This window comes from Vitis vinifera, chromosome 18 (genome assembly GCF_030704535.1).
Source record: "Vitis vinifera cultivar Pinot Noir 40024 chromosome 18, ASM3070453v1".
Taxonomy (NCBI): domain Eukaryota; kingdom Viridiplantae; phylum Streptophyta; class Magnoliopsida; order Vitales; family Vitaceae; genus Vitis; species Vitis vinifera.
In genome coordinates, this window is record NC_081822.1 from 22,522,469 (window position 1) to 22,594,557 (window position 72,089).

At 32.2% G+C, this 72,089-nt stretch overlaps 2 protein-coding genes across 2 annotated transcripts; one reads left to right on the plus strand and one right to left on the minus strand.

Annotated features, from left to right (window-relative positions):
• The first annotated feature begins 29,716 nt into the window (after window positions 1–29,716).
• LOC104877953 (uncharacterized) lies at window positions 29,717–30,640 on the plus strand. Its single transcript, XM_010647527.1, has one exon. The coding sequence runs from the start codon at window positions 29,717–29,719 to the stop codon at window positions 30,638–30,640; it is 924 nt and encodes a 307-aa protein (XP_010645829.1).
• Window positions 30,641–33,986: 3,346 nt separating this feature from the next.
• LOC100247674 (small GTPase LIP1) lies at window positions 33,987–46,828 on the minus strand. The gene is made up of 7 exons (XM_002264537.4): window positions 46,353–46,828; window positions 44,486–44,577; window positions 44,205–44,346; window positions 39,289–39,593; window positions 37,216–37,269; window positions 37,000–37,130; window positions 33,987–34,447 (listed from the first exon to the last, which is right to left on the minus strand). Exons 1-7 carry the CDS (start codon window positions 46,444–46,446, stop codon window positions 34,258–34,260), a joined length of 1,008 nt encoding a protein of 335 aa, XP_002264573.1. The 5' UTR covers window positions 46,447–46,828; the 3' UTR covers window positions 33,987–34,257.
• Between the last annotated feature and the right edge of the window lie 25,261 nt (window positions 46,829–72,089).

A 72,089-nucleotide genomic window follows, 5' to 3' on the forward strand; every position in this document is an offset into this window, starting at 1 on the left:
AAGGATGTGAATTCAATGTTGCCCCAAATGAATCATCAGTGTCTTTGCTAAAAGTCTCACTATGAACTTCTTCAGACAACACTTGATCAACGTCAACACCAAATTCTTGAGCATGAGCGGCAATCCGTGGATCAGGATTTTCGATTTCATCATCCAAGTGTAGAGGCCTAACCCATCAGAACAATTGATTATCCTCTTCTTCACCCACCTCGGCTAAAATGTCAAGGAGATCAAGGTAATATTTCTTAGCAACTCTATCATTTTCTACCTCCATATCACGTAACTTTAGCTTCATATTGTAATAACAAAAAAACTAATTGTTGCAATAGAGGGTAAGCCTGACGATTTCGTTGCTTCATGTGAATGAAAGCGAATGTGCTCCAATTTCTTTCACAGACAGAAGATGATGCAGTTTGTGAAAGAACTTTGATGGCTAACTTCCTCAATGTCGATGTATGGTTTCCATACATGAACCACCATTCAACTGCAACCAAATTCATAATTATATAAATACTTATGTTGTGAATTTAAAATAATGATAATGAATTTAGTTTTCTATTAAGAAATAATACTCACCAGGAACCATGGTTGACCTTGCAGCAATCGCCGCTCGATCACCGAATCATTTTTTCATGCCTCAAAAAAGTACAAGCTATGCATTCAATATTCAATATGTGAATATAATATTTTTAGGAAACATTCAAATAAATTGATAAATAAAATATTTTTAGTTTACCTCATTTTCAAATTGACTAAGCGATTCAATAGTTGGGTTTAATTTCTCCAAAACATCATGGATTGCTTGGAATAGTTTGAGATCGCTACCAACTCCACGTCTATATTGAAACCTTGGATTCAAGAAACATGCTATAATAAAATTAAGTAAAGTTAGCATTTTATGGGATAAAAAATTATATAACATCAAGACTAAGAACTTATGAAGATGGATAATGGTTAATTACCTACTGCACGAAGTGGATGTTTCAATGTTTTCTCCCAACGACCTTTTATTATTTCAAACATCCATTCTCTAGCTTGTTGACGAATGAGGTTTTCTTTCATCACTTGCATAAGCTTATACACAAAGGGCATTGTGGGAACAACTTCCGAATCTATGAGATGAATCACCACGTATAGTGGCTCATATAATGAAACTACTTTTGTCACATTGTCCCAATACAGATGGTCAAATATTAATTTATCCACTTCTTGACCAATTTTTATCTGACTGAGCTTCTGTTGTGCCCATTGATCACTTATAAACAATTTCTTCAAATCAACCCTTTTTTTAAGAAGGCTATCAAAAGCAATATAGTTGGTAGCAAACCTCGTAGCTCCAGGTCGAACAATGTCTCCACCACAAAAATTTCTAATTTGTGCAAGTAACTAACCATGGTTGTAAATGAAGTTGGTTATCTTTCGAGCATTGCTTATCACTTCTGCAACACTTGTCTTTTGCCAATGTCTTTAAACATTAAGTCGATGCAGTGCGCCGCACACGAAGTCTAATATAATTTAAACTTTTTCATCAACAGTTTGCCTGCTTTCAGGAACAACGACCCATTATCTATGACAATTTGGACCACATTTTCTTCCCCAACATCTTTGATAACACTCTTTAATAGCTTGTATATATATTTGTGGTCTTTGATATTGTTAAATGCATTGACTGACTTAAGGAACACCATGGTCCCTTTTAAATAGGCCATGAATTTAATTACACTTAATTTCGTGGGCCATGTCCATCCATTAGACATTATTATGCACCCATATGTCTTCCATTTTTCTCTTTGTTGGTTCACATAAGCTTCTATTTCAGTATACTCCATTTCCAAGTAATTGTTCTTTATTTCATATGGAGATGGGGGTTTGATTCCCGTTCTTAAAATTCATGTGTAAGAAATATTTAAAACATGTCATAAAATACCACACTTACTCAAACAATCTAAAAATAGAGTAATTAATAATTGCTTGCCTGTTGTGTACTGATGATCATATTCTTAAAATGGTGAGAGTTTGCTTTATGGGAAGCAACACTCTCATAAACGAAGAATTTGTTTATTAAGCGTCCATTGTTTCTTTAATGGAACCACATTTGAATAAATCTTTGATATTTATTTGTCTAGCTGTAGAAGACTTGTACAATGAAGGGGTAATAGGCGATGATGGTTCTGAATATCGAATGCTTTGTGATTTCCGCATCGGCCTCGGTGCATCACTAGGACGTGATGACTCACCCGTTTTATGTTTGCTTCCCACAAATGTTTCATGTTGTTGTTGATCCCATTCTGTAGCTTTGGAGGCTTGAACTGCAGCTCTATACGCATCTTGCTCATCAGGGTACATATTTGTCGGATACATGTACACATCATTGTCATCATCATCATCCTTGTCTATGACATATCTTTGGTTGTCTCCAATTGTGCCACATAATACAACACGAACCTCTTCGATATTTGCAACTTTCTTTGCTTTTGCTTTTGTTTTTTTAAGTAAAAGCTCTCGTATTTCTTCTTTTACTTCAGGAGGCACTCTAGGAAACTTTTTGGTGTTTGAATGCGGGTCTGTATGCGATAAATGAAACTTGAATCGAGTGATGCCTCCACTCTTAATCAACAGGCCACAATAGTTACAAATTGTGCCATTTATGTTTCCTTCCACTGGTGTACAATGTTCCAAGTTGGATCTTGTCTCGTTGCGCCACTCCTACTTGCAGTTCCACTTCCACTTCTACTAGCCATTCTCTTCAATTTGAAGGATTAAACCATTAATTTAATTAACTTAAATGAACTAATTATGCGATTTAAAATAAATGAAATTGGGTGTACAATAGACTATAATTTAACTTGAATGTAACATTAATATTAAGTTTAATTACAATTGAAAGTGGACTATGCATAACATAAAATTAAATAAACAATTGACTATAATTTAATTTAAATAGTACACTAATGGCAAAAATAGTAATTTTAAATAATTAATTTAATTTACTTAAATATATTAGATATGTATTAAAATGTAGAACCTTGCATATTAATTAAATAGGATTTACAATATACTATGATTTAACTTCATTAAATTAAATAAAAAATTGAAATGTAAATTTAAATGAAATTTAATTTACTTAAATATATTGGACATGTACTAATTAATTAGGGAACCTTGCATATAAATGAAATTAGATGATTAATAAACTATACTCTAACTTAAATATAAGGCTAATATTAAATTTAATTACAATTGAAAGTGAACTATACATAACATAAAATTTAAATCTAGAACCATTAATTTAAGTTCAACACTACACCAATTGTAAATCCTAAATTTAAATCATTAATTTAATTAACTTTAATATATTGGACATATACATACTTAAGTGATTAAAATCTAGAACCACACATATAAATTAAATTGGATGTACAATATACTATAATTTAACTTGATTATAAAACTAATATTAAATTTAATTCATAACATGGAATTGAATAAATAATTTACAATATACTAATATTAAAAAAATCTACATAAAACTAATATTACATTTAATTCATAACATGAAATTGAATAAATAATTTATTATAATTTAACTTCAATATTATACTAATTTTAAAAGAAAAACTACTCTGATTTTTTTTAATATTAAACTATTATTAAAAAAAATTCAATCATTTAAATTATTAAACTTATACTAATTACATAATTAAAATTGGATTAAGTACATACTTGATACTTTAAAGTAATTGGTTGACCTTGATTTGGAGTTAATGCACAACTTGAACACCAAATTTATAAAATTTTGAGAATAATCATAAATAAAATCTAAGCAATATGAAACCAAGATACTTTCAATTGAATTGAGGGTGAAATGGTTGGAGAGAAGTATTTATAAAAAAAAAATTTAGGCCAAAATAGTCGTTGGATTCTCATTTTAACATTATACTTCATTTTGGTTGTTTGATCAAATTTGGATGAAATTTGACCATTGGATATTCAAATAACCGTTGGAATCACTTCCTAACCATTAGATCAAGGCCATATTTTATCTTGGCCCTTGGATTTGGTAGCTGATCATTGGGATCAACTTTAAAAATACGACTATATTTCTGGTCGTTAGATCAAAGCCAAATTTAATCTTGGCCATTGGATTTGGCAACTAATTGTTGGGATCAATGTTTTCACAACCGGACCAGTCATTGAACCAGAAAAGTTACCAGTTCATGGTTTACTAGTCGGACCGGCAGTCGAACCCGTGATGTCATAAATAAATAATTTATAAATCATTAAAATTTAAAATAATTATAAAACTAAAAATAATGATTTATATATTATTTAAATATTAAAATTTTATTTGAAAATCATAAAATTAGTTTCAAATTAGAAATTTAAATTAAAATCAAAATCATAATTTAAAATTTAAAAATTTAATATTTATTTTTAAATAAACAATTTATTTTAAAATCAGAAATTTATTTAAGATTGTAATGTTTTTATTAATTTAAGTTAAAAATCATAAGTTTTAAACGTCCTGAAGTAAAAATAATAATGAAATGAGGTTAAAGTAAAAATAATAATGAAATGAGGTTAAAATATAATTAAAAAAAAATTTGAAAGAAGAGAGAAGAGGTATGGGCAAAAAAGGGAAGAGGATTCCAGCAGGTCGCGCAGGAGGACGGGGTTTCTAGTGCGGGGGATGGGTGGCTTTGTAGGGGGGTGGGGTCCTACAAAAAGGGGAAGAGGGTTCCAATGGGGTCACGAGGGGGGGGGGGGGGGGGGGGGGATGAGAGAGTGGGTTTTCCAGTAGAGTCGCAAGGGGCGGGGTTTCCAGTGCAGGGAATGAGAGGGTGGCTTTACAGGAAAGGTGGGGTCCTGCCGGTGGAAGACGGTGATGAGGAGGGGTTTTTCCAGTAGAGTCACAGGGGGGCGGGGTGTGGACCCTTCCCCAATCCACCGACTAGCATGACTCGCTATTTAAAACAAATAATGGGATGTGTAGAAAAAAACGATTTTCGAGTTTTGGAAAATCTGTCCCCAAAGAGGAACAATTTTGTTTGGAGTCGCCACTTTTTTTTTTTTTTTTTTTGAAATGGGGAAAATTAAGTAAGAACAAAAACCCCTCAATGACTCCAGTTACGAAAAACGATCCACGAAACTCGATTTCTGGGTTCGGGGATTAGGTTACTTATTAGGAAGGTACCTCATGAGAGGTAACACCCCTCTAGGCCCAAGATTCGGTTGCTACTAGTGAATAGGGTATATTGGAACATATGGGTCAAAGATCAGTCAATTTCCTCCCCATGTTACTTGGATGACAAGACTCATGTAATCTCAGCTGGTATTTGGCATGCATAGGAAATAAACAATCAGAACAAAGATGCGTACCTGAGGTCCCTAGTTGTGCGCTACGAGAAGTGATTAATCAACAAGCACAAGCACATAATATATGCAAATTCCAAATTGAAAATTTTTCAGCTATGACCAAACCCTATATATATAACCTTTAGTTCCTACCCAATGGCCACTAAAGTGCAGCCATGAAGCTTCATTACGTGGTTGAAATTTAGCTATCCCAATTCCATTGATTTTCAGTTGGGGATTAACTTCTTTTCCGCTTGAATCTCATCCACTAACTGCCATAGAAAAAAAAAAAAAAAAATTCAGCCGCCAATGATCAATTAAAGACCATCGAATTCATGAAAGTCGCATGCGTGGAAACTTAAAAACAAAATTTGGACTTTTGGAAAGGTTGGGGGGTAGAATCTTGAAGAATAAATTTGAAAATTTAGGAATCTTGGAAAATAGGTTTTTTTTTTTTTTTTTTTGAAATGGCATTTTTAAAAAAAAAATTGAATTCAAAATTTACAAAATTGGAAACCTTGGAAGCAGAAAATTAAAAAATTGACTCTAGAATTTTCGAAATTTTGGAAAATTTTGGAAATGGACACTTAAAAAATTATGTTGGGAATTTTTGAAATTTTGGACACTTAAAAAATTAAATCCGGAACTTTGAGAAATTTGAAAATTTTGGGAACGGAAACTTAAAAAATTAAACCCGGAACGTTGAGAATTTTGGAAATTTTGGGAACAGAAGCTTTAAAAATGTAAATCCGAAACTTTGATAATTTTGGAGATTTTGGGTACAGAAACTTTAAAAAATCAAATTCGGACTTTTCGAAATTGGAAACCTTGGAATTTTAAAAGTTTTGGACTTTTGGAAAATTTGGCAGTGGAAACTTAAAGAATTAAATTTGGTAATTTGGGAATTTTTGTAATGAAAACTTAAAGAATAAATTCTGAATTTTGGAAACTTGGGAACTTTGGAAATAAAACTTTGAAGATAGTATTTATAATGGAATTTTAGAATTTTGACTTTTAGGAATTTTGGAAAATAAACTTTGAAGATAGTATTTATAATGAAATTTTGAAATTTTGATTTTTGGGAATTTTGGAAAATAAACTTTGAAGATAGTATTTACAATAAAATTTTGGAATTTTGACTTTTGGGAATTTTGGGAAATAAATTTTGAGAATGGTATTAAAAAAATGAAATTTTGGAATTTTGAGAGTTTTGGAATTTAAAAAAATGAAATTTAAAAATGGCATCTTAAAAAAACTCAGTTTTAGAAAATTTAGAAAAGCTATTTTGAAGATTGAAACTTAAATATTAAATAAGTAAAAAAAAAAATTAAAATTCTATTTGAGAATAAAAAAATGAAGAAGAATAAATAAAGTAGATGAGTTAAAGTTTTTTTTTTTTTCTCTTTTTTAAGTTTGACAGATGAGCCAAACGAGCGGGCTGAAAAGGCTCCTACATGCGACGCATGGAAGATGGCCATCTTGCCATCACCGATGAAACTTCCACCTAGAAAATAAACTATCCCAAACCTGGGACTTTTGGCGAGGAGGATCAAAGAGGGCGTCGCCCCTACCACAACAGCAAAGCTGCCACAACCACCGATGGAGTTGCAACCCAAGTCGGCATTGGAAAAGCGAGTTGCAGCAGCCCCAAAACGTGGCTGAAGTGGGCTGCTGGGATGCGGAAAAAGGCCACCTAGAATAAATAGCTTTTCCTATTTGCTGGCAGTTGAGTTGCACCCCCTCATCAGGTTCTCCACGCCAAGGCCGAGCAGCTCACTATCCTTTCTGGCTGTGTAGAAGAAATGAGCTTTGGTTGGGGTGGCAACCAAGTCGTGATTGGGAGCTAAGCCAAACTTAGAAACACCTGACGCGTTAGTTGTTTCAAAAATCAGGTCACACCCTTCCCACCCCCAATGACTTGGTCACATCTCTGACCAAGAAAAAAAGAATGCTGAAACCTATTGCACCAGGCAGTGCAAGTGGCGGCAAGGAGGATCAAAATAGCTGAAATCCTCCATGTAGCAACAGAAACGCCCTCCCACAGGCACTAGTTGCCTGAGGTTCACTAATTTGTCCCCAATTGGTGTTCTACTTTGATTTAGTCCTCAAACGAGAGTTATCAACAAAATTTATAAACCTAATTCACCATACACTAGGGTAGCATAGCTAGTATAGTATAGTGGCTCTAGGATTGTCCATAAGGATGGTTTCTCATATCACACGTGACATTATTTAAAGTACTAAAATGATGTTTTTTCTTTTATGAGTTAGCTTTAAAAGAAAACATAATTTTGGGTTGAAAAAGGTTGGTTTTAAGTTAACCAAAAATAGTAAATGAGATTAATTACAAAGAAAAGGTTTCTTGGAGTTTTAGGTTACTAGGTTCAGGTTCCTTATACAAAAGGGGGGATTCCGGATCTTTTCCTCGCATTGGGGATAATAACATAAAGAATGGTTATCTCTCGAACCAGTGTGTCACAGCTACTTTCCATTAATGGTTTCAAACACTAAAGTCCTCTCACTATGAATCATCTTTCAATGGCTCGTACCTCTCACCTAGTATTGGCCATTCAAGGTGATCCTAACCTTGGATTATCCTTCAAAAGCTCGCAAGAGATAACTAATGGATCTCCAAGGAGTCCGAAAAGCTTACCAAGTGTTGGCTATTCTAGGTAATCCTACCTTTAAACCACCTCCCAGAGGCTCGCAAGAGATAACTAATGGATCTCATCCAGGGAGTCCGAAAAGCTTACCAAGTGTTGGCCCATGTGATTTTAAGGGATTTTAAGTTAAACATAAAAATAAAAACCATTAATGAGGTAACAACTCTCCTCATTTAAAACAAGGGAAACTCCCACTTTTGTATTCGGATCCCTTAACTAGCTTCCTTAATGAAAAGCTTAGCCACTCATCATCTGAAAAAACATCATCAGATGTTGTTTGGCTAGAAAGAAAATAAAAACAAAATGAGCAGGCAAGGTAGAGCAACGCTCTATATATTTCTTACTAAAAGAATTTACAAGTGATCTTGGAATTTCTTCCGAGAGATTACAAGTGTCCTCAAGAAGTCCTTCCGAGATTACAAGTGAGATATTTTAAGACATATATAGAGAAATATTTTTAACCCCTCATTTAGATATCCTAAATATCTAAAAATATCTTTAGCTAATTACAATGAGAGAATAGGTAATTACACAAAATATCTTGAGATAAAAATCTAACGGAGTCGGTGCAAAAATATCTGAAGATTACACAGGAAGATTTCGCAATGCTTGCGAAATTTCGCATAGGGTGTGAAATTGATTTTCCTCAACTATGGTTTCGCAAGGCTTGTGAAATTTCGCACAGAATGTGAAATTCATTTTCCAAAGTCTTGCTCTCTGTCCTGCAGCTTGTATTCCTTTTGGCATTTAGCAAGCTTGAGAAAATTTCGCACAACCATGCGAAATTGTTGGATGTTAGATTCCTTCTCTGATTCTCTTCCTTGCATACTTGATTGATTTGGCAAAGGCTACAAAGCTCTACAAAACTTGGATTCTTCATGTAATTGAGCTTCAACTTGCTTTGCCATGGGCTATACAAAGTTCTCCCTTATTCTTGGCTGGTTTTAATTATCAAAAAGCTATCAAAAACACCAAAACTTGCCAAAAACTTATTAGAAACATTTGTAAGGGTCTTTAATGTGCCAATTGAGTTCAAAGGTAATAAATACTACTCACAAGTATTTAAAAGAGTTTATAACAAGCTATAAAAGAGCACTTTTTGAGTAGTAATCATTCACTCTCATCTCTAACCCATTTTCACTCAGAAAATCAACCTCTCACTACCGTCGGTAGACAAGGGGGCAACACACTCACATAAATAACAATCGTGATTCATCTTTAGAGACTAAACTCAAAGGGCGTTTGCACCGTCTGAAATGACACTCTTAAGTGGCAATATGCAAACCAAAATGTTTTACAACTGGATACACAAGCACAGAGAAATACAAATAAGAGAGGTTATAAAAAACGAAGCAAGAGTGGGGAATCCGTAGATATACTAAACCAAGTCGTGTCTCTTGAGTTATCCACAGGCTGAAGTGCACGTGAATGACGACAAATAGATTTGCCTCAGAAATCAGAAAATGATCTAACAAATATCATATTGAATCCTAGAATTGAGACAAATCAAAATAGGTGCAAGATCAACCAAGAAATACATTCCAACAAATTCAGATTTTATAAGAATACGTAGTAGTGTCCAAAGCTCGCATTCAGACATCCCATTGGTATCCCAACATGCATAAAAAAAACTTGATGAAACTTATGAAGATGAAAGAACCTAGTAGTTTACAAAGATTATACCTGTGTTCTTTCTTTCCTAGCTCATTCCTTCTGTTTTCTGTGTCTTTTTCCCTGCACAACCTCTCCATGTTTTTTGCTTTCTTTTCCTTTGTTTATTCCCTTGTTTCCTCATTTCCTTCAAACCTCACTATCTGAAAACGTCTTTCTCTCTTTGTTCTCTGTTTATTTTTTCACCACCTCTCTCAATCATCTCTGTTGTTATCTCTCTCTTCTTCTTATATTATCTTCAGAAAACATTTCCACTCTTTTTCGAAAATATCCTTTTTGTCTTTCCCATGTAGAGTCCCTCGGAAACCTCTCATTTCCTTTTCCTCAGATTTTTCCCACCCCTCTTCATTTCTTTTCTTTCCCGTTAAGACTACTCACTCAGCTCCCATTTTCCATACACCCCTCGGAAAACCCCAACTCTCTAATTTTTTTAAAAATTCTTTTTTTCATCTCTTATAATCTGCCCTTCCTCTTTTCCAATTCTCTCTCTTTGTCCATCAAAGCCTTTTAATTTTCAAAAAAATCCAACATCCCTATCTCATCTCCCATGCGGTCCACTAGTTCCTCATTTTTTTTCTTCTTTTTTTAATAAACCAAAAGAATAAAAATAATATTAAAAATAAAGGTAAACAAACCTATAAAAAAAAAAAAAAAGTAAAATAAGAATAGTGTAATAATAATAAACAAACATACAGTAAGTACATACTAATAATAATACTACTAATAATGATACCAATAATTAATAATAATAATAATAATAATAATAACTAATAATACTAGTAATAATAATGATAATAATACAAGATCCCGAATCACCTGCAATTTTCTGAAAATAAATAAGGGGATGAATAAATACATAAAACAGGAAATAAGAAATAAATACCACATGCACGTAACAATAATCTAAATATTAAACTAAAATACAAATTGACATAATTAAACATCGAAAATTCATCTCAAGCAATCCAAATAAATAAAAAAAATCAAGCTACATACTCACCTAATCTCAAAAACCCATCAATCAAGAAATTAATCTTAGGGAATTAAGCTAAAAAAGAGCATCTAAGTGACCTAAGAGTGTACCTAATGGGCCAGGTGCATCTAAATGGGCCTAGGGTGCTAAAGTGAGCCTAAGGTGGTGCCCAATGGGTTACGAGGGAATTATTGTAAAGTATCAAACAGACACATAATAGGACATGTGCTGGTATGACAAAATGAAGGGTCTACACAAGGTTTCCAATGCGCGGGGGTAGGGGGTTCTACTGACGGGAGACGGCAAGGGGGGAGGGTTTTTCCAGCGGCGAGGGACGACGAGAAGGAGTTTTTCCAGCGCGGGTGCTTTTCCAATGATAGGAAACGACGAGAGGGGACTTTTCCAGCGCGGGGTGGAGGTCTTACTTATGGGAGACAATGACAATGGGAAAAAAAATTGAACCTGATGGTTCGGAGGGAACCGTTTGGTTTATTCGATTTGCCGATTGGACCACCAGTTTAACTGACCTAACTCCGATTCGACCACTTTTCTGCCTAAATGATTGGAACCGTGACCAATCCACGGTTAAATCGGTAGAACTGACCGGTCCGATCCAATTTTTAAAACCATGGTTGGGATTAACTTTAAAAAGGTGGCTATGTTTTTTGCCGTTAGATCAAGGCCATATTTAATCTGAGCCCTTTAATAAACCATTTTGACCATTCAACCACTTCAATATATATGACCATATTTTTGGTCGTTGGATGAGCCAAAAAAGTAGTTTGCCATAAGCTTAAAATCAGCTTGCCACAAGCCTAAATATTAGTCTGCCACTAAAAAATAGCCTGCCATAAGCTAAAAATCAACTTGCCACAAGCCTAAAAAATAGCCTGGTACAAGCTTAAAAAGCAAGCAAAAAAAAAACAGTTGTCGCATGTCACCAAGAACGATCAGCTACCGATATAATAAATCGATATTTCCTCGATAAATCGGTGATATATCGCCGATTTTTTATGCCCACAACACCATTTTCACCCGCTTCCAAGATTTATCGCCAAAATCCGATATATCGACGATAAATCACTGATTTTTTTTATCGATTTTCCCAAAATATCCGTTGATCGATTTTTCGGTTACCTTTTTCGCTTCGGGCATCGTCAACACCCGATATTTCGACGATAAATCATCGATTTTTTCCAATATTTTCATCCTTGGATACATCTACCACAAATTCTCTCAACATTTTTTTTCATGTGTGGCCAATATAAGTGTTCTTGCAAAATGGCTAAGGTTTTAGCAACTCCAAAGTGTCCCATTAACCCTTCACCATGGGATTCCGTTACTAACAATTCACACAAAGAGCAAATCGACACACACAATTTATTTCCCGAAACAAGAAACCCTCGTGCCTAAAGAACTTACCCACTACGTTTTTTTTCAGAGGCCCAAAACTCCTCAAAAAATTATGGTATAAAGGATACAATTCTTTAATGTGCTCAAAACTAAGTAATTTTGCATCAAGAGTAGAAATTAATATGTACCTTCAAGAAAGTGCATTGACGATGATATTTTCCTTACCTTGCTTGTATCGAATGACATATGGAAATGTCCCAATGAATTCCACCTATCGTGCATGTCTCTTGTTCAATTTGTGTTGGCCTTTTAAATGTTTTAAGGACTCATGATTGGTGTGAATCACAAACTCCTTAGGTCAAATATAATGTTGCCATGTTTCCAATGCTCGAACCAACGCATACAATTCTTTATCATAAGTAAGGTAGTTTAAGGCTACTCTGCTTAACTTCTCACTAAAATATGCAATTGGTCTTCCTCCTTACATAAGAACTGTGCATATACTTGTACCTAAAACATCACATTCAATTTCAAATGTTTTAGTAAAATAAGGCAAAGTAAGTAAAGGAGCATGAGTTAATTTTTCCTTGATTAATTGGAACGTCTTCTCTTATTTGTCTCCCCATTTGAATCCAATGTTCTTCTTGATGACTTCGATAAGCGGTGCAATGATACTGTTAAAGTCTTTCACGAACCTCCTGTAAAAACTAGTGAGTCCATGAAAACTATGAACATAACCTACATTCATGGGACTCAATAAAACCTTCTCTTCATCAACTTGTATTCCTTGTGCACTCACAAAAAAAAACCAAGAAACACAAGCTTATCGGTGCAAAAGGTGCACTTCTTCAAGTTAGCACATAACTTCTCTTTTCTAAGTATATTCAGAATTGAATTTAAGTGCACAACATGATCATCCAAGTTTTTGTTATAAATGAGAATATCATCAAAATAAACAACAACAAATATGCCTATCAAAGCATGCAAGACATGGTTCATTAATCACATGAAAGTACTCAGTGTATTAGTTAATCCAAATGGCATAACTAACCACTCATATAAACCATAATTCATTTTTAAGTAGTTTTCCATTCATCATCGTCTTTCATTCTTATTTGATGATACACACTCTTTAGATCAATCTTAGAAAATACACAAGCACCATGTAATTCATCTAACATATCATCTAAGTGAGGAATATGATGACGATACTTTACTGTTATGTTACTGACTGTTTGGCAATCAACGCACATTTTTCATGTCCCATCCTTCTTAGGAGTCAAAATCACTGGCACGACACATAGACTCATACTTTTCCTTATGTACCCCTTTTCCCATCAATTCACTGATCTGCCTTTGTAGCTCATTTGTCTCTTTGGGATTGCTTCAATAGGTTGATCGATTTGGAATGGAAGCATCGGGCATGAAATTGATTTGATGTTCAATTCCTCGAATATGAGGTCATGTGGAACCTCCTCGGGAAATACATCATCAAACTCCTGCAAAAGAGAAACAATTGAACTAGGCAAAGCCACGTCAAGTTTGTTAGTGTTTAAATACGTTTTTTTGTACAAAAGTATAATAATTGGCTAATTTAAAAATATTGTTATTTTTATTTCACTCACTTTTGCATAAAATTTTGTTTTTCTCTCAATGGTAAAATATATCCTTGTGTTTTCTCTCTCATTTTTCTTGTTTTTATTTATTTATTTATTTTTCTCACTTTCTTTCTTTAGATCACTCTTTTTTTTTTTTTTGTAACCTCACTTTATTTTCATAGGCCTGTTTTGGTGACAAAGGGACTAGAGTGCTTGTCCTTTGATTAATTATTTATTGGTGAAACCATCGTGTTTAACATACCAATCAAATTGCCATAGTTGACCTAGTAACAAGTGTCCAGCTTGCATCAAAACTACATCACACAACTTTATCTTCATATTTCTCGATGTGGAAGGATAGTAACACCTATTTAATAACCCTCACCTCACCACTATCATTTTGAGCCATTGCAACTTGTAAGGTCGGGGATGTTTAATTGTTGGTAGCCCTAATTTCTCCACCATTGTAGTGCTAGCAACGTTAGTACAACTACCTCCATCAATAATCACACCACATACCTTGTTTTGCATGTGGCATCTAGTATGAAAGATGTTTTATCGCTGCACTTTGTCATCTTCTTTAGCCTGCATACTTAGAGTTCTCCTTGCAACTAATAATTCACCTTGGACAACGTATTCCTCATCATCTACGTCTTTCAATGGTGGCATAGATTCGATGTCATCTTCGTCATCAAATTTAATCTCACTATTATCTCACAATATCATAACTCTTTTGTTTGGACATTGGCTCATTACGTGACCCCTACCTTGGCATTTAAAACACTTAATATCACGATTCTGAGTGGTGGAAGAATAAGATTTACCTTGATTTCCATGGTTGGTCGCTTCCCATTTTTGCTCGATTTTGGGCTTGACAGTGGCTTGCTTATCCTCTTTCTTCACAAAATTCGATCTCCATGATGATCTTGAGTTAGAGTTTTGTTGTGTGTTGCTGCCTCTCCTCTTGAGTTGGTTCTTAATTTAACAGTCATGTGCACAATATCCTCCAACTCCACATCATGTTGCAATTCCACCAAATTAGTAATTTTCTGATTCAAACCAATTAAGAACCTAGCCATAGTAGCCTCTCGGTCCTTCTCTACATTCGTTCGGATCATATCAATTTTCATATCCTTATAATAATCCTCCACACTTCAATTATCATGTGTAAGACTTTACAATTTTTGGTACAACTCATGGTAGTAATGGTTTGGAACAAACCGTCTCCTCATCATGGCTTTCATATCTTCCCATGTTTCTATTGCTTATTTCTCCTCCTGTTTAATACTAGTCGATCCTACCAAATAATCACATAATCAGAAAATTCAATGGCCGCAAGTTTTACCTTTTTAAGCTCAAAATAATTGTGATAATCAAATACTAATTCTATCTTCTTCTCCCACCCAAGGTAAGCTTTGGGATCGTTTTTGCCTTGAAACGATGGCATCTTCATCTTAATACTACCTTAAGTTATTATCTTCCCGATTCCTAGCCTCTCTAAACCACCCACTATATCTCATATTGCCAACAATTGATCCCGATCATCTTTTTCATCAAAACTGCCCCCATAATACTCTTCATCGTCAACTCTCACTTTCCTAAGTTGAACTCTTTGTCTTCTACACACATTAGGAGTGTTTTGTGGCTGCTCCACACGTGCATTCTCTACCTAATCTATCCGTTCATGAACCTACTCCATCTTCGCTCTCAACACTCTCCTCATCTTACCCATTAAAGCTTTTGTGAGAAACTTCAGATCAACCTCTTCTAATGCATTTCCAAAAGTATTTTTGTCTTTCTCGTCTAACATGTTCGCTACAAAACATAGTTAGAAAAAAAAAAAAAAAAAACCTCACACACTCCCTCATATGTTTCACTCAAAGAATGATTCACTCAACTTTCACTCGTGTTTTCACACAAAAGCATATTATTGGCTTTTACCCTCTTTTGTGCTTACCACTCTTGTCTTTTTCCACTCGTATAGGTTTTTATCAAACTAATAAAAAAAATATCAAGATTTCTAGCAACAATTCACCAAGGACTCACCAAGAGAAATTTGGATTTAAGGGCTTAGCAAAGTAAGGTTGTGTCATGAGTTTAAGGGTTTCAAAATTCACACAAAAGAATTAGTTCTTTTGAGCCTACGTATTTAGGGTTTGTTTGGAGCAAGAAATTCGGATTTGTGGAATTGAAAAAAAAAACACAAAGATGTAAAATTAAAACAAGAATTACAAGAGTTACATCACAATATCACTTTCTTTCAATTTCGTTTTTTTTTCCTTTCAATTTTTTACCAATTGATACAATTCACACCACAAAATTGAGAAACTTGTGGATCAAGAATGGCTCCAAGATCGTCTAAAAACAAATTTATATGAAAACACGACCTGTTGCTTCTTTGGAAGCAAGAACCTTGGTATAATGAAGACACCACAATCAATTATGGAAAGATTGATTGATAAGTTGAAGAAGAACGCCACAAAAATCTTTCTGATAAGTTCAAAGAGTTCTAAAAGAATCAAAGAGAATTTTCTCTCACAAAATTATGAATGAAATTTGTATTATTTTTCAATAAGTTGATGACTATTTAAATACAAAGAGGTCCACGAATTTGGCAGTTAGAAAATCCCCAAATATTCTGCCTAGGATTCATAGATAGCTAGAAAAGGGAAACTAAAATATCCTGAGTTGGATTATGAAAATTGAATCCTTTATTTCCTAAAATCATGCTTACCCCAAAGTAAAATGGAAATAAGGGAATTTTTAATTTATTACTTCCTCATAAAATTCAAAAATTAAAATATAATAATAAATAAGAAATGTAATTTAGCAATCTTAAAAGATTGCTTTAGATTGCACTAGCCAATCTCCTTGATAAGTCAAAAATTGGGTAATCGCCAATTTAGGAAACTCCATTCAATCCACACAATTTGTGACCTATTCTCCTTGATGGATTCTTATAGACTATTCCAAAGCTTGAATCATGTAAATCCAACCTTTTCACTGGCTTTTTCTCGAGAAAATTGGCTTATTTGAATGGGAATGTGAACTATTTTTGGGCTTTCCTTTTTTGGCAAGTTGGGGATTCTATTTTTAGTTTTAGAACAAAGTGGATATGTGTGATAGACTTAACAAGTTTGTCCATGAATCTACAAGTAAAGAATAACTACAACCAGAGTTGTGGGACTTTGATTTTTATCTTGAAACTTGGGCATTTTAATTCCGAGCATTGTGGGAAAGAATTTTTTGGAATGTCTTTGATAGTGTGGGCATGCAGCTAGGTAGTTGCCATGTAATTTTACTTGTTCTTTCAAGTTTTTTTTTTAGCATGTGATTAGATTCACAATAAGAGTGCAACTGCATTGTGTAATCTTGTATCAATATTCATGATGAATTAATAAAAATACGTATAAAGCATAAGTTAATTTTAAAATCACAATATATATCAAAATTTGAGTACTACATTCTATACTCTAAGTCTAAGACTATGGTTTTTTCTTTTTTCAATAATATTAAAATTCATAAATATAGACTTAATTCTAATGATATAAGAAAATTTTGAAAAAATATGTTGAAAAAAGAGTATATGTGCAGTTCAATAGGAAAACATTGAGAAGAGATGGAGAGGTTTTCAAAAAATTTAAATTATATGGGTTTTTGAATAAAACTTAGGTTAGATGATTAATTATATCTAATTAAATTTTTTGTTGAAGTTTATACATGGTCAAATAATATAAAATCTTAGTGATAGATCTTATTTTTATTAATGATACTACCTTAAGAAAGTGAAAATGTAGGCCTAACAAGAAATCCCCAAAATTACAATCTTTATCCTAATTTTTTAATGTCTTCGTAGATATATCAATGCTAGATAAAAATAAATCAATTTCATGTACCATAATAATTAATTATGTAGTGAATACGAGATTTATATGGAAAACCCACCTAGAAATCCTTACATGTAAAACATTAAAAATGGATTTTTGACCATAAATAAGCCACTAAATAGTAGAAAAAAAGTACATTGATTTACTTGATTGAATGTTCCTACTGTTTAAGGTCTTATATCATTAGCACCTAACATTACTCTCATACATTCTGATGCAATACTCCCTTGTGCTTAATTCTTAGTGGATCACCTTAAAAATCATATTGAAGTGACTCAAATCCTTGACCTCAAAATTGCCAAAATGTATTTTCAAGAATGCTGTTAAAGAGTGAGAGATGAAGTATTGATAGGGATTACTAATCCCTTGTACATCATATTCAATATGATAAACTTAAAAAAAAAAAAAAAAACCTTAAGAGTTTAATTTGGAAAACCATTATAATTGCAATTTTTATGAAAAACAAAATAAAAATACTAAAAAATTATCCAATATTTGAACATCCCTCAAGAAACATCTGAACAAAAAAAAAAAAAATGTTTAGATGTTACCATGAGTGTTTGTACATCTTGAAGGATGTGTAAATGCCTCTTTCGTGTGTTCAAACTCTCCATTCGAGTATTTAAATGCTCATGGCTCTTTTTGTACTCAAATGTTTTGTAACATTCACAATCATGTTTGTCAATTGAAAGTTGTTTTAGTTATGCTCAATTGTGGTACAATTAAGCTACACTTTGCACCTATTGTTATTTTGCATCAAGATTAGGCACTAATGTAGTCATTTCGAAGTTGTATTATGTATCTTCCATGTAATGGTACTCTGTTTATTCCTATTTTATAACTTATTCAAATGTCCAAACAAAGAATATTGCTAAAACTACAAAAAAAAAAAAAAAAAATACACATGAAGTTACCAATTTTGGATCATGAAATTTAGAAATTAAAGTCGAGCGAGTTTTTGAAAATTAGTTGAAATCTTTCAAGGAAGGTAGCCTTGTATACCCTTGTACATTAATACATTTACCTTATACACTTAGTGTAAATTCCTTGTACACTTGCACAAATTCCATGGACCTAAAATGCAATGTCTGCATATAGGTGGGTTAACCATGTTTCCATTATCATGACTAAGGGAAAAAGGAAAAAATTAAACCTAATTTGTGTTCCTATTCATCATTAGTGAGGTAGGTAATCGAATGAACATGTATAATGTCAAAAAAAATGCAATGGATAATTGTGTCATCAAGCAATGTGTCTGTGGAATGTCTCTCATCCTTGACAAAGGGAAATGAGCAAGCAAGTTTTTGAAAATCAATTGAATTCCTTCAAGGAAGGAATCCTTGTACACCCTTGTACAGTTAGTACATTTACCTTGTACACCTAATGTAAATACCTTATAAATCTGCACAAATTCCATAGACCTAGAATGCAATGTGTGAATATGGGTGAGTTAATCATATTTTCATTGTCATGGCTTAAGGAAAAAGGAAAAAATTGAACCTAATTTATTTTCCTATTCATCATTAGTGAGGTAATCAAATGACATGTACGATGTCAAAAAAACTCATAGAATGAGTGTGTCATCAAGAAATGTGTCTATGGAATGTCCTCCATCCTTGGAAAAAAGAAATGAGTTAGCGAGTTTTTTAAAATCTATTAAATTCCTTCAAAAAAAGTAGCCTTATACACCCTTGTACATTTAGTACATTTACCTTGTACACTTAGTGTAAACCTTTGACACTTGCACAAATTCCATAAACCTAGAATGCAATGTGTGCATATGAGTGGGTTAACCATGTTTCCATTGTCATGGCTCAAGAAAAAAAGGAAAATTGAACCTAATATTTTCCCTATTCATCATTAGTGGGGTAGGCAATCAGATAAACATGTACGAGGTCAAAAAAATGCATGAGATAAGTGTTTCATCAAGCAATGTATGTCATCCAATGATTTGGTAAAGAAAATGGTGGATTAGGGTCAAATTTTTTTCCCTAAACATCATTACTAAGAAAAGTACTGGAATTTCCATGTGGGAGTTAAATAAAGTGCATGACATGAGTGTGCAATCCTTAGGTAATAAGGAAAATAAAGGAGTAGTTCAAAATCGATTGAAACATTTCATAAAAGGTAGTCTGTTAAACCCCTTGTACACTTAATACATTTCCCTTGTTTAGTTAGTGTAATACTCTTATACGGTGATGAAAATTTCATATCCCTCGTAATGAATATGTGCCTATAGGTGTGTTAAACATGATTTTAATAGTTTGGTTGATTAAAAGGCGAAAAACTTAAATTCAAATTTTATTTTGCCTAAACATCATTCATGGGATAGATATTTGAATTGCCATCTGCGAGTGTAATAAAGTGCATGAGAGGAGTGTGTCATGAAAGAATGTGTATGAGAAGAGTCTTCATTCCTTGGTTGAGGAAAATAAGATAGGGAGTGGTTCAGAATCAATTAATATCCTTCACAAAAGGGCAACCTTGTACACCCCTTGTTCAATTAATGTATAGACCTTGTATAATTAGTGTAACACCTTTGTATAGTAGCACAAATTCTATACATAATACTGAATAAGCTCAATATGTGTCTTATCCATGCTTCCATTAATTTGGTTGAGAAAATGGGGAAAAACTTGAATATGAAGCGCACTCCCTAATAATCATTAGCAAGGTTAGTATTCAAATTGTCATGTGCAAGTATACAAACGTGCATGACATGAATATGTGATAAAGGAATGCGTATGAGGAGATTTCCCTAATCTTAGGTGAGAGAAGAAGCAAAGGAGTGAATCAGAATCGATTGAAATCTTTTACAAAAAGATATTTAAAACAATTAAAACACGTAAAAGAAATTTTAATATTTACTATTGATATTACAACATTATATCTTATTTCTTTTTTATCAATAATATCTCATATTTAAATTAAAAAGTAATTTATTTTAATAGATCAAAATATGCACAATTAATCTATTACTTTGTTAATTATGGATATATTAAAAAATTTCTATTATACAAAAAAAATATAAGAGAAAAAATAATTAAAAGAGTAATATATATATATATATATATATAATTTGGCTATTTAATTATTTTTCATGTAAAAGATGGTAACACAAAAAAACACACAATTGGCCAATTCCTTTGTTTAATTATGAACATAGTATATATATTTTTTTATTATTATTAAAATAACTAAAGGAAAAAATAAAAAATAATAATCAATAAATGAAATTTAATTCTTTTTATTATTTTCATATAATAAAAAACAAGGTTTTCAATTTTTATTTTTAAAAATAGTTTTCATTTTTTAAATAAATGTATTTTCAAAAAGAGACAATATAGAAAATAAAAATAAAAACTCGAAAAATATTTTTAAGCCAAACTTAAACATAACCTATATAATTTTTAACTACTTGTTTTCATCTAAAATGAGTAAATATATCATTCAACCATTTTATACAAGAAAAATTCAATTTCTAATATACTATGTACTCACACAACCCACTTCTAAAATAAGATCATAGGAAAACATTTTAGTTGGGTATTTAAAATAAAATCTCTTCATCCATCCTTTTTTTTTTTTCTTATTTTAATAAACTTTCAATTAATTCAAATCATTTAAAAAAAAAAAATCCTTAGAAGATAAATTTGCAAAATTTCATATAACTTATTACTAGAAGTCATGTTCAAAAAGTTATTAAAATAAGGAAGGAAAAAGATTAAAATAAATTTTAAACCTTTTATTTTAGAATAGTAAAAAAAAAAAAAAAAAAAAACTTAAAAATGCCTTTTAGTATAAAAGAAAAGAAAATTGTGAATATGTTTTTTTTAAATAGTGTTTTAATCATTAAATTATTTACTTTTAAAATGTAAAAAATAGGTTTCATTTATTTAAATTAATATATTTTTAAAAAAAGTATTTTTCAAAATAGTTTTAAATTATTAATGTAATTTTTTATTTATATTTTAAAAATAAAAAATAATGTTGATTTTTTTTTTTTTTTATAAAAGAGTTTAGAAAAACAATGAAAAATCCAAAAATGGTAAAATAAGGGAGAATTTGTTAGAGTTGGCATGTGAAGAGTGGTGGAATAAAGACAAAAATGATGGGTCCCATAAACACCACAGGAGTTGGAACAATTTATTATATTTGATGTGGTAAGTCAAATGGGTATTTTTGTCCATTATTATTTCATATCCTTGCCATCTATTATGGGTGATAGAAGGACCTTGAGCCAATTTCTAGGCCCATCTGGGTTTAAAGCACAATTCTCCCTTTAAATATAATCACATAGTATTGTAACCTAGAATTTGATTTAAAATTCACGAAATTATAGCCATAAATTTAATTATAAACTTTAATATTTCTATATTAAAACTTAAAAGTTTTAAAATTTTATTGAATTATAGTAACTGATACAACTTATAGCGTTGGGATGACATCGTTGTCAAGGTGATGGCATCGCCAGAATTGCCTTATTATTAGTCAACAACAACGCTTTAGGATGGAGCTAGAGGTAAAGATAGTGACGTAGAAATAGGAAGTTGTAGTTATCGGGATGGCATCATCATTGGGATGAGATCGTCGTCAATCGGCGGTGACACTTTGGGTCGGGGTTGGAGGGGGCGACAATGGTGTAGAAAGGAGGAGCTAGAAATGGAGGCAGTAAGTGAATGTGAGGGTAGAAGGTAGAGGATGGGTAGAGGGGCAAAACAACGTCATTTTGATGCAAAATGCATCAAAATGATGTTTCAACATGGAGGGAAAAAAAAGTCTTTCAAACCATTTGGATTGTCCAAAATTGATTAGGTTAGCTAGTTCACCAATCCAACCACCGATTTCGATGGTTCAAGGTCGGCTCAAAGACGAACCAGACCAAAATGGTGACCGACTAATGGTTTAACTGTTGGGATTGAGCCCCCAAAAGCAAGACATGATGTAACAAAGTTAAACTTAACTATCACTTTGTTATCCCTTTAGTATATTGACATTGATTTGAGCATTTAACCCATGTCTCTTACACTATACATAAGTTAGGTGAATCAAGAGTTGCATAGAAAATACAAGTCATGGGTTCCTTGTAAGTAGATAAGTTGTTGATAGTTGGTTCATGGATTTGGGCAATCCAATAGAAACTGTAGTGCACTACCTCTTAATTGGAGGGATGACTTGTCTTGGCCATCAGGATGGGTTTCCCATGGTGAGTGCACTAGTGTATGTGATGCACATTGAACAAGCCTTACGGTGAATCATGGTGCAAGACTATCAATTGTCATGATTTACCAAGTTACTATACTGCATGGACTTTCAACCTTGAGAGAATATTGAGTTTTTGCCAAAATCAATAAGAGGCTTTAACCTATGGGTGAGACCCTAAAGTGGTCATATTTCCCTATGAATTGGGTCACTATTGATGGAGGCTGATGGCAATAGGTATGCTCAATAGAGGCACCATGATATCTCATGGGATTGAGACAATGTGTCCCATTGGGTAATCCAAAAGACATGTGATCATGAAATCTATGGCCATAGTAATTCCTTTAGTAGAATTTGACATATGCTCATTGAAGCTAGAGTATGTCATTTGATCACATAATAAGTGGGATCTGTAATTTAGGGATTTGAGAGGTAATCTTGATAAGTGATAGTACTACCTTATTAAATTACGTACATCAGTTCATGGGGAGTCTACATGCAGTAGATAGTAGGTCATGAACCTAAGCACTTGGTGTACCATTGTAATATACATAGGGTATTGGAGTATAGTTGACTCTCTGTAGTGGGATGTTGAGTCAATTTCAGAATTTGATTATGAGAAAGCCAGTACTCCTATAGGTCCCAATGGTCCTTGCTCTGAGCTTATATTCTTTGATGGCATGGTTTATGAAGGTTGGATGGGTTATTAGTTCACTTTTGTGCATAAAGGTGTTTTGGTAATTACACAAGGTTGTACAAGGATAAGTGAGTGGTATGTTTGGACTTGGCTAATTGATTAATTAGAGCCTTATATGGTTAATTAATCAATTAGCAACCTTTTTGGGCTAGATTAAGTGATCCAAGCCCATAGTGAGCTTAAATGACTTAAGCTCAGTAGGAAGCCTATAAATACCCTTTTAGGGGTTAGGGTTTCCAAGTTTTGTCATTCTCCCCTTTAGTCTAGAGAGAGAACCCTAGTTTTCACCCTTGAGATCACCATCTTAGTGCCTAGACACAAGGAAGAGCCATCAAGAGGAAGATCATGGTATTTACGAGATCCATTATGACTTTGGAGCTATCTACACCGATTGGAATTGATCCAAGAACATCCAAATCAATGGTGTGTGGTTTTATTCTCTAGATCTATGTTTTTTATGGTATCCACATTGTTTTTTAATACATGTTTATTTGTTATGATAGATTTAGAAAGCCTATGATAGATTTGGATGCACCCTACACGATTCAGGGCATGAGAACGGAGTAATCCAGGGTTTCCAACACTGGCAAGTCAAATCGCCGGTTTGGTCCAGTTTTTAAAACCGTGATATTAAAGCCTATAAAATTTTAAAAAAAAATTATGGTGAAAAATATTGTGATAAAGGTCTTCACTTTCTCATCTAAAAACTAACTGGTAGTTAATATAATCAAGCTAATCCTCTTATCTTAAGATTTAATGGTTAGAAAGTACAAAGTAGGACATTCATTTCAGGATATTGATTATCTTGATAGTTAGGGCTACAATTTGGGCATGTTGATCGGGTTAATAGCTAACCCAAGTCCAACTCGAATTACAAAACAATCAACCTAGGTTCAACCCAACCTAATTTATAACATGAGGTACTTAACCCAACTCTAACTCAACCTTATGTTTCTAAATTCGGGTTGAATTTAGATTGATGAGATTAAACTCGAGTTGATTGTGTTAGACTCGAGTTGGTCAAGTTGATTAGGTTGCATGATTCAAAATCCATTCATATTGGTTTTTAAAAACTTTTTTCTATATATTTATACCAAAATTTAAACAATAAATAAGATAAAATTTCAAGATAATAATAATAAAAAAATAAACTTATATATCTTTCTAACAAATAAAAAAGTATATAATATAATTATAATTTGATATCTATTTTTTAAAATCTAAAAAGAAAATGAATATTATTATGCTAGATAATAAACATTATAAATATTGTACAAAAAATTAAATTGAGTACAAGTTAGGCTCAAATTGTCTAAACCTTTGCTCGAGCCCAACCACATTCAGTTTAGGTTGAAAAAAATTAACCCAAGCTTAATCCTAGTATTGAAAATATTTGTCCAAATCTATCCAAATATCAAGTTCGGTTTAGGTTGGGTTTGACCAACCCATTCAAATTGCACCCATATTAATACTAGATTAATATCACTGCTTAACATATTCGATGTCGCACACTTATCTCAAGTTCATTTTTCAACAACCATTTTCCCACAAAGCAACATTATTACATACCAAATATATATATATATATAACTCTATTTTAGCTAATGAAATATACCAAATTTCGTAATACTAAAATTAGAGCTTTTCAAATCACAATTTTATTTTGACTTTTATCGAAATAACGAGAAAAGACAATAAAAGAATGAGAATAAGAACACACAAATCCACGTGGAAAACTCTAGATGGTAAAAACCATGGACAAAGAAGAAGGAAATCCACTATATAAAAGATTGGTACAAGAGGGGAGAATTAGAGCGGCTACAATAGAAGCACATTCGCTTTTTCCTTCGCGCAAGCGCTTGGTTCGCCCCTTGTTGTGTTGCATTTTGCGATCCTCCGCTTCCATCTACGTTTTTTGGATAGCCGGGATCCGACGTTGATTTCCAATTGAAATGTCAGCTCCAGGTTTTGGGCAGCCCATCTGCTTAGTTCAGCTATCACTGCTGGAAGCCCCAGCGGTTGTTCGACTGCGTACTCCCCGTCCGCGTTTCTCACACTCCCAAAGCATCTTTTTTCTTTCTTTTTTCATTTTCCTTTCCTGTATCTTTCTTTCTATCCATAGGTCGGCTTCGTGCAGATAGATGTTTGCCGGGGGAGATTGGTGCTCATTGAGGTATGCCCTTCCAGTGGGTTGTTCTCTTCTCTGTCTTTTCCATCTAGTGTCCGCACTGCGTCAGAAAATCTTCGTCTTCGATCTCTTTTCCCAACGCAATAAAGAAGTCTAACAATTTCTCTTGGCATCTGTCTTTTAAGTCATTGATCTCATATCTAAAAGCAGGGGGGTCTGCGTTCACTATTAAGCCTACGCCCGTCCATTCCTTTCAAGTCGCCCTTAGACTCGTTACGTTGTTCGACTGAACTCGTTGGCTCCGCGTCGGTCGGAACCTGGTTTGAGAACCTTCTCTCATAGATTCCCTTCACCAAGTCATCGCTAGCAATCAGCTCTTATCCTTTGGTGTCAAAGGGCGAGTTCCTTTTTTGTCTTGCCCAAAGACTTTTTAGATTCTCATTGGAGAAAAACTCTCCCACAGTAAGGTTTTACACATAGGGCCAACTGCTTTCTTTATCTCGCTTGCCGTTAGTCCGTCTAGCGCCTTTCGGTTGGGGTCCGCACCAGGGGTTAGACCGCTTGGGTTATATTTTATAGTCTCGAAGGCAATCAACGTGTTAGCCATTCTTCTCCCGTGATCTATGACCACCCTTTGCTCTTTTTCATTCTCTCTTCCAGTTCTCTCCCTCTACTTTATTTGACAGGGGCGGAGAATACCACCCTATCAATAACAAGAATAAAGTAGCAATTCAGTTTCAAATGGTTTGAGCTTGGAAGCAACCTGCTATCTATTGATAGGCGAGAACAGACTGTTATTGGCTGCTTCACCTATCTATTCTATTATGGTCTGCTTTGAGACATCAGAGGAAGACCATCATCTCTATCCGGGTACGATCATAGCTTCATTCATTCGTTGAACCTTAGGGATAACCATTAGCATGGAGGTCAATCACCACACCACCTCTATCATACATACGACATTACATGACGCGAGAGTGCATGGTCAACACACACCTAAAGCGCCTACGTTCCGCTTGCAGCCAATACAACCACAACCTAACTTGCACAAGATTCAACAACCAAAGTGACTGGTAGTCCCGAAGGGGCGGCATCCTCCTATAATAGTTAGCAGTACTGAACAAGCGAGTCATCGGTCCGGGAAAAGAAAAGGACCGCCTTTGAAAAAAAAAATGAACTCGCTTAACTCGCTAGGCCTTCAGAACAAAGGTGATTCTGTTCATGCTTTAGACGATCTGACTAATTATATATATTTTTATCTAATTAGAGACTCTTCTTCTATTATAAAGGCGAACCTATAGGCCTGTTTTAGCGCGTTTCCAAAGTAAACCTAATCGGTTACCTTTTTTAACGCTACTAAGGACCAAGTGAAGAATGAAAAATGTCCGCTAACGCCCACGGGATAAGATCTTTTTTAGATCAGCAACGAATGTCTTGTATCCATGAAGAAAGATTTCTCCCCCGGTTCAGACCCATCATGCTATACCTTGCTGAAGGCGATTCATGAGAGAATCACGCACAGTTCCGTTTGACCAAGATGTGAATGCCCGTGATCTGCTCGATGTGCCGTGGTTGACTTCTTGGATTTCATTTCTTTATTTTATGGTAACTTATGTTATTGAAAATTATTATAGATTCATTTAGTGTTATTACTTGACTCACTACGGAACTTCCTTTGGGTGAGCCTACTTACTTAACTTGATTGACTACGGAGCTACTTCGCCCATTCCGTTAGCTACTCTTGTATGAACACCATTTCTCTCCTTAGATTATCTAGCCCACCTACCCTCTATTTAATTAAGTGGTCCCATTTGCTTTCAAGCGGCTTGGCGCTAGAACACTTCATTAAGAAATATCAGAGTACCAAAGAGAAACTTCTTCTTCTGCCTACCTGGAAGATTAAGACTTCGGATATCATAACCCTAAATTATACACCAACACACACATGCATATCCACACTCATACCGCACTCATGCACACACATGCACATGCACACGCGCACACACACACACCAAACTCTAATAGTCAAAGATAAGATATCTTTTAAAAAGATGATTTTAATTGAAGTAATAAAAAAATAAAAGATGAAAAATAAAATACTTATTAATAATAAAAAATCATTTAAAAAAAACAATTATTAAAGTGTGGCATTTGTCTAATTTTTATTTTTATTAAATATGGAAGAACTTTTATGACAACTAACATTTTCTAGATTAGTATTTATGTAAATATTACTATTATTTTTTTAAATATGAAACAACTTTTATGAGAATTAACATTTCTTGGATTTTCATGTTAAATTATTTTTTAAGTCATAAATTTTTTGAAAAAAGTAAAACTTTTACAAGAAGTAATATTTTCTTGACTTATATATTAAGTTATTTTTTAAATCATAACTCATTTGAGTAGAGTAAAATATTGATTTTTTTTTCAAATACGTTTTTTATACTAGAAGTGCTTTGTAAAAACACTTTCAAACAAATCATAGATGTAGAAGTTCTTATTAAACTTTAAAAAATATCTTTTAACTTTCAAAAGTTGATTCAAATAAGACTTAGAGCTCGTTTGACTGAGATTTTAGGAAGTATTTTCAACCATTTTAATACTTAAAATTTTTTATCATTTCGGTCTAAGAAAAAATAGAAGTGTTTCTTAAAATCACTATCAAACATACTTTTATTCATCATAAAACTAAAATAATAATAATAATAATATATTTCTTATAATATATCTCATATTTGTATATTATAAAAAAAATTAATTTTATTTCTTTTCAATATATTTTAGGTTAGTTAAAACTCAAAATAAAACAATATTTTACTAAATATATTTTATAAAAAATGTTCATACTTTTTTTAATCATACCCATACCAACCTAACCCAACATTTCTTTTAAAAAAATCTCATTTTCTTATCGCATTCCATTTTAAAAATTAGCCTTTATAGGGTTTATCTATCTCTGTAGCAAACATAAAGAAATTAAGTAAATCTCAAATCAAGGAAACTAAAAACAAAAAAATAATTTATATTAAATGAAGTTTAGTTGTATGGTTACCTTAAACAAAGGAAGACAATCTCAAACCTAGAACAAGAAAAATAAAAAATTCTAATTAGAGTGCTTTGGTTAGGGAATCAATGAATAAATAAATTTCCATTAAAATGTAAGACCAATAAAAATGTGTTTTATTTATGTTAAATTAATTTTGTAATTTTTATAATTATTTTGAGATCCACTTATTATTAAAATAAAAAAGGGAAAATAAAGTCAATCAAGTAAATTAATATTATATATATATATATATATATATATATATATATATATATATATATATAAAATTAAGATCGTGTTTGTTTTTTTTTCTTAGAACTTAAAACTAAATAATACTTAATAGTATTAAGTATTAAATCGTATATTTTTATAATATTTTATTTCTATTAAATATTAAAAAAAAATTAACATGTTAATTTTTTTTATTTAGAAAAAATTAAATATTTTGATTTTTTTTATTCAATAAAAAATTTATAATAAGTAATAAAAAATTAGAAAATCGACAAAAAGCTAACAAAAAAAACACTCTCTTAGTATCAAAGTGAAAAACTATATATATATATTATTTAGCAGCAAGTTCATAATTTTTTGAATTTTTATTAATATTTAGGTGATTAAGAGTACGTTACTCTATTTGCTTTTTGGTCTCTCTTTACAAGGTATCACAGTCTCTCCTAATAAAGAAAAGGTTGATTATGATTATTTGCTAATAGATTTATGTCATGTTGCATGTGACAGATATTAGAATTCATGAAATATATTGCGGGTCTAAATAATATAAACTTTATTTTATTTTATTTTTTTGGAAAGGAACTATTCGGAAAAGAAAATAAGCAATAAGGAAAAAAAAAACACCTTTTTTAATGAGTTACTCTCAATAGTTGATGGGTCCACCTTAATATATTCCTAATATAGGACACAATTGAGAATTCTACGTACATAAAAGAAAAAGGAAAGGACACGATTATAGAAAGACAGGTGGAAAGTCTATCAATTAGGGTGTCCTTAGAAATACTGCAACTTTATAACGAAATTAATTGTGCATGGCTGGATGAAACGGCTTGTGAGTTTTAAGTGCATGAAATGCCTATATAAGTATATAACAAGAGTGTTTTGGAGATGAGACACAGCCTCTTAACCATGGAGGTCTTGAGGACTTACCTCCTCTCTTCATTCATATTTTGCTTGCTCTCTCTTGCTGCTGGTCGATATGAGATAAGAAGGCTTGTTCCTTCAGGTCCTGATCCAGTGGAGCCTCCTGAAACACCATCAACTTCATTTACCAAAACCCAGTTTGGGATGAAGAGGCTTGTTCCTTCAGGTCCTGATCCAGTGGAGCCTCCTGAAACACCATCCACTTCATTTACCAAAACCCAGTTTGGGATGAAGAGGCTTGTTCCTTCAGGTCCTAATCCAGTGGAGCCTCCTGAAACACCATCCACTTCATTTACCAAAACCCATTTTGGGGTGAAGAGGCTCGTTCCTTCAGGTCCTAATCCAGTGGAGCCTCCTGAAACACCATCCACTTCATTTACCAAAACCCATTTTGGGGTGAAGAGGCTTGTTCCTTCAGGTCCTAATCCAGTGGAGCCTCCTGAAACACCATCCACTTCATTTACCAAAACCTATTTTGGGGTGAAGAGGCTTGTTCCTTCAGGTCCTGATCCAGTGGAGCCTCCTGAAACACCATCAACTTCATTTACCAAAACCCATTTTGGGGTGAAGAGGCTTGTTCCTTCAGGTCCTAATCCAGTGGAGCCTCCTGAAACACCATCCACTTCATTTACCAAAACCTATTTTGGGGTGAAGAGGCTTGTTCCTTCAGGTCCTAATCCAGTGGAGCCTCCTGAAACACCATCCACTTCAATTACCAAAACCCATTTTGGGGTGAAGAGGCTTGTTCCTTCAGGTCCTGATCCAGTGGAGCCTCCTGAAACACCATCCACTTCATTTACCAAAACCCATTTTGGGGTGAAGAGGCTTGTTCCTTCAGGTCCTGATCCAGTGGAGCCTCCTGAAACACCAAGCTCGATTGCACAAGAAGAAGCTCCTCCAAGTTGGTGACCATAGAAAGGCAGGCAGTAAGGTGCCACATCTCAGAATTAAATGACACTCTATATTTCATGGGAGATCCTGGCCCTCTTCTTTGTTCTTTGTAGCTGTGTTATCGTTGTGTCCATTATATCAATAGGCTAGAGGAGTAAGCATCCTAAATAATTGAGAGGTCATCATGTAAACTCATGTGGATCTCTCTATGTTTCTTTCAAAATAAGATATGTTTGGATCGGTGTGTTTGATAATTGTTTTTTAGGACAAAAATAAATAAAAAGCCATGTTTGATTAACACAAAATTGGTATTTTGTACGAATATTATTTAGTTATTTTCACGTTTGACAATGACACTTGAGATTTTTTATCTTTCAAATATTAAAAGGGTTGTTGTTCACGAGTGCATGTATCTGCCCGCAAGATATCATCCATCTTTCTTATGGAATCCAAAGGCTTGCTCCTTCAGGACTTGGTCCTTTTCTATAGATCACGGGTTCAAAAAAAATAGTTGTAATTAGCATCCTAAATAAATGAGTGTTCATGTTAACAACTACCACATTGATGAGGGAATAATATTTAGGGGGTGTTTGGTACGGGAATGAAAATGAATATTTTGTTTTCATTCCTATTTTTTAGTGAATAGAAATAAATTTAATGATTTCATTTCTAACATTTGGATGAAGTTAAGAATGTAAGATTGGAATGATTATTTATTTCCATTCCAATGTTTGATAATAATAGGAATGAAAATGAAAAAGAAATAAATTTATAATAATATCATTTCATATAATTTAAAATAATTTTTTATTTTTATTTTTATTTTTAAAAAATAAAATTTGAGAGTTTTTTGTTATTAAATAATAAGACTAAAAATATATATGTACTCAATAAATAATAAATTAACCATAAAAAATCATATAACCCTAATGTACAAATATTCAATCATTATTTTTATTAAAAATTTGAATAATTTGTCATGCTTAAATAGTTATAAAATTATATTTTACCAAACAAAAAAGAAAAAAAATATATTTATTATAATATTTAAATTCTCAAAGCTAGCAAATGTTTTTCCTATATCCAAAAGAGGAAATAAAAGAATTTAAATTTCATTCTAATTTTCAACAAGTATCATATGAAATTTTTTTTCTAAATGTCATGGAAGGTTTGATTAATTCAGTTTGGGAGAATCAGTTGTTGTATAGAAGTGGATGATGAATGAGTCTCTACTTTACAAAGAAGATAAGCATCGGGCTTAAAGAATGAGATAAGAGAGTAAAATAGTAAATTTAGGTTATTTTATATTATCAAATGAGTTTGATTAATCAGAATATCACCTACTTTTGATGAATTCAAATCTGACTTTTAAGTTGAATTTAATTTCTGCCTGAATAATTTTTTATTCCACTTCTGCCTTCTTAACATTTATACAAACATAGAAATAAGGGAGAAAATGAATGAGATGTCTATTCTCACTCCCTCTTCTAGTGTACCAAATACCCCCTAGAGGCTTTCTGACATGTAATGTTCGATTTTTTTAAAAATTATCATGCTTAATAAGTGTTTTCGAAAATAATTATGAAAAATAGTTTTTTAATACTTTGTAAAATAAAATTTATTGGGACTTGAAATGTTTTTAACATATTTTTTTAGTTTTTTAAATATATTTGAAAAATAATTATTACTTATAATGGTTTATTTTTAATCATTCTTCATGTATACAAGATATTTTTTAAAATTAATCTTGAAAATAACTTAAAATAATTAAAAGATATATTTAAAAACACTATTTTTTTTGTTTTTAAAAATATTTTTTATTGTTATACATATATATATATATATATATATATATAGAAAATTATTTGTTGTACTAAATTTTTTTCTCAATTCTTCCCATCCTTGTTCAACACTCCAAGAAAATTTACTTTCAATGATAAAATATTGCCCTTGAAATTTTGAATTCCGTCTCCAAAAACATACATTTCCGATCGATCATATCTCAAATATATATATATTATTAATTCAATAAATTTTTAAGATAATCTATAAAAAAAATCTTTGTAATTTCATATAGGATCCACTAACTAAATAAATTAATAATTTTTTATTATGCAACTAAATTCAAATGATATGTCTAGGATGTTGCTTGTTTCTTTGGAATCCTCTAAGATTTCTACATCAAACAAATGAAATATTTTCCTATTTTTATTTTGGGAAAAAACATTCTTAGAGAAAATGTCATTATGAAAAAAAGGTAATATCTCTTGAGAAAAATCTAAAATTTATATCTAAAAGTAAGCATAAATGTGCCAATGAAAATGTGGAATGGGAGATTTCCATGCTGGAAATGACAATTTAAGAAGAATATTTGACTAGAAATAGAAAAAAAAATGAAATTATGGGAGAGAATCTAAAAGGGTTGTGGTTTTCAATGTAAGAATGTCAATTGAAAAAAAAAAGGTCATTATGATTCTTGTGGGTATGGAATCCAAAGGCTTATTCTTTCGAAAATTAAAATATTAAAAGTTGTAGAAACATTGAGATTGGAAATTTACAAAAATATTGAGAAATAAACATTGATATTCGAATTTTTAAAATTCTAATAAGGACGAAAATTGATTTTAAAAAAAAACCCTTATATAAGTATTGAAAAACCTTTTAAAATAATTAAATAAAAATAATAAATATATTAAAATTGCTTTATTGATGAAAACAATCTACCCACACATTCAGAGGGGTCTAGAGAGAACGTGAACTCACCAATACTATTATGGGAGTCTTGCTAATTCGTGTTTTGTATTCTTATTCAATGTATCAATAAAATACAAGTTGGGATTGGTGTTCTATAATTGGGTGTGTGCTTGTGTGGGTTTCTTGATTCAATCTATGTGCGTTTTGGAAGGTTGACTTAGAGGAGTGTCTAAGCAGCTCTCATGTGAAAAATTATATAAGAGTTTTGCGCCTATGACAGTAGTTATTCTGATAACGGTTTACTAACTTGAAAATACATTTAGAGTTCGTTTGATAGTGATTTTAAAAAATATTTTTAATATTTCTAATACTTAAAATTTTTTATCATTCAAATATTAAAAATAATAAAAACGCTTTCTAAAATCACTCCCAAACGGGTTCTTAATACCAAAGTGATGGTCCACCTAATTTGGATGTATTAAAAGTCGTAAAAAATGATAATATTTATTATTTATAAATATTTATATTTTATTTACAATTTTATGTTTTTGTTGTATATAAACTTGGTAGGTTTCAAACCCCATTAGGGATGACAGCTCTATAGAACTGGGTTTTAAAAGCCACCTATCACTGTTTCAGATGCGATACTGTAATGGCAGCAAAAGACAAGTGGGTAAAAATTAATTGCCATTAATTTCAAATGAGGTAATCAATCATTATACAGTCACCCACATCACAAACTAGAGGGGCACAAAAATGGGATGCATACAGAGATCAAGCAACCAACAGAATGAGAAGAAATCAGCTTTACTCAGAGGGAAACCCCTCTGGGAACCCAAATATGAATCAACAAAAAGACAATCTAGTTGCTCCTTTCTGATCCAACAAGCAAATCTTTTTCCTTGAGCCTTGAATCTAGTTTGCAGAAAAGCCTTGCCTATTCAGATATTAATATCTGCCCGCTTTGATCTTGAGTTGCTGCTATTTGGAGATTCAGTTCGTGTGAATCTTGGGAGGTTGTAGTTGTCAGAAATGGAGACTGGCTGCTGAGGACGTTGAGCGGATGGAGGCATATAATTCCGAGCTGGGAGTGGGGGAAGAATGTTGTACTTGTAAGGGTCGCCGCTTAAACTGCAGATAATGACACAGGCTGGTACCATCAGAATCCATCTAGTAATAGTAAAATGGACAAGCATAAAAGTTCATAATACATCATAAATAAATGAAGTGTCATTAGATATTGCCAAGCCTATCATGTCATTTTGCCTTTTGCCCCTCTTGATATGTTCTTCATTACCAGTAGGTATAAGAAAAGAACAAAAGAGGAAGGGAGGGACCTCCTCCCAGCAAATTCTAAGCTTTGTCCATGGGTGATCCTTGGACCAGCTGAGAAACTATTCCTAGAAAGACAAAAAAAAAAAAATGTTGCTCTCCACAGATTTGATTGTATGCATTGGCAACTGTTGCCTTGACTGCCATGCATTATGGGATAAAAAGACCGTCATCCTTTCCAAACATGCCTTCATGGCAATCACAGGCAATTAATAGCTATAAATGATGCTACATGCAGAAAGGTCTATAAACAAGACGAACAGAAACATTGATCGCCCACTCCAGCCAACTTTCATTCTCACTAGTTGGTTTTACCACTTCAGACTGAATTGCCAACTTTGCCTCCATCCAACAGCGTCAGCAGTGAAGTTTCTGTTGTTCAGACCGCTTTCCCAAGTCCAACACTATCCAGGGGATGTGGGTTTGCCACTACAACACTCCACAATCTCCAGTTGCATGCCTGTAACAAATCTAAATCTGAATAAGTTTCAAGCTAAAGCAAAAGAATGATGGGAATCAGACTTGCTCAGACCTGCAGTTTCTCAAGATATGTCATCCTTTCTTTCCAAAATGATACCCAGGAATCTCCGCCCTTAAATTAGCCATAACTAATAGAAGCTAAAAGTAAACACTGAAAAGGGGCTCCCTGCATCACCTCGGCATTTCTAAATCTACTCCAAGTACAAATAAATAGAACTCAATCCAGAAAGTAGCAGAGTGAATTTGCCAACATCCCTCAAGCAAATGAGAACCACTTGAAGCATCTCATGGAGTGCTCAAAACAGCACCTTCTTGCTATCTATTGTAAGAAAGAATCACAAAATAAAGTGGAAAAGTGCTCCAGTAAGTGAAGTCAATAGCAAAAACATAGAAAGAATCTGACTTTCCTTCTCAACATCTAGAGGGATTAAACTGGATTGTTTCATATTCCCCTTTTTCCAATTCTAGTCTGTAGAAATCGTTGAAACGACAAACGATGTGTTGTCTCCATAAGTTCTCCACAAATATGTGTTGTCTTCATGCCCTTAACCTTTAAAATTTCTAAGCTAAAAAGACCACTTAACCAGCCAAAAGCATCATGCAACCTTTGAATTTCCCTGCTTAAAGAGAATCGAAAGTGGCCTGTATAAATGTAGTATCTGCACTGTAATTCGAAGCCAACAAGAAGCCACAAGTCCCAATCCAACCACAAGAACACGAAAAAAAAAAAAAAAAACTCCTCATAGAACTGTTCCAAAATAATAAAAAATTCAGAAAGCTGGAACAATAACATTTTTGAGCTTCACAATAATATGGTGATAAATAAATAACACCAAAGCCACCATCACCAACAAAAACAACAACTGGTTCTAGGATATGATGTATGAGAAAGTTTAGAACTGCTGAGCTCGATTTCAAACTTTTTCCCAACTCCCCCCACACTTTTACAGCCTACAAGATGCATGCAGAGTGAATCTAGCTCCTTGAGAAATGGATGTAGACTTGTTTCTACATCAACTCCGAAATTCCCATTTCCCAGACAATTTTTTTACTGCCTTCCATATCTGCTCAAAAGCATATTTTTAGGAGGTCGCACCAGTTCACAAAACATCTGCTTGGAAAAAAAAAAAAAAAGAGTTGCTCTTTCTATAACCCCTTTCTTTTTTTTCTTTTTTTTTTTCATTATGCTTGTGACTTAAACATTTGAAGCACATCAAATCCAAAATCTTCCAAAAATGTGATGAGAAGAATACTATTTAAAATCGCCAGTCAAATAAATGGGTATATTGAATAAACCATCAACCAGACCCTAAAAAAGGTATAAAAGGATAGTTCTCCAAGCTTTCCCACTCTTTTCCACACAGTTCCTGGGCCAAGTCAATAGCATTTCTCTCGCTGTTTTAGGAATCACCTAAGATCCCTCAAATATAGAGAACAAAACCTACAAACTCTTTACTTTCCCATAATGGATAAGAGGATGATTAGCTAATTCCTCTTCACTTTTGCTTAGGCAATGATATATTGCTAGTGACCACCCTCTTCTTTTGAGTTGATCCAAGGTCAAAACTGTACCCCATGCCTTTTTCCCAAACAACAAATCACATCCTTGTGGAGCCCCGGGAACCTCACACTTCCATTATAGGGAACTAGTTTTTCTTTTGCATTAGGGCTCAATATATTCCCTTTTTGTTTTTATCAAAACCTTATTAGTTCTAGAAGGATTCTCTTCTAGTACCTTTAATTTCATTCCATTGCAGTTATTTCTGTTCTTTTTTTCCAAAAAATAAAAAACATATTGAATACTCTGAAACTAAATAAACATCATATAACAGCATTAAATATTATATAAAAGAAGTTTAGTTCAGCATTACCTTGTATTCATGTGGAAGACATCATCATCACTCAAATTATTACTTGAGTGGGGGGCAGGTCCTTCAAATGGTGAACTAGACCAGGGGTTTGGTGCAGGTAATTCATTTGAAAAATATCTTCTCCTGATCAACTGGAAAACAAAAACCAAAAAAGTTGAACTAATTATTGCTCCATATGCAAATAATCCCTCATGACAGGCAATACCAAACACTCACCATTAAAAAGAACTTCTTCACAGCTTCCTTGTCAAATCTTGCTTCTTTGGCAGCCTTCAGAAATCAAAAAGATGAAAATTTTAAATATGTTTCCAACTGATAAAGAAACAAGAAAATAAAAAATAGCCAATTCACCTATCATACAAGTATTTTTAACAAAAAAGTACTATGTTGAATTTCACATTATCCAGCTAACTTAGAACACCATTTGCCACACGACACTCCACTTCATTGATAGAAGTGTCCAAAAACCAGTTAAGTTTAATACTCACCTGGTTATGTCAAGCTCTCTTCCAATTTGCAACCTCAACAAGAAATTTTAGAAATAAAAAATAAAATTTTAAAAAATAGAATAATATACAATCACCTAATGGTTCAATACATGTATTGACATTTTTGTCATACATATCTATACTTCCATTATCTTGTCCCACTGATAGTTTATATTACCCTTTGAAATCATTTGGCTTTCAGACTCCAATTGTTGAGATAAGCCTTTATTGAGTTGCATGCAAATCAATTCACTGAAATTTCACTGTTCTGCTGATAAAATTTGAAATTCTGACAGTAACATTTCAATGTTTTAAAATTCTCAGTTTCTGGCAACAGAGAAAATATTGGACCATCATAGTAGCTCATTTTGACAGTTCATGTTCTAACTTCTGTTTTAAAAAGAAAAAGAAAAAGTAACAGTTCATTCCCAAGGGAGAATAAATTAGAATTAAGTTGCCTATAATTACTTAAATCATAAAAATGATTTGTAAAGACTGCTTAAATGGTGTCTCAATGGTTATTGGATGCCAATATTCTACTTGCAAGCCACAAGTGCAAGTTAGAAGTTCTTATAGAAGTCCTGACACACAAACAAGGATTTCCCCTTTTCCTTCTGAGAAGAATATTTTCTTGTCTAATTTACTGGTGTACTATAAGATAAGATGGTCTTAAAGATAATATATGAATGACAGATAGAAAATTAGTGAATCATAATATACTTGCCAATTAGGATATATGCCCTGTAAAAGTGTCATATTCTCTGTTTTTATAATTTGCTATACTACAAGTTCTCTTTTCTATTAATACATCACTTAGGCTTTTAGCATTCTTTTAGATTTCACTTTGAGCAGTACTTCACAAATTTCCATACATTGGTTTCTTCAACAACATTGCCGGAGTCAATATGAACACTGAAACTCCCATGGACCCATATCTCTGGGACTTATTTACATTTGGGTCAATACATTTGAAATTCAGGAGAGAGCAAAACTTTACAGAATTTGATGCTCATAATGCATGAACATGAAGTTCAAGTATGGCTGCTGGGCAATGAAATTAATTTTCATTCTCATAAGAAACTATACTTTTATTATATTAATAAGCATGCATTCATAAAAGAGGAAGAAAGATGAGAGAATCTTCAAAAAAAAAAAAGAAAAAAAAAATGTGCGGTGTATAAAGTGTAAACCAAAAACATTGCAGTGGGAATTTTTTAGCTTCCCATCCCTGAGATAAAATACCAAAACTCAGGGGGCATAAGAAGTCCAACAAAATCAACTAGGTAACCATTCAACCAGAAAGATTTACCTAGTTATATTTGTAGGTCCCTTGTGTATTTACACTAAGACTTAATCCAAAATCAAGCATGAATCCAGGTACATATGTCCTTGTGTAAGCACATATAACAATGGATGCACACATGTACAAGATCCATTGAAATTGATGTCTTGCAATCTCACACATGTTTGATATTAAAAGGTGCTGTGATTACTTAGGAAAGGACATATTTGATGGCAAGACATGTGGAGAAATTTGAAACCATTTGCCATCAACAAAAATACTAGTTATTGGCTTGGGTCCCTGCAATTTTGTAGAATGTTCTTCATAAACCAGATTCATGCAAATTAATTTTCATCAAAGCTTGATCAACATATCCTATGTCCTGGAACTGTATAAATTACATATCAACATCTGTTTGAATAGTGAAATGTTTTTCCTATGATGACTTAAAAAAATGAAACAAGAAAACTTCTCAGACACATAATTCTAATGCAGTCACACTAAAGTGAGAATTCTTACAGCAATAAGGCCCCCACTTCCTGGAAAACTCTCTGTCAGAGGTAGTTCCTCACTAGATGGAAGCAAACCCTGCTTCTCAACCCACTGACGAGCAACATCAACAAGATTGCCACTGCTTCCTCTTTGGCCCTCCTTTGTCGCAATATCTACTTTGTTACCAATAACAATGAATGGGACAGGAAGGCCACAAGGACCAGCAGATCCTAGAGGAGCTGAGAATGTACCATTTCCTGCAATTTCAGAAGCCCACTTTTGCAAGCTTGTTTTTGTCCTTTTTTGGGAGAGATCATGGACAAAAATGATACCTGCACATAAATTTCAAGCAAAAAGGATCTAAAAGAACTGATTTTTACTGTATAGATATTTATAAGTGGTTGATTGGTTTGAATTGGAAAAATTATTAAACTGGAAAGAAACCTAAGCTCTGCAAGCATTCCCCTCCTTTTTTTTCCTTTCAATATTTTTAGCTCATCAAGAAAAACGAACTTATATCATGTTACATAATTTTAAGCATCAAGATCCATACTGCATATTCTTTCGTTTTAGAAATGGTTGTGTTGAAAACTTGTATTCATGCTTAACATTTACATCTAGGTCAGTGTCCTCACAAAATGTTAAATTCATAAAGTGGGAAACATCTCCCAAGGAATTGAGCTTCAAAGTGGGATTTATAATGCTTTGAAAGCATTTCAGGCACATTCGTGACAGATGTTAATCATTCTTGCATTCTCAGCAACCATAATTCCTAAAATTTGGAAACATGCGTCCCATCTTTTATTACCTGTGCTACCCAAGTCATAAGTAAGCTTCCTGTATAGTTTCATTTCTGTAGTGCAGGTCACATTATTTCTAATTTTCTAGTTCCTGGTTTTGACGTATTATATTAGACATTTGTTACATGGTTCTTGTAACAAATCTTCTTTACTAATAATGAAAATATTGACTACTGCAAATAGAAACAGAAGCAAGCTAGATATCACACAGCTGCTACTGTGTGATAGGTGTAGCAAAAGGCCACACTAAATCCAAGAGCCTAACAAGCAAAAAGAGGATCTGCATTTTTTTATATAGAAAACTTTTTTTTTTTTTTTGATAGGTAAAGAGAAATATAATAAACAGAAAGAGGAAACACCAAACTAGTGCCCTCTAGGTATACAGGGAGTATACAAAAGCAGCCCATAGACTCAAAACCTAGGAAGGGGAAAGAAACACCAACCCCTACCCTTACTTAGAGCCTAGCCACTCAAAAAAGCTAACAAGAGAACAAGGGCTCAAAACTATAAACACCCTAACCCAAGACCAAAGATTACATACAAAAGAATGTTTCAGCCTTTGGAGTGAAAGCACCTCATTCCCAAAAGCCAACAAATTTCTTTCCTTCCATACTGACCAAAATATACATAAAGTTTGCCACGCCTTTTTACGAGTTTTCCCCACAAATGCTCCATGCCATCCAAGGAGAGTTTCCTTAACTGAACCAAGAGAACCCAAGCCACACCAAAGAGGGAGAAAAGAAGATTCCACAATGTCCGCGTCTTAACACAATGAAGTAAAAGGTGATCCACCGTTTTTGCTTCAGAAAGGCAAAGAAAACACCTATTTGGCAAAGAGTACCCGCTCCTTTGGAGTTGCTCCAAAGTTAAGATTTTGCCCCAGGAAGCTTCCCAAGCGAAGAAAGCTACCTTAGGAGGCATATACGCTCTCCAAATATTATCATAAGGGAACAAAGCAGAACCTTCGGGCTCCAGAATAGAATAGTGTGACTTGACTGAGAAAACTCCACTTCTAGATTTTGTCCACACCACTTTATCCTCATCCTCCCTTGCACCCTAAAGGCTTGGATTTTTAAATCCTTCACAGAAAGACAACAGAACTGTACAAATGCACGCTCCATTTTACTTTTCTATGCTTGTGATAGTATACAAACTCAAGAAAAAAAAAATGGCACAACCCATGACAGACAAACCTTCCAAAAATTAGCTTATAATGAAAAGGATAATATGAGATGTAAAATATATGTTATTAACATATCCAGCATCTGACTCATGAACAGTGCAGCGATCTGTTAAATTATATCAGAACCCAAAGTTCCAAGAATGGGGTGAGCAAGATTGGCCTAATACAAGAGAGATAGAAAAATCTCAAACCCTTGAGATAAAACAGAAACAGGGACATTTAAAGCAAAGGTTTTGGCCCCCTCCCCAAAGCTCCTCCTGAAGTTGGATCTTCAACATATCACCAACAGGACAACAAACAAATGAGTGAATCAGAAATATAGGAGAATAAGATAGCTTTTCAGGGACAAGGTTCTGACTACCCAACAACAAAGTTGGCCTCTCATTTATTTGAGTGCGGAAAATAGATGCTTCTAATGATGGATTTCATAATGACCCACTCTCCAGAAGAAACATCTAAAGCCACCTTCCCACTAGAGTTCCATTTCTCAAGGAGACCCCTCCAAGACCAAAACCCTCCTTCACACTTAGGCTTACAGATCTAACTTCAATCTATATAAGGTGATCTCTTATCTTCCTGAAAATCAAATCAAAGAAAATTTTGCTAAATCTCTCTATCCTAAATGCAATATCATTTTTTATCTTGAAAAATAGAAGGTAGTATGTGGGGATATAGGCAAGACAAGAGCAAACAAAAAGCAATGCCCTTCCTAAAAACTATCACCACCACAAGGCAAGTCTACAACTAAGTTCCTTACTAATCCCCGATACTTGATAAGGTACTGTTGTCTATGCTGACCTTAGGGCCTAACGCTAGCTTGAAGACTTATTTCCCAAATGAGTTTAAATGTTAGAGGCCATGTTTATTTTAGTCCTCAAAAGAAGATGGCGTCATCTCAAAAATGAATGTTGGGCACCCTAATGCAATTCCTCCCTACCTCAAAGTCCTTAATGAGACCATGAACTGAAATAAATATGGCCTCCCTACCCTAATGCTCTCATCATCATTCCACTCAGAACCAATGATTTAGAAACCTGATTGGAGTGACCGATTCAACTGATCACACTGTCAACCAGCACCCTCACCCGGTTTGGGCCACTTTTGAGACATTTGGGAGTTGAACAGGGCTTGAATTGTGTGAACCAGCGGTTGGACCATTGACCAATGTGAACCAGTCAATTTTGGAAGGATCATTCCCTCCACATCCTTTGATTTATTTATTTATTTATTTATTTTTAAGCTTTAATTATCCAAAATGATGCTGTTTTGAAGGATTTCAATAAAACAATGCTGTTGCAGCCAGCCTTGTGTTCTATGCTCCAAATCCCCAAAATCCCAATATTTGCACAAGAACCCTAATGCTTTACCATTTGCTCTTTGGAAACTTGGAAGATCAATAAACTCTCTCTGCTCATAGCAACGAACTCGTTGCAGTTTGCTCTATTCTCCAAGTTCTGCTTTCACATTTTTTTCAAGTTGAGATTTTGGTTGAGCCAGAATCACGGAGTTTCATCGAGTAGAATGAGAAAAAAATCTTTTACAGTGACATTCACCATCACCTAATGACATCAGACACTAAAATTTTCAATCACATAGAATGCTTTGACAGCAAGCATGTGGTCAGAAGTCCAACTGCGCAGTTGGACGTAGAACTAGGATGCAAAGGATAGTTGTTCACTCATTCAAAAATAGAGGGAGCGGAAATTGAAAAATAAAAATAAAAATTGTTGCTGGTTCTAGTGTTAAATGATGTTCTCTAAGAAAGAAAACATGGAAAAACCAAGAACATGGGTATATTTTCTTTTTCAATGTACAATATTATTGACAATATGTATATTTAATGGACTGCTGAAAGATTTAAGAAGTCATGAATCAAGAGGGCATATGACATATATGAGTTTCTAAGTATTTCCATTGATTTGGTCAAAAATCAAGAAAGCAAAATTTGTTCAACTTCTGTGCACCACCAAATGGGACTCCTTTTAATTAATTATAACAAGAATCATAATAACTATATGATAACTATAGATAATAGGAAACACTTTTGCAACAGATTAATATATAATTTAGTTTTGTAGATATAATCACATTTGTGGAGACAAACCATGACTATATTTTTGCATCAGCATTCAAGTTCCAAGTTCCCCACTACTGTTGTTCTATCTCTTTGGGATTGATATGAGTTAGGATCTTGAGATTTTAAAAGTAAAAATATAAGATATTAGAAAGCAAATTACTGCAGGGTGGAATTTTCTTGATTTCAAAATTGAAGGAACATTAAAATGCCCAATGTGTTTAGCACTTCGCTTCAAGATTATTAGGGAAAATTTTGTGAAATAACCCAACAAACAGAGATGTTGTCAAAATTTCACTAGAATTTATCATTTTAATTTCTTATAATAATTTTCAATTTCAATAATTCATCAATTATATACTTATGATGTCATAATGATGTCATTATTCAACAGCAGTTTAACTACCTGTTTGACCATTAAACCGTGACCTAGCAACTTTTTCGATTTAATAACCAATTCGATTACAAAAACATAGCTTGAAACATCCACCATAATTATAAACTCCAAAGTAGAAAGAGGACCTTAACTAAGACTTGGAGCAACCTCAACCCAACCCCTCAGTATAAACAACAAAAAATGACAAATAAATACAAAACATCTACCAATAAGAAGTAGAGCAAAAAGAGTAAATAGAACAATCTTCAAAAACAAAATTTGCTAAGAGAATCTAAGGTCCTTATTCCCATAACCATCAAGTCAATGAGGACAATGTGTGACTCAAGACCAAGAACTTTTTGTACATCAAGAACTCTATCCACATGACAATAAACTTCTTCTACATCCATAACTCTATCTACATTCTTATACTTTTTCTCCTACATTAAAATCCAATGCAATGTTATTTATCAATAAAATATGAAATTAAGAATGGAAATAAAGGCTTACCATTGATTTGTGAATAGAAAAGAGACCGACAATCTTTGTATCGCTCATGTCCTGAAACATCCCAAAGTTCAACAAAGAAATCCCTCTCTGTATTGCCTTTATTGCTGTTGGAAGAGCTACTAGAACTTCCATATGTGAGATGCTGGATAAGGCTATGGTAAAGTTAGTGAAGAGTTTATGCTATAGCCACTACTCCAAATTGCCTCTGAGAAATAAACAAATAAATAAAGATAAACAGAAGAGGAAAAAAAAAAAAAAAAAGAGAGACCATAAACCCTCACCTTTATACCAACCATACACCCAATTGTTTGAGGAGGCCGGGAAATTGAAGAACCTTTAATGATCAAATGGACAAGTGAAGTTTTTCCCACACCTACCAACAGTTTGAAGTTTCAAGGTGCAATTAGTCAGAAGTCTAAGAGAGGCTTTACAATTGAAATTGAGTAAAGAGATATGTTGAAACATCATATAAAAACACTTTGCACTGGGGAAAATTAAGAAGAAAACTCAATCATGATTTATTCAGGTCATATTTGTGCTTATAGATCCTTCCTTTATGTGGATGCTTGAGAATGGATTAATGTTGTCATAGAAGCACTTAACCAATAATGAAGATATTCTAGTGATAATCTCGTCGATCTACTTTGAACCAAGACTCCCAGACTTTATGATGTTTGCAGAGAAGCTGAAAGCTTCAACTTTGGTGTGACTTGATAGATTAATCAATTAATCAAATAAATTCACAATTAAGTTATGTGTATGTAATTTAAGACAGTTCAAGTCAACATACAAATTACAAAAGGTTTTCAGCATATGGCAGCATTCCAAGTTAAGACTTAACTTCCCATTCAATTGTTTCTGTTGTAATAGAAAGTAGATTACATTATGTATCTTGTCTTAGAATTTGTTTGTAAGGGAACACAATCATCTTAACTGGTAGTGCCAATATTAAGATTAGTTTCATAAGCAATAAATCTTGAAAATTTGAAAATAAAAAACAACTTCTTGTCAGTCACAATTGTGCTTTTTAAAATATTATATGTATCCCAATTCTCAGAAAAATAGAAAGTAGATTACATTTGTATCTTCTCCTAGAATTTGTTTGTAAGGGGCACAATTGACTTAATTAGTAGTATCAACACTACAATAAGTTTCATACAAGTTTCTCATTTGGATACTTTAATTGTTTAACTCGATTAAAACATGTCAATCCCTTCATTGACTTTCTATTCACTCAGGTCTCCTTCAATCATTTAACTGTGATAAAATGGCTTAAATATTCATCATTTGGTAATACATCCAATAAACAACTAGACTTTAAGTTCCAGAATTGTGATTTCTAATTTTATCAAGACAGGGACCAAGCCTACATGCTGAGTTTCGCCTTTCTAGCATGTTTTCTGTGATAATTTCCAAACAGGTAATATTCTTTTCTTCCACCACAAAAATTAGTTACTAGCTCCTAAGAGAGATTAGGCCAGCAGAAGCAAAACATAACCTGGCCAATCAATCTAAAACTAAATATTTAAATGATTTTCTCACCAAAAACTTACAAGCATAAGGCTCCACAGGTCAAAAATAGGTCAGTGTAAGCCTTGCCTGGTCACCCATTCTACATCATTTTCGACAAGCAAACAGGGATTCATGAACTCAACCCCAAATAGTGGAAATATCCCAGTAGTTACAAATTTGATTCAGTAGAACCATGATTAGCAATACAAGAAAAAACAAAACAAGAAATAAGCAAATTCATGAGGGGTAGGACATTAGGGAATTGAGGACAATATATGAGAGATAAATACTCTAAAATAATTCCACCATCTGCACCAAATGCCAACCAAATGAACTAGTAACAAGAAATCATCATGGTTATAAGCAAGAGGAGTGCTACAAACTGGGTAGTTGTTCAATATTGCAGTGAATCTTTTCTGCCTAAAATACAGTTCAAAGCAATCTTCATACAAATTCAACATCATTATCTTGTCTTCCACATTTTGCATTTTCCGATTGGAATCAAGCACAATATCTTTAAAATACAATCACCAATCACCTCAGAACACAAACAAAACATGATAATCAAACTTGTCGAAACTAAACTAAACTAAAACTCAAATGTGAAACAGAAGAGTTCAAACAAGAATCACCTACCAGAGTCTCCCACAACAAGCACCCGAACCTGCCCAAAGGGCGGTCCACCGCCACTACGCTCTTCACTCTCTCTTTCACGTTCCCTCCAAAACATCTTTCTCCCAAAACCCTAACCCCAATTTGCCTTCTGATCAAAATAAAAAAGACCCACGAGTTTTGGACGATTCTAGATCAATTGGGCGCCCAAAAAAACCACTGTTTCAATGAAGAACAGCAAAAGGTCCAGATGGCTATTGCCAATTCCAGTTTATAATGCACAAAAAAGGCTAAGATTTGAGAAAAAATCGACAACCCAATTCAAGAAATCAATGAGGAAGACCATCGATCCTCTTCATAGCTGAACCCAGTTTTTGAAATCTCTGGTTTTTCCTCCCATTCCAAATTCTCAGGTAAATTTCGGTTCTCCTTCTCTCCCGGTATCTTTGCAGGTGGTGTTCCAAAAATACGTGTCATTTTTATATAGTCCATGCGATTTCAATTGGATTTAGTAATTGACCGCCTTAAATATTTATTTATTATAAAACAACCCAAAATACAAATTTAAAAAATTCTCAACGACTTTATATTGATTTTTTTTTTAATTTCCATTTTTATTAGATTTTTTAAAATAAATAAATAAACTAGGTTGTCTTAATAATAATAATAATAATAAAAGGTAAACATTTTCTTGGATTTTATTTTGGAATTTGAATTTACAACGTTGAACTTGACATGTACAAAAGTTGAATGACTCTAAATAAGAAAAAGAGACATAAAATCTCAACATAATTCTATTAACTTGATTTTGTAAAATATCAAAAGAATATTGCAAATCCTTTAACCAAAGGATTAACTTGTAAGGTAATAATAGAATCCTTGAAAGAAATGAAACTAAAAACTCATAAATTAGTTATTATAGTTGGCACACAATTGTCATAAATTAGTCGTCAACACATCCAGCCTTTGTGATCAGAAATCCCATGAAGAAGGTTCAATGGGTAATAGGTAATGATGAAAGTTACAGAATGATTAGGAGAAGCACTAATTTGAGGGGTATTCATTAGTTTCATTCCTATGGTTATAATGCTTAATTTTGTGATTGTATTTAGGAAGAGCATAGCTCTAAATGAGCAAAAATGCGGGATGTTGATCACAAATCATTGGAGGACTCACCTATACAGGGGTAATAGTGTGGTCACTACTATAGGAAGTTGGCTAATCCCTAAAAACACCTATGAAACAAGATACATGTACATGACTATGGGAAGTTGGCTAATCCTTAAAAAAACCTATGAAACAAGATACATGCACATGACCCAAAAGGCATAAAACTGGATAAAAACAGTTAACCACTTTTATTGTGTAGTAAAAGGAAATCTGAATTGAAGAACCTAGTTAGGATTTTATTCACTATGGTCTTTTAGATAGAAAGTTATTTACATTCAGTGTATGTTTAAATTCAAAAGGCACATACACATATTACATAGTAATTTTACTCATTTTATTACATTAAATTTTAATTTATGTGATGATTGTTATATTTAAATTAAATTTTATAATTATTATTGATGAAAATAGAGAAATTCAAAATTCTTTTTGCATGAATAGATTTAAGCAATGGAATTAAAAAAAATTAAATAAGTAAGTGAATATATCGTTATGTGTGGCTTAGGGGAATGGAAAATAATAATAAGAAAAAGAATTACATGATTTTATTGTTTTAGGTGATTTTTGGAAGTGTAAAATAATAATAATAATAATAATAATAATAGGTTTTGTATTTTTTTTTATTTTTTTTTTGTGTACAATGATGATTTGGAAATATAGGGAATATAGGGTTTATGTGTTTTGGAAGTATAGAGAAAGTGGCAATTAAAGGCAATGAAAGGAATGCAAAAAAAAAAAATGATGAATATGCAGGTTGTGCTATAGGCATGTTAAGGTAGGGAAAAAAAAAGGGAGAGATGACACGTGTGCACTTAATAATAATAATAATAATAATAATAATAATAATAATAAGAGGGGATGAAACCTTGTTTCATTTTATAGGTTTTTGTGTGTCAAAGGCAAGTGAGTAATGGGATTGTTGGATATTAAATTTGATAACAAATAAAATAATAATATTTAATTTTAAATTAATAAATAAGATCCTAGTAATAATAGTTATTTCTTTTATGTTATATTAGGTGAAGAGTAGATTTTTCAGAATTTTTTTTTCTTCCAAAGTTTGTGAGAACTTTCTTTGAGGTAAGGGAAATTAATACAAATTTTCTAAAAGAAAATAATTTTTTTATAAGTTATTTGAAATGTGTAAATGTTATTTTTGCTTTTAATGCGTGAATCAAATATATTTTTGCATGCAAAATATATTATAATATTTATTTTGTTTATAATGTAACACATGGAGATATTATGCTTTCATAAGTTTGAATAAATAAAACAAAGAATTTGACTTTGGTTTGTTTGACCCTTATCAATGGGATATGATAGTTGACTTTTACATTTTCGTGGTGGGGAATGTAATTGATTTGAACCTTAGTTTTTAGGAGTTTGGTTAAGGGTTACTAGTACTAGTGGTGTTTGGTTTCATCTACCTTAAAAGGAACAATTGAAGTTAGCCACCCATTTGTAGAGTTCCATTTAATTGGGCACTATTTATTATTTGATAACCAGAGTGAACAAAAATGAAATGTATTTGATTTGAAATGGATATGAAATGATTTTGATATATATAGAAATGTTTGGTTGAACATTTTAAATATATTAGCATGTTTAACTCAAAAGTTTTATAAAAATAAAATATGTTATATCTTCTATTTGTAAGTACAATTGGAAATATTTTATTCATGAAACTGTGTAATGTTCTTTATTAGGCATTGAGTTCATTTTTCTTTGTTGATAATTTTTTAGGTACCCTCAGTTTGGGCGAGGAGTGACAGTTAGGAGGGGAAATTGGCTTGTTAGGACATTTGTTAAAATCTGTTTATTTTGGACATTGCTTAGATGTTAAAATTTATTTCCCATTTGAATTATTTGTGTTTGGAGTTATTTGGACAATAACACTTAGGTTGATGTGTTAGTCTTTAAAATTGATATCTGGAAATTTTAGAAATTATTAGTTTTACTACTTTGAACAACAATTTGGTAATTGGTAATTTCCAATTACAAGATGAATGCGTGTGTTGTTTCCACTTTGAGTCTTTGGGGTTGTGGTGTGAAATGATCGTTATGCCCTTGAAGTGGGTTTTAGGGTGTGATAGAGTGGTATTAGAGCACTAGGTTATGATCTTGTTGGGAACTTGTTTTAGTTTACTTTGGGGATAAATGAGTGACACATTAGTTTAAGTTTTAGTTTTATCTTGTATAAACTCCTATTCTTCTTTATAAATCCAAATTGTCTAATTGGTTTCTTAGTGACTAATTTAGCTATACGTTATGCTTTATAGGAGATCATGCCAGCAAGAATACCAATATCTTCCCAAAATAGTCAAGCTAATGATAATGTACCTCATCCACTTGAGGGTTTGCCTCCTATGAATATAGAAGGGCTTTATAGGTATCTTGGAACTTTAGCTAGTCTAGTTGAGTATCAAGCTAGAGCTACTGAGACTAATGGTTAGGGATAATCCTCATCTTCTAGGGGTGACTCCTTTGATGACTTTAAGAAGTTGAGTTCTCCTTATTTTTCTAGTACTTTAGACCCAACAGAAGTGAAAACTTGGATTCTTAAGATAGATAAATTCTTTGATGTTATAGAAAGTTTGAGGATGGATTGAAGCCCTATTTTAAGAACAAGATATCTATTTTGAAGTTTAATGTCTATTCAAAAGTTGTAGATAAAGCCCTTATAGCGAAAAAGGATAATAAGAAGCTTCAGTAGTATAGAGAGAAAGAAAGGAAAAATAGTAGGAGTGATGGTGCCTATGATAACCAAACACTAAAAAGGTTTGTTTCAACTGAGAGTCAGAATAAAGGGAAAATAATGCAAAATTTAGATATGACTTGTTCTATTTGTGGAAAGAAACATTGGGGTAAGTCTTGCTATAAAGAGACTAAAGCTTGATTTGATTATGGGAAACATGGACATATGATTCGGGATTGTCCAAAGAATAAAAAGTCTATAACTGGGAAACCTAACGAGGAGAATAAAGAGGATAAATAGAAACCTAGAGTCCAAGGGCGGATGTCTGTTATGACTCATCGAGATGCTTAAGCCACTTCTGATGTGGTGACAGGTATTATCCGAATCCACACTTTATTCACTAGTTCCCTAATTGATCCAGGCTCGACACACTCTTTTATTTTGGTATCTTTTGCTGGTTTGTTAGGTATGCTTGTTGCTAGTATGCACTTTGATTTGATTATTGCTACACCTATAGGAGATTCTGTTGTGACTAGTAAAATGCTTAGAGATTATCTTGTGATAATTGGTTATAGGGAAATGCTAGTTAACTTAGTACTCCTTGACCTTTAGGATTTTGATGTAATTTTAGGAATGGATTGGTTAGCTTCTTATCATGCCTTTATTGATTGTTTTGGGAAAAGAGTGACATTTAGCATTCCTGGTCAGCCTGAGTTTAGTTTTAAGGAGAAACATGTGGATAGACCACTGTGTATGATTTCATCTTTATGAGCTAGTTCCTTGCTTAGGAAATGTTGTCAAGGCTTTTTAGCTTATGTGGTGAGTGATGAAATGATTTAAAGTTGGAGAACATACCCATTATAAGGGATTTCCTAGTGTCTTTCCAAATGATTTGCTTGGCTTGCCATTAGAGAGGGAGGTGGAGTTTACCTTTGGTTTGGTACTAAGAACAACTCTTATTTCTAAGACTCCATACAGGATGCCACCTGTGGAGTTTAAGGAGTTAAAGGCTCAACTTCAGGAGTTGTTAGATAAGGGTTTTATTAGGCCTAGTATTTCAGCTTGGGGAGCTCTTGTTTTATTTTTGAAGAAGAAAGATGGATCAATGAGACCCTGTATTGATTATAGGGAGTTGAATAAGGTGATAGTGAGGAATAAATATCATCTTCCTTGGATTGAATATTTGTTTGATCAATTTCAAGGTGTGTGTGTGTTCTCTAAGATCAATCTTTGGTGTGGATATCATCAATTGAGGATGTACCCAATACTACTTTTTGAACTCGATATGGGCACTATGAGTTTTTGGCTATGCCTTTTGGTTTGACTAATGTACCTGCTATCTTTATGGATTTAATGAATAGGGTATCCAAACCTTATTTAGGTCAGTTTTCAAGGTTTTTATAAATGACATTTTGGTGTCTCAAGGAGTGGAAAAGAGCATAAGTGTCATTTGAGTATTGTATTGCAGACCCTAAGAGATAAGCAATTGTATGCTAAATTGAAGAAGCGTGAGTTTTGGTTAGATAGAGTATATTTTCTTGGGCATGTGGTAACTAAGGATGACATCTCAGTTGACTTTGAAAAGTAGATGCTGTAGAAAATTGGAGAAAACCTAGTACTATGATTGAGATCCAAAGTTCCTTGGGACTTGTTGGTTACTATAAGTGGTTTATTGAGGGGTTCTCTAAGATCACCCTACCTTTGACTAAGTTGACACAGAAAGGGGTTAATTTTGAGTGGTCTAATGATTACAATCATAGCTTCCAAAAGTTAAAAATAAATTAGTGACAACCCCTATTTTGACTATCCTTTTAGGTTCAGGAGGATTTATGGTGTATAGTGATGCCTCTCATCAGGGTTTGGGTTGTGTCCTTATGCAGCATGGGAAAGTTGTGGTCGATGCTTCTAGACAGTTGAAGCCTTATGAACGAAATTACCTCACTCATGATATGGAGTTAGTTTCAATGATTTTTGCACTTAAGATTTGGAGGCATTTTCGTTTTGGTGAAACTTGAGAAATATTCACATATCATAAGAGTTTGCAGTATTTGTTTTCCCAAAAGGAATTGAATATGAAACAAGGGAGATGGATAGAACTACTTAAGGACAATGATTATATTATTCAATATCATCCAAAGAAGGCGAATGCAGTAGTTGATGCTTTAAGTAGGAAATCAGTCGGTTCCCTAGTAGCTATTAAAGGTTGTCAAAGGCGATTAATAAAGGATTTGAGGAGTTTACAAGTCCATATTAGAGTTCCGAACTCAAGAGCACTTGTGGTAAATTTCAGAGTACAACCAAACCTAGTTGGGAGAATTAAAACCTTGAATGATTTGCAATCAATGCAACTTATGGAGGAAGTTAAAATGATCAATAAGCTTGACTTTGTCTTATCATATGATGAGATCTTGAGGTTTGGGACTAGACTTTGTGTCCCAAATGATGGAGACTTAAGGAGGGAGCTTTTGGAGGAAGCTCGTTGTTCTAGGCTTGTGATCCACCTAGGAGATACAAAGATGTACAAAGATTTGAGACAAAATTATTGGTGATCAAGTATGAAGCGAGATATTACACAATTTGTGACTTAGTGTTTGGTGTGTCAACAAGTGAAAGTTGAGCATCAACGACCAACAGGGTCTTTGTAACCACTTTCTATTCCTAAGTGGAAGTGGGAACATATTACCATGGATTTTGTAACAGGACTGCCAAGAACCTTAGGGGGGGTAATAATGCTATTTGGGTGATTGTTAACCGATTGACAAAGTCTGCTCACTTTTTGCCCATGAAAGTCAATTTCTCTATGGACTGTCTAGCTTTTTTATATGTTAGGGAGATTGTAAGAATGCATGGGGTACCTGTTTTTATAATATCTTATAGGGATCTCGTTTTACTTCTAGATTTTGGCATAGTCTACAGAAAACTTTGGGTACTAAGTTGATTTTCAGAACTGCTTTCCATTCTCAAACTGATAGTCAATCAGAAAGGGTAATTCAAGTTTTGGAAGATTTGTTGAGAGCGTGTACGTTAGACCTAAAAGGTAATTGAGATGATTACTTACCTTTAGTAGAGTTTGACTGTAATAATAGCTTTGAAGCTAGCATTGGGATGACACCCTTTGATGGGTTATATGATAGGAAATGTTGATCTCCTATTCGTTGGGATGATGTTGGAAAAAGAAAACTTTTAGGACCTGAACTTGTGCAGTTGATCGTTGAAAAGGTTGCTTTGATTAAAGAAATATTAAAAGCAACTCATAGTAGGCAAAAGTGTTATGTTGACAATTGCAGGAGAGATTTGGAGTTTGAGGTAGGTGATCATGTTTTCTTATAAGTTTTTCCTATGAAGTTTGTGATGAGATTTGGGAGAAAATGAAAGCTCAGTCCTCGATTTATGGGCCCATTCGAAATATTAGAAGGAGTAGACACTTTAGCATATAAAGTGGCCTTGCCTCCAAACCTGTCTAAGATTCATAATGTATTCCACGTTTCAACTTTGAGGAAATATGTTTTTAATCCCTCTCATATTGTGGAGTTGGAGCCTATTCGGATTTCTAAGGACTTTACTTATGAGGAAGTACTCATTTAGATTGTGGATGTGATGGACAATGTACTACGTCATGTTGTTGTCAAGTTGGTAAAGGTTCAATGGAGCAACCACAATATTCGAGAAGCCACTTGTGAATTAGAGGATGAGATGAGAGAAAAATATCCACATCTTTTTCAAGACCCAGGTATGTCAAGTTTAGAGGACTAAAACTTTGTTAATGAGGGGAGGATGTAACTCCCTAAATTAATTCTAAGGGTAAAATAGTAAATTACAAATAAACTAATTAATTAATTAAACTCATTAAGGGTAAAAGGGTCTTTTTGAAATTAATAGTTGTAGGTATAAATTAGATTTTATTTTTGTCTTCTCTATTTAGAAAACCCTATTAACCAAAAATCAGAGAATTGGAAAATGTAGGGCTAAAGGTTTGGAGGTTTAGAGTTTTGAGTTTAAATTTTTCCAAGTAAGATTCTAACTCTAGATTAATATATCATATTCATTGGTTAGTTTTGAACACATAACATAATCTTTAGAAAATTTCAATTTGGATTAGGGTTAGTTCTTTTAAAAATTTTTAAGATCAAAATATTGGAAATTTAAGAATATGAGTTGATTTACTGTTGGAAATTGGGAAATTCTGGAAATTGGGAAATCTTAAGTTTTTAGATGAATGAAAAAAAAATGATTCCTTGGAAGATTTCAATTTAGGTTAGGGTTAGTTTATTTAAAAAAAATTAGATCAAAATATTAAAATTATGAATATAGGTTGTTTTATTTATGAAAATAGGGAAATTCGAAATTCTTTTTAGATGAATAGATCTTAGCAATGGAAAAAAAAATTAAATAAGTGAATGAATATATCGTTATGTGTGGCTTAGGAGATTGAAAAATAAGAAGAAGAAGAAGCAGAATTTCATGATTTTATTGTGTTAGGTGATTTCTAAAAGTGTAAAATAATAATAATAATAATAATAATAATAATAATAATAATAATAATAATAATAATAATAATAATAATAATAATAATAGTAATAATAATAATAATAGTAATAGGTTTTGTAGTTTTTGTGTGTACAATGATTATTAGGAAATATAGGGTTATGTGTTTTGGAAGTGTAAAGAAAGTGACAATTAGAGGCAATTAAAGGAATTCCAAAAAAAAATAAATAAATAAAAATAAAAATATGATGAATATGCAGGTTGTGATGTAGGTGTGTTAGGGTAGGAAAAAAAAAGGATGCGTGTGCATTAGAGAAAGGCATTGGATGAAACATTGTTTCTTTTTATAGGTTTCTGTGTATGTTGAAGACAAGTGAGTAATGGGTTGGTTGGATATTAAATTTGATAACAAATAAAATACTAATATTTAGTTTTAAATTAATAAATAAGATACTAGTAATAATAGTTATTTATTTTATGTTATGTTAGGTGAAGAGTAGATTTTCTAGAATTATTTTTTTCTCCAAGGTTTTTGAGAATTTCCTTTAAGGTAAGGGAAATTAATACAATTTTGTAAAAGAAAATATTTTTTTTATAAGTTTTTTGAAATGTGTAAATGTTATTTTTGCTTTTAATGAGTGGATCAAATATATTTTTGCATGCAAAATATATTATAATATTTATTTTGTTTATAATAAAACATATGGAGATATTATGCTTTCGTAAGTTTGAATAAATAAAACAAATAATTTGACTCTAGTTTATTTGACCCTTATCAACGACATATAATAGTTGACTTTTCGACCATTTTCAATGGAATATGATAGTCAACATTAACCTTTTTGTGGTAGAGAATGTAATTGATTTGTATTCCGACCTCTAGGGGTTTGGTTAAAGGTTACTAGTATTAGTAGTGTTTAGTTCCGTCCACCTTAAAAGGAACAATTGAGGCTAGTCACCTATTTGTAAAGTTCCATTTTTAACTGAGCACTATTTGTTATTTGATAACCAGAGTGAAAACAATTGAAATGTATTTGAGTTGAAATGGATATGAAATGATTTTGTTATATATGAAAATGTTTGGTTAAACAGTTTAAATGTATTAGCATGTTTAATTCAAAAGTTTTGTAAAAAGAGTATATGTTATTAATTACTACTCAAAAGAGCATATTTTATATAATAATTCTCATAAGTTTCACATCTTTTGAGTGATAATTATGCCTAAAACACTCAATTAGCATGTTGTTGCCTTTGCAAGAGTTACTAACAAGTTTTATAAAGTTTTGGAGTTATTTTCATAGTTTTGAATATGCAAAAAAATGAGTCTTTGTCTCATTTTGCATGACTGTGCAAAACTGACGTGGATGATTGCAACAATTTTAAGCCTCTGGACCAATTCACATGACCATGCGAATTTTCGCATGACTATGCGAAAATTCTACTGAAGGCTACAATAAGATAAAACTCTCTTAACCAATTTGCATATAAATGCGAATATTCGCATGATTGTGTCAAATTCTTTTAAAAGAAGAAAGTAGTTGCAACACACTTCACCTTCTTGTCTAGTTTGCACACTTGTGTAAAACTTTAAAAACTCCATGTGAATCATTGACTTATCATTGAAATCATGTTTTCTTTGGACATTGTCATCATTTATACCTTGATTTTACTCCACACATTGTGTCTCTAACATAGTTTTTTTTGTTTTTAATAGATTTGTTTTCATATTTTCTTCTCTTATGTCATTCATATCCAACAATTCCCATGTGTGATCTTATTTTTGTTTTGGCTATTGAAGCTGAAATTCATGAGAGATTGAGGTATCTTCCTTTCATTTCTTTGTATATTTTCATTACACATTGAGGACAATGTACAAGTTAGGTTGGGGGGAGGGCTAGAAAGGAAGAGAAGGAAATATGTTGTTAGTTTTTCTAGAATTTTTTTTTTCATAAATCACATTTGTGACTTATTTTGTGAAATTTTTTTAAGATGACTATAGCATTTGTGATTGATGAATGAGCAAACCTAATTTGAAAAAAAGTTGATTTAAAATAATAGCTTATTTGCTTGATCTTATAAGACTTGTTCTGTGAATTAAAGTTGATTTGACTTTGAAGTTTTCATTTTCCAAAAGGTCATTTCTATTTGAGTCTTGATACATACTGTGCACTCTAAACCCCGGATATAAGATGAAAAACTAGTCTAACCTTAAGACTTGGACTTAATTGTCTTGTAACATTTATTACTCTTAAATTGAGTTGAGACACCTTAAAAATAGGCCAATGTGCCCAATTTTTTTATTTTTTTTTTATTTTTATAAGTTGATGAATAAAAAGGTTGAGTTATGCTTATCTTCAAACCCGAGCAAGGTCCAATGCTAGTTACATGGGTGGATAGGTGGAGTATGAGCTCAATTATAGGTGCTAAGGTATTGGATCCTAATTTGAGGAGTCCGGGGTGAAGTTTGAGGAGTTAGTGGCTGGTTAAATAGTCCTATAAACTTGGTGCCCTATGCCTTATGGTTGGGAGTCGTCGATGAATCCCCGCTACATGGACCATATACTTGGAGATACCTTTAGCATTACACTCCTACAATAAGTCCTTTGAAAATAATAATAATAATAATAATAATAATAATAACATAAAGATAGGTGTGTTCCTAACCTATGAGAGAGTGATTTTTGTTGTTTGAGATAAATTGAGTTAAGTTGGAAGGAGGATTAGTTTTGAGTACTATATTCGAGAGCTAGCTTAATTACACTTAAGATTTGTTTGGAAAGATTATTTGGGGAATGAAGATAGATATGTTTTTGATACCTTGATTTGCTTGGTATTATTTCTATTAGAGATAGTAAATAAGTTGAGATTTTATTGATACATATGGATAGTAGGGTGTGTTTGTTTATCAACCATTTATGCTATGGAAATTTCAAAGATTTTTTTCAAATGATTTGCTTATGTGACTTATAATTTATTTTTTTGCTATTGTTTTTCTTTCCTTTTGTCATACCATTGCTAAAGGACTAGCAATGTGTTGGTTGGGAGGAATGATTACTACTCAAAAAGAGCATATATATTTTAGATAATAATTATGATGAATTTCACATCTTTTGAGTAGTAATTAAACCTAAAACACTTAATTAACATGTTGTTGCCCTTACAAGAGTTACTAACAAGTTTTATGAAGTTTTGGAGGCATTTCAAGGTCTGATTTGGAAAAATTGATGACAAAAGAGTTTAATCAAATTGAAGAGAATAAATAATGTTGATGATGATCCAAATACATAATGAAAGAAGTAATGCAATTGGTTTGGATTTGGATTTGAGCTAATTGGAGGTAGTTATGGTGGAACCAAAAGAAGAAAATAGAAGAAATGACAAAGGGAAGCTAAAAAACCAAATGTTGCAGATTCACTTGATCATGCGAAAATTTTGCAGACTCATGCAAAATGGTCAAAAAAGTGTTTTAACATGCTGCAACCACTTACCTTAGAATTTCACATGATTGTGGGAAATGTGAATATCTTAAGTGAAATGTTAAACTTCTAGATTTCTTTAAATTTGGAATATTCTAGAAGACCAATGAGAGGTTGTCAAGTGTCCACTTGACCTTGGCCTATAAATAGAAACTTGAATCTCTCATGTAAAGAGTTTTTTGGACACTTCTAATTGTAGAATTTTCCAGATTTTTCTCTCTCAATAAAATTCTTTATTTTCTTTCATTTTCTCACTTGCCAAACATGCCTTGTGAAACCAAATCTCCAAGCATGAGTGGCTAAATCTCATTTTTTTCGGAGGAAAGAAGATCTAGAGGCAAGATCTATGGTGAATTAGAGAAATGAGCTTTAATTGCAAAGTTAATATGATCCAATTGATTGATTAATTGAATTTTGAGGATTTTTCTCTTCAAATTATCTTAGATGATTACTACAATACAAACTAAGTAGATTCATTAAATTCTTAAAGCTAGATTTGAATTGTCTTGAATTATTACTACAATAGAAACTTGAATTTGTCATGTAAAGAGTTTTTGAACACTTCTAACTGTAGAATTTTCCATATTTTTCTCTCTTAATAAAATTCTTTATTTTCTTTCATTTTCTCACTAGTCAAATATACCTTGTGAGACCAAATCTCCAAGCATGAGTGGCTAAATCTCGTTTTTCTCAAAGGAAGGAGGATCTAGAGGCAAGTTCTATGGTGAATTAGAGAAATGAGCTTTAATTGCAAAGTTAATTTGATCCAATTGATTGATTAATTGAATTTTGAGGTTTTTTCTCTTCAAATTGTCTTAGATGATTACTACAATGCAAACTAGGTAGATTCATTAAATTCTTAAAGCTAGATTTGATGAGATTAAATAGTTGCATTGTGTGAATCATTAGAAGATAATTTAAGATGAATTGAATATATGATTTGAATTGATCTCTTGGATTAAATAACCTAATTTGAAGAGAAATTAGATTTAGACCTAAAGATAAATCAAAAATCAGTTTAGATAAAAATTTAGGTTTTCAATCTAATTTGATGAAAATTAGATTTCAACATTTATTCACCATAGAATTTGTTTTCTAGAAAAATTCTAACTCCAAGAATTTCATTTCCTATTAATTCTCTAATATTTCACATTTTTTTGTTCTTCTCAATTAGAAACCATTGTTAAATTGATTTTTCACTATGAATTTTCAAATCAATTTCACTTGATCACAATCATTTTTTCTTCTCTCATTCAAGCCTTAATTATTGAGAACAATCCATCCTAGTGGACGACACCTAAAAACCACTATACTACAATAGTTTGTACTAAAACCACTTTTTGATTGGGTACAAACTACTTTAGAATAATGAATTAGGTTATAAATTGTGTTTTGATCTGATAAACAATGAAAAATCAATTGATAAAAAATAGTGCCATTGTCGGGGATGGTGCCAAGGTGATTGAGGCAATTTTTTTTTTTTTGTGAGGATTAGCCCTTATGATCCACATCACAAGATTGGTGAAGTTCTCTTTACCGATTCTCCATTTTTCTTATTATTTTTTAAATTCCATTTTTATCTGTTATTTCTCTTTTTGTTCTTCTTGGTTTGTTTTGGTTTTTCTTGGCTTGTTTTGTTGGCTCTCCATTGCATGCTACATTGAGAATAAAATTTGAGGGAGAGATTGCAAAAGACTTATATTTCTAATCATTTTTAGTTTGTAATCCAATTGTTGAGGAAATGGAAAATAAAGGGGAAGATCAACAAACTCAACAGGGACCAAGCAATGGCAATTGTCACATGTCTAGATCAATGAGAGAATATATGCATCCTCAAATGATAGGTGTGGGATCATGTATAGTTCTTCATAATGAGCCTATTGTGATAAAAACTCACATGGTACCACATCTACCTCAATTCCATGGAATGGGAAATGAAAATCCATACACTCACATCAAGGATTTTGAAGAGGTTTGTCATACATTTCATGAGGGAAACACATCTATAGAGCTTATGAGATTGACTCCTGGATTGCTATTTTTAGAAAAACATGCAGACTCCTATATGTCACGATGCAAAAGTAATAATGAGTTCAATTAAATTTACTCTTATTTTTCATATATATTTTAATAATGTAGCTGATAATTTCCCCTCATTAATTGATATATGTCAATAATTGATTAATAATAGAAATATTTGGTTAAAAGAGATAGATTAATCCTTAAATTGTGAATCCAACCATTTCCTTTTTAAAAATTAATAAGTCATTTTTGACATGAATGCCCTTTACCATTTCAAGTATTTATAAAGAGGTTTTAAAAGAAAGAGTTATTTTTACAAGAAGATGATAAGAGCATTTTTATCCAAATGAGGTTAAAAAAAGTTAAGGGGTTAAATTTTAAATTTTGATTTTTCAAAAACCCTTTTAATAAAAGGGAGAATTACCCTTTAGGGTAGGCTGGGGAAAAATATGATCGATGAGGGTGGGTAAATTTGATAATTATTGTGAAGGGTAGGGTGAAATTATGATAATTCCTCCAAAAGCCTTATTTTGCTTAAATGCCAAGACTACCTTAATAAGTGAAAAGCAACATCAAAGAGAAAAAAGTTTTCTTTAACCTACATGTAGCTTGTCAGTGTTGTAGAAGAAAAAAAGGAAAGAGGAAAAAGGTCCAGCACTTCAGGTCATGATCTGAAACGGTTTACACAAAGCTTTTTTTTTTTTTTTTTTGTGAATCTAGCAAGAAATCCATTAAAGGTAAGTTTTTTTAAAAAAAAAATACCAAAAAAAAAAAACGTCAGTTTATGGAAAAAATAAATAAATAATTTAAAAATCGGACTGAATGAACGAAAAGTTAATAATTTTAACAATGTACATGTAAGATATTAGATCTGAAATATTGAAGGAGGTTTTGAGAAAGAAATTATATATTTTTTTTGTGTAAAATGTTATTTAAATTTATTATTTGGAATTTTTTTATATTATTTTGGTCATATTGAAGATGTGTTTTTATTTTTAATTTATTTTCCAAGTGGATTGTTTGATATGATTATTATTGATTTCAATTGAAAAGGTTTGCACTTTAGTTTTGTTTTTAAGACTTTTTGACATGGTTGAAGAAAAAATGTTCTCAGTTGTCTCATGCTTGTTTGGGACCACTTTGTTTGTGTATTTATGAACATATTTGGATTTTCATTGAAAACTGAAATCCCCTTTGTATGAAACCACTTTGTCTTTTATTATGAATTTGTTAAAGAGTTAAGATCACTATATTTTTGTTATGAATTTGTTACCTTTCTGTATAAGTATTATTTTGGTATGATGAGTTCAATGCCTAGTAGTTTGAAGGTTGTGTAAAATAACCATTACTTCAGTTATAAAGTATAAGTATAATACAAATGCAATATAGTTACAATGAAAAAACATTAACATTACTATAAATTACAATATACCAAAATGACAAAATATTGAATTGTTTTTTACTGAACTGACATTTCTAGGCTATCATGTTGTATTCCTATCATAAAGCATCCTTGCAAGCCAAAATTATAAAAAAACAACAAAAATACACTATTGTAATTTCAATACATGAAGTTGTTGATGATAATCCAATAATGAATAAAAAAATCTATAAAATTAATTTTTTTTGAATAAAAGTATAGAGGTATAATAAAAATACACTACAATTATAATATAAATACAATAACATTACGATACATTACGTAAGGTAAAATTTTGAAAATTTCAAATTTCTTATGAAATTGGGCAATTGTGGGTTCTTTGGCATATCCCTAAAATGTCTAATATACAACAAATATTGTTCTTTATTATACAAAATATGTTTCAATTGATTATAATTTTCATTTGTTTATTTTGTATTTGTTGTAAAATTTTCCTTGGTTGTAATATTGTGAAATAGATTGATTTGATTGTCGGTGAAAGAAGACATACTTTTGAATTGGTAAATGGACTTAGAAAATTCCATTTATGGCTACCTTCATGAAAGAGGGGAGATTGTACTTAAAGAGGATAAACAAATCCAATACAAGGGTGGGGAAAAAAAAAAAGGCATGTACATTGGACAAGGCGTGTCATATGCTGATTTTGTTTCAAAGGCATGTGAACGGTTGGATATTAATCTAAATGGATATACATTTCATTACACCCTTGAGTTTGATCCATCTGCACTTCAACAGTTGGATGATGATGAGGACATGCATATGATGTTATCCCATAGTTATGATTATGCTCATATTTATGTATTAAAACAAACTCGAAGAGTAGAAGGTGAAGAAGGTATAGTCAATGTGCAAAATGATTATTGGTAAGTGATATATCTTGTATTAGTTGTCATTAATTCCATTATGGAAGGTGCTTATAATATTAATTAACTGAGTGTGCTATAAAATGCAGTCATAATAGTACGGAGGAGACACACAATTCAGTTGCATCATGTCAAGCAAACAATGAGTCTAATTTAGGACTTTCTCAAGGCTTCATGTCCAGATGTGCAGAAACTGAAGTTAGGCCACATGATTTAAGTCTTTGTCCTCAACCTATTATTGGGAGTGGGCATAGTTTTCCTAATGCAAATGAATTTAGAAATGCATTATATACGATGTCATTAGTTGGTAGATTTCAATACAAATTCAAAAAGAACTCTCCAAAGAAAATATATGTGTGTTGTTTAGTGGATGGGTGCCTTTGGAGAATAACTGCTAATTCAGTAGGCACAACCAAAATTTTGAAGGTTAACATCTTCATTGATGTACACAATCATTATGCAGATGTTGAGTGTTCAAGCCAACCTTTAATGCGGGGAAGGAGAGGTTCTCGTGTCATAGAGCAAGTAATAAGGGCAACCCCTCAGTATTTGCCCCGTCAAATTTGCAAAGATTTCAGGAGTCGGTATGGTGTTTCATTGAGTTATAAGCAAGCTTGGACATACAAAGAAATAACAAAGGAGAGAATATATGGTCTTCCAGAAAACTCATATATGTTGTTGCCATGGTTATGTCAGAGATTGGTAGACATTAATCTAGTGATGATTGTTGAATGTACCAGATAAGATGGACATTTTTGACAATTGTTCATTGTACATTCCTTTTCAATTCAAGGGTTTTTAATAGGTTGTCGACCTGTTATCGCAATTGACTCAACTCATTTGAGTGGACCAGATAGGGGCTCCTTATTTTCTGCAACAGCTTATGATGTTGATGATGGCATGTTCCCAATTGCATTTTGTGTTATAAGTTCAGAAAACTATGAGGATTGGCTATGGTTTTTGTAGAAATTGAAGGGCATGCTTCAAGATAAAGAGGTAGTCATAATATCAGATAGGCATCAAGCAATCCTTTGTAGTGTTTCTCAATTTTTTGGAGTAGAAAATCATGCATATTGCTATCGTCATGTGAAAGAGAATTTTATTAGCTATGTGATTAAACATAGTAGGAAGGTAAAAAAATGTAAAGTGGATGCATTGTTGCTACTTGATAGTGTTGCGTATGCTAGGTTGGATGATGATTATGTTGTAGCCATGGAAAAATTAAAGACATATAACAGTGACTTAGCGAAGTAGGTTGAAGAGAATAGTTCACAACATTGCGCAATGTCAAAGTTTGCCAAAAAATGATGGGATAAGATGACAACTAATCTTGCTGAATCATTCAATGCTTAGCTGAAAGAGGAACGTCATTACACAATTTAACTTAGTAATGACACATATGGATAAATTTGCTCATCTAGCATGCGATCATATGGATACTACAAAAAATTGGAAAGCTCTAATTGGCCCAAAGACCGAGGAAAAGTTGTTGGAAAACATTATAAAGAGTGGGTCATTTCCTGTATATCCCTATGTTGGTGGTGTGTTTAAGGTATTCAATATGAAAGTATATGTAGACATGAATTTTGAAAGTATATGTAGACATGAATTTGAGAGAGCGTACATGTACTTGTAAGGCTTGGAAAATGGTCAGAATACCTTGTGAGCATACATGTGCAACAATACGGCAGATGAAACAGGATGTTTATGAATATGTTGACTCATATTTCAAGCTTCCAATGCAAAAGTTGATATATTCTGGACACTTCAATTCAATTACAAATCACAATATGCCTACAATTGATGCTGATGGATGTGGTTGTGATGCTCAAGGTCACTTATATCCTTCACTTAAACCTCCATACTCAAGACGACCACCTAGAAGGCCTCGACACTATCGAATAGAGTCTTAATTTAGTTAAAAAAGGCTTACATTCTATTCATGATGTCAAGTTGCAGGCCATAATCGAGCTTCATGCAAAAATCCATTACCCGTTCCATGATTCTAGTGTTATGCTTGTATGGTGGCATGCTACTTTTTATCTTATTTTGATTGTGATGATATGTGTGGTTTATGAAATTTTGGAACTTACTTATTTACTTGATTGTCATGAAAAAAATGTTTGTATTACATATGCCACTAGTTTAGACTTATGATCTTATTATTATTTAGGGTGGTTTGTAACCATGTTTTTAATGTTATTTTGAAGATCATTATTGACTTTGTACATGTTCATTGCATTTGTTTAACTTCTTTTCCATTGAAATACAAGTTACATCATGACATCTTCAAGTGCTTCATTTAGAAATATAAGAGGCAATACTAGAAATGGTGAATATCTACTTTATCATAACTGTATGTGTAAATGTTCACCAAGACAGGGGGCAATTGTTAGAATTTCTGAATCAAAGGATAACCCAAATAGATTATATTATTGTTGTCAATATGCAAATACTAGAGATGACTGTCATTTCTTTAAATGGGCATTCCCGGAAGGATTTGGTGATAGCAACACTTACCAAGAACCAGAAGAGATTGTTCAAAGAAGAATGTATGGCGTGGATGAAGATTTTAAACATATTTTAATAAGAATTGAGTTCATGCAGAAAGTAATTTTAGTAGGACTACTTTTATTTTTTGTTCTATGTTTGAAAAATGCTTAATCATACACTTACTTCATGTTTATTATGTTTTGGATTATATATGTAATGCTTAATTGCATTGTACTTTGATGTATTTGTATTTGGAGTTATTTGTAATAGGTTATTTATCTCCATTATGTGGACTTGTGTTAGATTTTTAATTATAATAGTTCACAGTTTTGCCTACATTTTTTAATTACATTTACAACATAAATTCACTAACATTATGATAAAAAAAACACTAACCGTATGATAAATTACAACATAAACTAACAATGTGATCTTTTGACTAAATAAAGTCCAATTTCTTGGGTTGATTACCAATTTCTTATATATAATGGTTCAATAATTTTGTTTTTTGTAACCTCAAATTAGAAATGTCTTCTTAGCTTTGATAATGAGCTTTTGTATTTTTTGATTTTTTAAAATGCAACAATCTGAAAACATTATAGAATAGAGTTATTCATAAACTTATTTTCTAGTAGAAATAAATTATACAAATATGTCAAATTAATTTTTTAATTTATTAAATTAAAATCTATTTTTTATTTTTCTATTTTTTTAATAATTTTTTTGGTTGAAATGAACTCAAAATGGTAGCTTTTACCATGCAAAACTAGAATGTAAAACCTTTTATCATTTAGTTCTAAAGACTTTGAAATTACTCTCTTACAGGTTTCTTGAAAAGGTAATATGTTTAATAGGCATTTTTTAAGTCACGGGTTTGCTTGCATAATTTTATTGATGCATTGCCTTTCTAACTCTCAAAATCATTCTTCGGTTTTCACCAAGTTACTCCAATAGTTTGCGAAAGCGATGACTATGATTTATAATCAACTCTTATAAGTTTTAACCTAGATTGCCTAGTAATTAAGACAAATCACCAATGCCACTGCATGCAAGCATTTTGAGAGAAATGAAATTGACAGATGTCTGTCTCTTCCTCTAGGCATTCCTAGTACAATAAAATGACAAAGAAAACCTGTCCAGAGCAATATTTCATTTGCTATCTATGAAATCAGTAGCGGCAAGTAGTGTTGCCGGCCAAGCCAAAGCTGTCACTAGCGTGCTTAATATAGTTAGCATGGCACCTTATTTCATCATTGACAGTGCAATGCCTGCAGCAATTCACAGAAATCTGAAGATCATAAACAAATAATGTCATAACAATAATTATTAATAAACATTAGCAGCTATGAGTTCCAAACAAATTAGTTGATGTCAGCCAATCTTGGATTGTAGTGCTTACAACAATCGAATTCTTAGACTCCCATTGTAGTGCATACCTAAAAGATTCAGGGTCATAAGAAATACTCATGTTTTGAATGTTATATATGGGCTTTGCCCAACCTCTAGCACAATAGGCAGTGGTCATTTCAATATCTATATCATTCATCAGACTAATAAATTTGGAAATGGAACTCCATCAGATTGTAAAAAAATATCAACTATTATAAACCAAAAAAATTTAAAATAATAATAAGAAAATCGGAATAAAATTTCCATTTCCAAACTATTACTTGTATGAACTATTATCCACCGGCCAACTGTAATTTTAGAATGTGACTCCATCATGCTTACAATGTTATAAACCAAACAAACTCATAGAATGACTTTTCTCAACTTATATAATCTTAAATAAATCCTCTTTCAGAAACAACATAGCCCAATTGTCTAATGAAACAACATCATTGATCCATAGCCTAGTAGACATTTTCCTTGACTTTATTTTTTGGAGACATTATCAGTTGTGTTAGGAGTTTTTCCCTGTACTTTATGACCTTGTCTTGTACAAAAGAGTATATAATATAATATTAACAAAAATTCACAATCATAAAAAATAAAAAATATTTTATTCAGCATAATATAATACATTTGCAATTGCACGACAAAGCCCACCGTTACTCCATAATTGCATAAACTTGATTACAAATATGCCACAATCCATCCTACAAATAGTAATTAAGGAAATTATAAGTCAATTGGGCATCAAATTAGTAAATTTATAACTTGATTTGCTTTCCATAGTTAAAAAGGAATATAAATCTTGCAACTTACGGATTCAATTGTTGGACAACTTCTGGAACAACGAATTCAAATTTTGTCATGTCCACTGATGGTCTTCTTTCTTGAATCCCAATGATAGTTGACAAAATGTTCACCTTAACATAATATACAATTATAAATATGGACATCTTTAAAAAATAATGACAACAATTCACCTAATTAATTGGACTACAACTATATTTACTAGTTTCTTTATGAAGGCATCCATCCGTTTTTTCCTTTCGTCAATTAATGAATCCAACAACTCAATTCTTTTCGCATGAATATTCAAAATGATTAAATACCAGTGATTTTTCTTGCATATTGGTATGAACAACTAAAAGGAACAAAAAAAAAAACAATGATTTTATCAAATTGGTTGTGTTCATGTATTTTCTACATAATACTTAAAAATATCCAACTACAAAGTACTTTCATTAAACTAAATAAAACTTGTTCATATGTGCACAACAGAGTATTTTTGAAATATTTCCATAAATTGTCACATATGTATTTTGGAGATAAGGTACCCCTCTTGTTTTCCACATCAGACTGTAATAATAATAAAAAAAATACAAAACATACATTAGATTAAAACAAGAAAACCAATTTATAATTCTTAAACATATCTTACCACAAAGTTTGGAAATAAGAAATACTTCCTATTTTCTTTATCCATACCATTCAAAATTCGATAATGCATGGTTACAACCTTCATGTAAATTAATGAAAATTAGATATATAGTTTTAGAGTAATTTTATTCTAACTTCACATAACTAAATATGAATACCTTATTGTCAACCAATTTGTCGGGTCCCAAGCATTTGAAGTCAAACCTTGTCAAGAAGAAATCGTACGTGGAACATAATATTTAGCTACACATAAATAATTATGATGTTAGAAATTAAAACTAATTATTTCAACTGGTTATCTTAATTGTATTTGTTTATACTAAATTAAGTTCAACCTTACCTTTCATCACGTGTATCGTCCAATGCATATGCCAAAACTTGCTTTGCTACAGATGAAGACGCTAAAAATTTGATTGACAATTGTACCACGTATGGTGATTGTAGGGCAGTAGCATGTCGACGTAGCCGATATGAACGTATTGGAGGATGTCTAGTTTGGTAAGGAATAATAGCATTCGTTCGAACTTCATCCTCAACTATATGTATAGAAAATAAGAGAAAATAAAATTCATTAATGAAAATAACACGCACAGGAAAGACTAGCCATTATTATGTACTCATTATTATTTTGATATTAAAACATAAAGATGCAGAAAGTATACTGTTATGCTGCGCTGTTGGCTGTGAGGTCGATGGGCCTACATTATCTTCACCATGAGCAGAACAATCATTCAGTGGTGATCCACAAGCTAATTTCAGAATGCATAACAACCAAAATTAATTTTTCCAAAAAAAAATTATAGAACATTTACAATTAAATTAAAAGTAATGCAAAATTATAATGACTAGTGCTATAAAAATCGTACTACCATGTGGTGGTGATGGGAAAGAATCATTGATATTAGGTTGATTATGACTTCCGCTTTGATGAGAAGATGATGGGGTTTTATTTGTATTTTGCTGTTTTGCTAGTTTATCAATTGCTCATCTCATTGTTCGAAGCAATTGATGAATTTGTCTTTCCTCTGCATTATATTTTGCTATAATTTCCTACAAAATGGTACAAAGTGTAAAAGATGTATATTATTATGCATAACATGTTTGGTTTTCTTTTTAAATAAAATAATAGACGTAGAAGGTTCTCACATCAGTAGTCTTTTCTTCAACTTCATTTATTGGATTAATAGGGTCTTCATGCGCATCTTCCTCCCTTTCATCTTCTTGAACGTACAATAATAAAAAAAAGAATATATAATTTTAAAAAAGTTATTTTTCAAATATGGAAATAAAAGAAAATGTTGAAAGAAAATTTTGTTCCTTACATCAGCTAGTCCAAAGTCACCATAATCCTGCAACTCTACGTGCACCATTTTCTTCATCAAGTCATCAGTCCATGCTGCACATATTGGGATGGTACGTGGCACCAACATGGTTGGAATGTAGAATTTATTTACATATAAAAGCTGATACACAAATATTCCACACATCAATACGTTATTTAGAAAAGACTTGTTAAAACATAGAAAATGATATGGAAACCTTCAGCATTTAATAAAAAAGGTATCTACTTGTAAAAAAATAAGGCAACCTTTAAACCATGAACCTTTACCCAATCGAAAATGTTTAATTCTAGCAACCAATGTGTCAAGTACAAATTGGCCCCAATTAACATTGATGTCAAAGTCTCCAACAAGCAGAGTACACCATAACTCATGACTACCATCCAACTTTGATGTTGGAGCAAGTAATGTAGCACATGAGAAGAAGATAAACAATTTTTTGAACTCGCCCATGTCTTCCATTGAAATCAACCTATCTCTAAGATCTGATAGGTTTTCCATCCTATTATTCCTATTGGTAGGTGAAAGTAGGAGCCTCCTACCAATATATGGAATACCTAGAATTTCACCTACATCAGAACAAGTTATTGGAAATTGCCTTTCTTGTCCTATGTCTAACCTACAGTGGGCTATATTGAAATGAGTTATTATCCATCTACATAAGCTATGCCTTATCTCTATGGAAGAGAGCTGAAGTAATCCACCAAAGCCAATATGTTGAATTATACTCTTCTTTTCATCACTTAGATCATCAAGTAGATGTCTAAGTTTTTTGTTGGAGCATCGACTATTTATTTTGACCTCCTGTAGAAGTAAATAAACAACATTAAAAAATAAAAATTAATACAATAAAATTAAACAACAATGTCAAACATTAATATAGTCAAAATAAAATAATACTAATTAAAAGAATGTTCAAACTTGGTTGTATTGTATTTTTTTTGCCTTTTATCCATGTACTATACTCCACACTGCACTATAAAATTTATATCAAATAATCAATTGTCATAATTAAATGTATAATGAATCAAGTAATGTTGTAATATGTTGTACTTCTAGTGCAATTGTATTGTAAATGTAGAGCATTTGTATTGTACCCTTATTTATTTTGGTTTAACTACTATTAGTAATCCCAAATATAGTTACATACATGCTACTGAAAACACACTGAGTCATTGTATTGGTGGATAACAAATCTAAGTTGTTTGATGGTAATCCAATGTGTACACATTGTTAATGCTCATCATGGCTAACCTTTTAAACCATATATAATTTATACAAACTAGGTACAACATAAATGCATTATACTTACAATACAAATACACTAACGTTACAATATATTACAATATAATTTAATTTATTTCTGTTTATTTTTTCATATGCTATGTCCCATGGCCATCCAATATGGTGTTTGACAGCTCCCAAGAATATATATTAAATCTGAAAGAATTGAAATGCAGAAAAATAGATGACATTTTATTTGCATTAAAAATGATATCCAATATTCCCTAACACAATATTGGAAACACAATCCTAAAGAAATAATACAAATTACATAAAACATTTAAAATATAACATATTTGAGGAACTAATACTAAAAACTAGAAAAAATTCTAAGTTATTTTTTCCATTCTATTCTTTCATTTTTCATTTACCACCTACAACAAAAAAATGAAAATAACTACAACAACTTCAATAAGAGGTCAGATTGGTTTTCCCCAAATAACCAATTTAAATAACGCAATCAAACTTCATTCATACTCTATCTTTCCATTTCTCTTGCAAATCGAAGAATATAACACCGCAATAATCCAGTTGTTCAGTGAATAGGTACCCCATATAAACCCTAGAAACTAAAATCATATGACGAAAAAATTTAAATGAACCCTACAAACTAAAATATAAGATTTCTCATATTTAAATGAAATAAAAAATCACCTCTTTCAGATACGATGAAAAAAAATGCGATTGAAGAACTCTAGAAACTAAAATCTAAGATTTCTCATATTTAAATAAATAAAAAAATCAACTCTTTCAGATACGATAAAAAAAAATACGGTTGAAGAACCCTAAAAAGTAAAATCTAAGATTTCTCATATTTAAATAAATAAATAAATCACTCTTTCAGATATGATGAAAAAAACATGCGGTTGAAGAACCCTAGAAACTAAAATCTAAGATTTATCATATTTAAATAAATAAATAAATCACCTCTTTCAGATACGATGAAAAAAAAATGCGGTTGAAGAACCCTAGAAACTAAAATCTAAGATTTCTCATATTTAAATAAATAAAAAAATCACATCTTTTAGATACGATGAAAAGAAATGTGGTTCAAGAAGTCGTCGAAGCCACAATATTCAAAATGGAAACATGCCAACAATGATGTAGAATGGAAGTCTTCAACGGAGGCACCACTGGAACAATGGAACTATACATGCCTACATGAGATTCAGTATCTCTCATAATATCATACCACCGTGAAAACACCCAGATCATGCGAAAAGGAACCCTTGACGAGAAGGATGCGAAAGGAAAGGTTTCAAAGGGAAGACATTGGAACGATAGTCTTCTTTTTTTTTTTTTTTCAATTCTTTTATTCTTTAAAAATTATAATTTTATAATTTAATTGATAGTAAATTGGTATAATAAAAATGTTAGACCTTCAGAAAAATTATCAAATCTACCCATCTTTCTCAGTAATTTTTTTCCCCAGCCTACCCTTAAGGGTAATTCTCCCTTAATAAAATATGTAGATTGAACCAGAGTTATTACACTCTATCCACAAGTGGCCGATTGGAAGGCCTATGGATGGCGCATTTAAGCCAATTAGACAGCCCCCACCTAGCCGCCTAATTGGCAATCATGTAGGAATATATATAAAAAAAAATTATAATAATGCAAATAAACATTATAATTATCATAATAAATTAATTATAATAATTAA

Bases quoted from the DNA above. Each gene is read 5' to 3' on its own strand.
- LOC104877953 (XM_010647527.1), top strand. From the start codon at position 29,717: ATGGAGGTCTTGAGGACTTACCTCCTCTCTTCATTCATATTTTGCTTG.
- LOC100247674 (XM_002264537.4), bottom strand. From the start codon at position 46,446: ATGTTTTGGAGGGAACGTGAAAGAGAGAGTGAAGAGCGTAGTGGCGGT. The intron at 44,347-44,485 runs GTGAGGGTTTAT...AGCCTTATCCAG, and splicing joins GGTGTATGGTTGGTATAAAG to CATCTCACATATGGAAGTTC. The intron at 39,594-44,204 runs GTAAGCCTTTAT...ATTTATGTGCAG, and splicing joins TTTCTATTCACAAATCAATG to GTATCATTTTTGTCCATGAT.